We start from the raw sequence: 71,204 nt of genomic DNA, 5'->3' as shown, positions 1-71,204 counted from the left end.
AGGTGGGTGGCAGGGGCTCAAGTACTTGAGTCACAATCTCCTACTTTCCTGGATGCATTAGCTGGATTGGAAGTGGAGCAGCCAGGACTTGAAGTGGCAGTCCTATGTGGGTGTCCCGCGTGGAGGCTTAACCTGCTGTGCCACAATGCCTACCCAGAACACACCACCCACACACACACAGAATTTTTTAAGAGACAGTTGCTGTGGTCAAATAGCTAGTCACCTGGGGAGTTACAATTCAGCTGAGCCTTGTCTGGCTTTCTCCTTTTCGCCTGTCTCCTGTGTTATGTGAGATCACAGTTTCCCTGTGCCTGGCACATGAGACATCCTTAGTAAACATGAACTCTTACTATGGTGCCACAGCCCCACAGCCCTTTCCGGGGTCTCATCCCTGGGTCACTGCTCTCCTTTCATCTCCCAAGTGCATCCTTCCTTGGTATTTAGGTGTTCTAGTCGACATCTCGGGTAAAATTTCAGCCCGCAACTAGCACCAACCACCACAGCTGAGAGTGAAAAAACCTCCGGATGATTCTAGGAGCTGGCCTTTGTTAGCCTTCGAGCTGGGGCCCTGGATGTGGCAGAGCGGAGACAGGCCAACTCTTCTGTGTGTGCTCTGAGTTCCTGCCCTGTAGAATCTAAGAATACAACAAACACTGTAGTTTTTATGGAGCAGGCATTCAGCACAGTGGTGAAGACACTGCTTAAAGCACCTGCATCCTGTATCAGAGGGCCTGGGTTCTAGTGCCGCCTCCTCTCCCAATTCTAACTTCCTGCTACTGCACATCCTGAGAGGAAGCAGGTGATGGCTCAAGTGCTTGGGTCCTTGCCATCCACACAGGAGACCTGGATGGAGTTCCTGGCTCCTAGCTTGAGCATGGCTCAGCCCTAGGAGTTCTGGGAGTTTGAGGAGTGAACCAGCAAATGGGAGATATCTCTCTGTCTCTGTCTCTGCCTTTCAAATAACAAATTAGTTAATAAGAATTTTTTTATTTATTTTTAATTTTTTTAAATAAGAAATTGTTTAAAACTGGAACTCTTCCATTAGCATATGAGCTCCAGGGGCAGGTGTTGTGGCACAGATGGTTAAGCTCATGCTTAGAACACCCATGTCCCATATCTGAGCACCAGTTCAGGTCCCCACTACTCCACTTCCTCTCTAGCTCTCTGCTAATGCACCTTGAAAGTAGATCATGGTGATTGAATACTTGAGCCCCTGCCTCCATGTGTGAGACTCAAATGGAGTTCCTGACTCCTGACTTCAGCCTGCCTCAGTCCCAGCTGTTGCAGCCATTTAGGTAATGAACCACAGCATGGAAGATTCTCTCTATCTATCTCTCTCTCTCTCTCTCTCTCTGTCATGCTGCCTTTCAAATAAATAAATAAATCTCTAAAAAAAAGTTTATTTATTTGAAAGGCAGCAAGAGAGAGAGAGAGAGAGAGAGAGAGAGAGAGAGAGAGAGAGGAAGAGACACAAGAGAAAGAGGGAGAGGTCTTCCATGCGCTGATTCATTCCCCAAATGGCCGTAACAGCAGGACTGGACCAGACTGAAGCCAGTAGCCCAGAGCTTCTTCCGGGTCTCCTATGTGGAAGCAGGGGCCTTGGACCATCTTCTGCTGCTTTTCCAGGCACATTAGCAGGGAGCTGGATTGGAAGTGGAACAGCTAGGTCTCCAACTGGTGTCCATATGGGATGTAGGCGTTGCAGGCAGTGGCTCTACCTGTGGCGCCACAATGCTGGCCCTGATAAATAAGCCTTTAAAAAAAAAAAAAAAAATACTGCTGGCGCTGTGGGGCAGTAGGTTAATGCCCTGGCCTGAAGTGCCGGCATCCCATATGGGCACCAGTTCGAGACCCAGCTGCTCCACTTCCGATCCAGCTATCTGCTATGGCCTGGGAAAGCAGTAGAAGATGGCCTAAGTCCTTGGGCCCCTGCACCCATGTGGGAGACCCAGAAGAAGCTCCTGGCTCCTGGCTTCAGATCAGCACAGCCCTGGCTGTTGCAACCATCTGGGGAGTGAACCATTGGATGGAAGACCTCTCTCTCTCTCTGCCTCTCCTCTCTCTGTGTAACTCTGACTTTTGAATAAATAAATACATCTTGAAAAAAAAATAATACTTAGAGCTGTGTTGTGATACAGCAGGTTAAGCTGCTGCCTGCAATCCCAGCATCCCATATTGGAGCACTGGTTCGAGTCCTGGTTGCTTTGCTTCCTATTGAGTTCCCTGGTAACACACCTGGGTAGACATTAGAGGATAGCCCAAGTGCTTGGGCCCGTGCCATCCACGTGGGAGACCCTGATGGAGTTGTGGGCTCCTGGCTTCAACCTAGCCCAGCCCTGACCGTTGCAGCCATTTGAAGAGTGAACCAGGGGATGGAAGGAATCCCTGTCTCTGTCCTGCTCTCTCTTTAACTCTGCCTTTCATAATAATAAATAGATAAATATATTTTTAAAATTTAATTTAAAAATAATATTAACTTTATTAAGTTTACACCCTGGACCCCAGTGCCAGCATGGGAGCCAGCTCAAAGTAGCCCCTCAGCAAATGCTTGTTGAATGACAGAATGTATCAGCCGAGGCTCAGAAAATGATGCACTAATTTTAAGGCCTCAGAAAGGAAGGTTGGGGGCCAGATTTGCATCCCTTATGGGTGCTGGTTCATCCCGGCTGCTCCACTTCTGATCCAGCTCCCTCTAATGTGCCTGGGAAAGCAGTGGGAGATGGTGCAAATGCCTGGGCCCTGCACACATGTGGGAGACTTAGATGAAGCTCCCAGCTTCTGGCTTCAGCCTGGCCCAGCTGCAACCATTGCAGCCTTTTTGGGAGTGAACCAGAGGATGGAAGAAAGCGCTCTCTCTCTCTCTCTCTAACTGCCTTTCAAATAAGTAAAATAAATATTTGGAAAAAGGAAGGAAGGAAATCTGTCTGACATTCTCCTGCCCTCCTGTCCTTGCCATCCTTCTCTCCCAAGTCAAATCACAAACTAGAACGTCCTTCCCACAAGGTGGGGCATAGAAAACCAGACTTCCTTTTCTCCAAAGCAGCCATAAATCTAAAATATTACTGTAAACTCCTCTGAGTAACAGTGGACCCTAAAGAAATAAGACCTTCATTCCAGAGGGGTCCTGCCCCATGCCCGGGAGAAACAAACGCTCCTCGGGAGGGGCCAAGGAGAGGCTGAGCACACCAACCGTGGGGGTGTCCCTGGTTCACCATTGCCACTGGTGCATGACTGTGTCCCACCCACCCCACTCCACCGCCTCATGGAACCTGAGCATGAGAACGGCCACTCACCCTGGGCCTTTGGGTCTTCGTTCTGCAAGCTTCTGAGTGAATACGTTTGGATGTTTGTCTCCCGTCCTTCTGTGTAATTTATTTCAGCAGATTTAATGCTGTTAGCCTGCAGAGAGAAGGGCTGAGCTTCCTTACATCTCTCTCTCCTCATTCTCTACGCATAGCTGGAGAAGCCCCCAGCAGAGCCATCTACATTGCAGATGGGAACCTTGGATGGAGGTTTAGGGGACAGTATGACTCACCAGAGACCCCCTCCTCTAACCCAGAGGGTGGACTTCCTGTCCAGCTTTAGTGTCACCAGCTGGCTACAATGATCTTGCTCTGCCCACCCTTTGAGTGTGACTGGTCCTCTGTTCAACCACCCAGTCCCGGGCATTGGGGTGACAGGGCACTCCCCAAGGGCTGTTTGGACACAGGCTGTATTCTACAAGATGATGAAGAGGTCTCTAGGGGAAAAAGGGAGTTGGCCTAGAGCAGACATATGCCCTGGGACTTTTTTTTTTTGGGGGGGGGGGCGAGCAAAGAGATGGAGGGGAGAGAGAGAGAGAGAGAGAGAGAGAGAGAGAGAGCGCTCCCATGTGCTGGTTCATGGCTCACTCCCCAAATGCCTGCAATGGCTAGGATCAAGCCAGGCAAAGCTGGGAGCTGAGAACCCAGTCCAGGTCTCCCACGTGGGGGCAAGAACCCAGTCATTTGTCATCCCTACTGCTTCCCGGTGCCTGCCCTGGCAGGGAGGTAGAGTCAGGAGCCAGAGCCTGGAACCAAACCCAGGCACTGACAGAGGACACGGTGTCCTCGCCGCTAGGATAAACACCCGCTCCTGCCCCGTGGGCCCTGGTCAGCAGAAACAGAGCCCACATCTCCCAACTGTGAGGGTTCACAGGTCTTCACATGCTGTCTCTCTGGCTGGACAGGCAGCTTCTCCTTCATCCACCATCCACCAGGTTAGGTTTCAGATGACGGGAGTCCCTTCCAGGGCTCCTTGCCCAACCTCACAGTCTGGGTTAGGATCCCTCCTTTGTGCAGCACAGCTTCCTGTGTTTACCCTCACCAAAGCCTCAGTCCCTTCACCTGGAGACTATTTACTTCTCTGTAAAATAGAAATTATATTGGGGCCGGCATTCTGGCACAGTGGGTTAAGCTGCTGACTGGGATACTGGCATCCTATATGAGTGCAGCTTCAAGTCCTAGCTGCTCCACTTCCCATCCAGCTCCCTGCTAAGGTGCCTGGGGAAAGAGCAGAAAATGGCCAAACTACTCCCAACCCACATGGAAGACCCAGATGGAATTCCAGGCTCCTGGAATTGTGGCCATTTGGGAGTGAGTCAACTGATGGAAAATCTGTGTGTGTGTGTGTGTGTGTGTCTTTCCCATCCTCTATATAGCTCTTTCAAACAAATAATAAATACATTTTAAAAATAATAAAAATGATATGCATCTGATAGGGTGGTTAGGAGGATTAAAATGAGGAAAAGCAGGGCCATTGTTGTGGTATAGCAATTAAGCCACAGCTCGTGATGCTGGCATCCCATAGTGGAATACTGTTTTTTTTTGTTTTTTGTTTTTTTTTTGTTTTTTGTTTTTTTTTTTTTTTTTGACAGGCAGAGTGGACAGTGAGAGAGAGAGAGAGACAGAGAGAAAGGTCTTCCTTTGCTGTTGGTTCACCCTCCAATGGCCGCTGCGGCTGGCTCATCGCGCTGATCCGAAGCCAGGAGCCAGGTGCTTCTCCTGGTCTCCCATGGGGTGCAGGGCCCAAGCACTTGGGCCATCCTCCACTGCACTCCCAGGCCATAGCAGAGAGCTGGCCTGGAAGAGGGGCAACCGGGACAGAATCCGGAGCCCTGACCGGGACTAGAACCTGGTGTACCGGTGCCACAGGCAGAGGATTAGCCTGTTGAGCCACGGTGCCAGCCGGAGTACTGGTTTTTGAGTCTCTGCTACTAGCTAATGCGCCTGGGAAAGCATTGGAAGATGGCTCAAGTTCCTGGGTTCCTGTGCCCACAAGGGAGACCTGGATGGAGTTCCTGGCTCCTGGCTTTGGCCTGGCCCAGCTCTGGCTATTGTGGCCATGTGGAGAGTGAACCAGTGAATGGAAGATATCTCTCTCTGCCTTTCAAGTAAATGAATTAATAAATCTTTTAAAAAGAGAGAAAAATTAACCCTCACCTACTACTTACTTAACACATGGCATGATATGGTTTTGACAGATAAATAGAATAAATAAATAGAATACTCATGTTCATAGTAGTCCCTGCCACCCATGAGGGAAACTTGGATAGAGCAAACCAGCAGATGGATGATCTCTCTCTCTCTCTCTCTCTCCCTCTCCCTCTCTCTCTTCCCCTCTCCCTCTCGCTCTGTCTCCCCCTCCCTTCCTCCCTCCTTTCTCACTGTGGCATAGCAGATTAAGTTACCATATGGCTGCCTGTTCAAGTCCCAGCTGCTCCACTTCTGATCCATCTCCCTGCTAATGGCCTAGGAAAAGCAGTAGAAGATGGCCCAAGTGCTTGGTTCCCTGCCACCCAAGTGGGAGACCCAGAAGGAGTTCCTGGCTCTTGGCTTTGGCACAGCCCTAGCCGTTATGGCCTTTTAGGAAGTGAACCGGTAGATGGACGATCTTGCACTCTGTGTATTTCTTTCTCTCTCTCTTAACTCTGCCTCTCACATAAATAAAATGAAATATTTTAAAGGAACATTGCAGGGCAGGGTAGTGCTGGGCAGTGCTAAACACAGCTTGGATGGACCCCAAGGGCTTGGCAGTGAGACGAGGAGGTCCCATGGTGTATGGTTCCATTTACCCAACATTCTCAAAATGCCCAAATTACAGAGATGCAAAAGAGATTAGTAATTGCCAGGGGTTAGGGATGTTGGGACGTGTGTTTATGATTATAAAGAGATGATGTGAGAGAGATCTTTGAGGTCATGGAATAGTTCTGCCTCTTGATTATGGCAGTGTTTACGGGAATACACACATGTGATAAAATGACATAACGCTATATATACCCATTGTGCAAACATCAATTTCCTGGTTTTGCCATTGTACTATAATTATGTACGATGTAACCACAGGGGAATAGATGAAGGGAAGACTGGAATGCTCTGTAGTAGTTGCACAACTCCCTGTGAATCTATAAATATTTCCCTCCCCAAAAGTTTTTTTTCTTTCTTTCTTTTTTTTTTTTTGAAAGGCAGAGACAGAGAGGGAGAAAGACATGGGAGGAGGAGGAGGACTGGCCAAAGCAATAATGTCTAGGGCTGGCGTTGTGGTGTAGCATCCCACATGGGCACCAGTTCGAGACCCGCTATTCCACTTGCATTCCAGCTCCCTGCTGATGGCCTGGGAAAGCAGCAGAAGATGGCCCAACAAGTGCTTGGTTCCCTGTCACTCAAGTGGGAGACCCAGAAGAAGCACCTGGCTGTTGCAGCCATGTGGGGAGTGAACCAGCAGATGGAAGACCCTTCTGTCTGTCTCTTCCTCTCTCTGTGTAACTCTTTCAAACAAATAAATAAATCTTCAAAACAAACAAACAAGGTGGTGGTATCTGCGTGGGGCTTCCCTTCCCACCCAAATGTTTCTCTGGAGTCACAAGAGCTGCAAGATCCTGGGCCCACATTCGTCTGCTTTTCCACTTAAACAAAATCAACTTGAACCGAAAGTTTGGTTTGCTTACTATAAATTGGAGGGAATTTAGCAATCCTGGTTTCCTGCAGCCCTTGCTATGCTTTCCTGCCATTTTTGTTTCCTGCTGAGAGGGAGGGAAAGGCAGGAGGGATGCCCTGGGAGTCAGTGGAATGATTTGGGAATCTCTGTGGAAACCAAGAGTTCTTTTTTTTCTATTTCCTCTTTGTTGTTGATAATAGAAGCCAGTGGTGCTTATTATTTAAGATGTGAGTGAGGTTGGAGAATGCCAAGCAAGAAGGGGAAAACGGGATGGGCTGTGGCTGGGGACTAAGCTGCCACTGGGGACGCCTGCATCCCACATCCAAGTGTGGGTTCAAGTCCCAGCTCCTTGGCTTCCCACCCAGCTTCCTGCTAATATGCCTGGGAAGGCAGCGGATGATGGTTCAGGTACTTGGGTTTCTGCCACCCATGTGGGAGACCTGGGATGGAGCTCCCAGCCCTGCCTGCGGTGGGCATTTGGGGAGTGAACCAGCAGATAGAAGATCTCTCTCTCTCTCTACTCCACCTTTCAAATAAATGAATACATCTTTTATAAAGATTTTTTAATTATTTACTTTTAAGCAGAGGGGTATACTCTTTTTAAGAAAGATTTATTTATTCGAAAGGCAGAGTTATAGTGAGATGAGGGAAGAGAGAGATCTCTTTCACCCTCTGATTCACCACCCCTAACTGGCTGCAATGGCCAAGGCTGGGCCAGGCCAAAGCCACGAGCTAGGAGCTTCATCCTCATGGGTGGCCCCTGCCAAGTACTTGGGCCATCTTCCCCTGCTTTCCCAGTTGCATTTGCAGGGAGCTAGATCAGTATTAGAGCAGAGCCCAGCAGTGCAGTGTAGTGGGTAAAGCCACCGTGTGTGGTGCCAGTGTCTCCTATGGGTGCCAGTTCAATTCCAGGCTGCTAGGCTTCTTGGCTTCAGCCAGGGCTAGCTCATGCTGTTATGGCCATTTGGGAAGTGAATCAGCAGATGGGAGATTTCTCTCTCTGTGTCTCTTTCTATCCTTCTGTAACTCTGGCTTTAAATAAATAAATGTTCAAAAACAAAAAAACAAAAACCACAGGAATGACTGCATTGTGGTACACTGGGGAGTGAATCAGCAGAGGAAGGCCTCTGTCTCTTTCTCTCTGCCAAATAATATTTATTTGAAAGGCACAATGACACAGAGAGAGAGAAAGAGAGAGTTTTCCATCTGCTGGTTCACTCCTCAGATGGCTGCAACCCGGAAACCAGGAGCCCAGAGCTTCATCCAAGTCTCCTGCATGGGTGTCAGGGGCCCAAGCACTTGGGCCATCTTCCGTTGCTTCCCCAGGCTTATTGGCAGAGAGCTAGGTTGGAAGTGGAGCAGCTAGGACTCGAACTGGTGCCCATATAGGATGCCAGTGTTGCTAGTGATGGCTTTACTCACTATACCACAATGCCAGCCTCCAATAAATAAATCTTAAATACATACACACACACAAAGGGATCATACTAATGCTGCTAGAAAATACATTCTTGGTTACCCAGTCATTACTCATTCTTATTAGACAATGAACTCTCCTATAGGGTTGCTGAGATCCAGGAATAAGAAGTTCCCAATTGCTTGGGCTGTACCCTTTACTCAGCCCCAAAGCTGCCATCTGCCTGCTTATATTAATGTGAGCATTCACCTTATCATTTAATCTCTGGCTACATCAGCTTTGGGACTAGCCTTCCCAAGGGAATTCCTTTAAATACTGTTGTTCAGTACTTGCAGCACTGAGTTGATTGACAACCAAGGAGATCAGACTTGAAGAACATGAAGTATGCCCATGGTTTCAATAGGACAATGGGAGACAAATCAAGAGCTCTGTGATTCATGTTATGTGAGCGGGACAGAAAAACTGCCATGAAGAAATCTATAAGACCTGACAGTCGCGCATGTTTGTTAAAAATTTATGATAATCTCTACATTACAGTTTATATACAATAAAATGCAGAGATCTTTAGTGTTCAGCTTCACAAGGTCTGACAATCATATACACCTGTGTAACCTCCATCTGAAACTACATAGGACATTTCCATACCCTGGACAAGTTCCTTGGTACCTTTCTTGACAAATCATCTCTCCAACAACAGCAGTCACTTCCTGACTTCAAAGATGAAAAATGAGTTTTATTTTTGGACTTTATGTAAGTGGAATCACACTGTCCATATTCCTTGTGTCTTTCTTCTTTTGCTCAATGTGATCATTTTGGGATTCATCCATGCTGTTGAGTGTACCACAGTCTGTCTTTTTGTTGTTGCTGCTGAGCAGTCCAGGGTAAGAATATCCCAGAATGTGTTATTCCATCTTCCTGTTGTTGATGATGGGGTTCATCATCTTGTTTTGGGTTATGCATGACCAAAGCTGCTATGAACATCTGTGCACAAGTTGATAGGTAAATGGGTAAATGCAGATTTAACTTTTTTTTTTTTTTTGGACAGGCAGAGTGGATAGTGAGAGAGAGACAGAGAGAAAGGTCTTCCTTTGCCGTTGGTTCACCCTCCAATGGCCGCTGCGGCTGGCTCATCGCGCTGATCCGAAGCCAGGAGCCAGGTGCTTCTCCTGGTCTTCCATGCGGGTGCAGGGCCCAAGCACTTGGGCCATCCTCTACTGCCTTCCCGGGCCATAGCAGAGAGCTGGCCTGGAAGAGGGGCAACCAGGATAGAATCCAGTGCCCCAACCGGGACTAGAACCTGGTGTGCCGGCGCCGCAAGGCGGAGGATTAGCCTGTTAAGCCACGGCGCTGGCCTGATTTAACTTTTGAAAAATAACCAGACAGTTCTCCAAACTGTTTGTGCCATTTTACATTCCTACTTGTGGTGCACTAGATTTCCCAATGCTGTACAAGCAGGCATGGGCAACGTCCAGCCCGTGGGCCACATGCAGCCTGAGAAGCACCTGGTGCAGCCCTGCCAGGGCAGCTGCAGGTGGGACTCGAGATTCATTAATCCGTACCAGGCTAATGTTTAAGCTGATCATTTTGCATGTCCCCCAAATGCTGTCATAACCATTCAAATGGCCCTTGGTAGATAGAAGGTTCCCTAGTCCCGCACACCCCAACACCATTCATCATTGTCCATGTTTTTATTTCAGCCATTCTAATAGGTGTGGAATGGGATCTCATTGTGATTAGAATTTGCATTTCCCTGATGACTAATAAATTCCAAAGTATTTGAAAATAATTTTTGATCGAAAACAAATCACAAGGGAAGTTAGAAAATACTTTGAATTGAATGAAAATGGGAACACAACACATTGCATCGCACTTGTGGGATGCTGAAATAACACTATATCTTTAGGGATTCATTAGAAAAAGGCAAAGTGTAAAATCAGAAATCACTCACTTTAAGAAATGAGAGAGCCGGCGCCGCAGCTCAACAGGCTAATCCTCTGCCTGCGGCGCTGGCACACCCGGTTCTAGTCCTGGTTGGGGCACCGAATTCTGTCCTGGTTACTCCTCTTCCAGTCCAGCTCTCTGCTGTGGTCTGGGAGTGCAGTGGCAGATGGCCCAAGTGCTTGGGCCCTGCACCCACATGGGAGACCAGGAGAAGCACCTGGCTCCTGGCTTCGGATCAGCGTGGTGTGCTGGCCGCAGCGTGACAGCTGCAGCAGCCACTGAGGGGTGAACCAACAGAAAAGGAAGACCTTTCTCTCTCTCACTGTCCACTCTGCCTGTCAAAAAAAAATATATATATATATATAAAATTAACAGTGGAGAAAATAGCAAGGACAAAAGTTGATTTTTGGGGCGGGTGCTTTGTCATAACGGGTAAAGCCGCCACCTGCATCCCCACGTGGGCACGGGTTCTAGTCCTGGCTGCTCCACTTCTGATCCAGCTCTCTGCTATGGCCTGGGAAAGCAGTAGAATATTTTCCAAGTCCTTGGGCCCCTGTACCCATGTGGGAGACCTGGAGAAAACTCTTGGCTCCTGGCTTTGGAACAGCACAGCTCCAGCCCTTGCGACCATTTGGGGAGTGAACCAGCGGATGGAAGTCTTCTCTCTCTCTGCCTCTCCTTCTCTCTGTGTGCTAACTCTGACTCTCAAATAAATAAACAAATCTTTTTAAAAAATAAAATAATTAATTTTATTATTAAACTCTTTCCCCCAAAGAAAACTCCAGGGCCAGATGGCTTCACTGGTGAATTCTACCAAATATTTATTTAAGGAAGAAAAAAATAGCAATCCTAAATAAACTCTTTCAGAACACAGAGGAAAGAACACTTCCCAATTTATCTTATGAGGCCAGTATAACCTTGATATAAAAACGTGATAAAAATATTACAACAAAATTATAAACCAGCAGCCCTCATGAACATAGATGTAAAAATCTGCATGCCCTCTGGTGTAGCATTTCATTTCTAGTAGTTTTCCCTAAAGAAGTACTCTTAGAGCAGTTACAAGACAGTCACCACAGGATTACTTTGTTTTTTATAAAGTATTAATTTATTTTCATTTTACTTGAAAGGCAGAAAGATAGAGAGAGAGAAAGGAAGAAGAGCGAGAGAGATACCTTCCATCTGCTGATTCACTCTCCAAATACCTGTTAACAGCTAGGGCTGGATCAAGTGGCAGCCAGGAGCCTGGAACTCAGTTTGGGTGTCCCACATGGGTGGCAGGGACCCAAGTACTTGAACCATTATCTGCTGTCTCCCAGGGTGTCCATTAGCAGGAAGCTGGATGCAAGCAGAGGCAGGACATGAACCCAGGTATTTCTATGAGAGATGTGGGCATCCCAAGAGTAAGACCCAACGCCTGCTCCACATTATTTTAAAATTGTAAAAACTGTAAATGCGGAACGGGTGTCGTGCTGCAGTGGGTTAAGCCTGTGCTTAGGATGCCGCGTCCCATACTGAAGTGCCTGGTGACAGACTGGCTACTCTGATTCCAACACAGTTTCCCACGGATGTGCATCCTCGGAGGTGGTAGATGATGGCTCAAGGACTTGAGTCCTTGCCACCCCAGTTGGAAGGCAAGATGGAACTCTGGGCTCCTGGCTCGGGTCTGGTCCTGTCCCCACAGTTGTTGGCACTCTGGGAGTGGATCAGCAGACGGCAGAGCTAGCTGTTGCTCTGCTTTTCAAGTAAATAAAATAACCATAAAAAATTAAAAAATCAGAAACAACTTAAATGTCTCCCAATGTGTGACCAGTTAATATGTTACATTTATTTATTTATTTACTTATTGATTTATTTATTTATTTTTGACAGGCGGAGTGGATAGTGAGAGAGAGAGACAGAGAGAAAGGTCTTCCTTTTTGCCGTTGGTTCACCCTCCAATGGCCGCTGCGGACGGTGCATCGCGCTGTTCCAAAGCCAGGAGCCAGGTGCTTCTCCTGGTCTCCTATGCGGGTGCAGGGCCCAAGGACGTGGGCTATCCTCCACTGCCTTCCCGGGCCATAGCAGAGAGCTGGCCTGGAAGAGGGGCAACGGGGATAGAATCCGGCGTCCCAACCGGGACTAGAACCTGGTGTGCCGGCGCCGCAAGGCAGAGGATTAGCCTGTTAAGCCACGGCACCAGCTGATATGTTACATTTATTTATTTATTTAAAAGATTTATTTATTAGGGCCGGCACCGTGGCTCACTTGACTAATGGGCGGCAGGTTCTAGTCCTGGTTGCTCCTCTTCCGATCCAGCTCTCTGCTATGGCCTGGGAAAGCAGTGGAGGATGGCCCAAGTGCTTGGGCCCCTGCACCCGCATGGGAGACCGGGAAGAAGCACTTGGCTCCTGGCTTCGGATTGGCACAGCACCGACCGTGGTGACCATTTGGAGGGTGAACCAAAGGAAGGAAGACCTTTCTCTCTGTCTCTCTCTCTCTCACTGTCTGGCTCTATCTGTCAAATATTCATTTATTTATTTGAAGGGCGGAGTTAGAGAAAGTAGAGGAAAAGAGAGAGAGAGAGAGAGAGAGAGAGAGATTGAGATCTTGGTCTTTCATCTGCTGGTTCACTCCCCAGATGGCCACAATGGCCGGAGCTGTGTCTATCTAAAGCCAGGAGCCAGGAGCTTCTTTTGGGTCTCCCACGTGGGTGCAGGAGCCCAAGGACTTGGGTCATCCTCCACTGTTTTCCCAGGCCATAGTAGGGAGCTGGATCGGCAGTGGAGCATTCAGGACTGGAACTGGCGCTCATATGGGACGCTGGCACTGCAGGTAGTGGCTTTACAGCTATGCCATAGCTCCCACCCAAATATATTGTTTTAAAAATAGACTACCAAATAGTATTACAGAATGACCTAATATTTTTCAAAGAGAACTTTGTACTTATAGGTTAGGAAAAGAGACTGGAAGGATATTAAGCAAATGTCAAAAGTATTCAATTCTTGGGTGATGAGAGTACCAGTGACTTTTATTAGCTTCCTTTTGCATATCTCTATTTCTTTTTTTTTTTTTAAAGATTTATTTATTTATTTGAAAGTCAGAGTTACACAGAGAGAGGAGAGGCAGAGAGAGAGCGAGCGAGGTCTTCCATTCGATGGTTCACTCCCCAAATGGCCACAACGACCAGAGCTGTACCGATCCGAAACCAGGAGCCAGGAGCTTCTTCCGGATCTTCCACGCGGGTGCAGGGCCCCCAGGACTTGGGCCATCTTCTACTGTTCTCCCAGGCCATAGCAGAGAGCTGGATTGGAAGTGGAGCAGCCGGGTCTTAAACCGGCACCCATATGGGATGCCGTCGCTTCAGGCCAGGGTGTTAACCCGCTGTGCCACAGCGCTGGCCCCCGCATGTCTCTATTTCTTGTAACAAATGCATATTACTTTTCTAATATACAGTTATGGAGAAAAAAAATTTGTTAAAGATTTATTTATTTGAAAGGCATAGTTGGGTGGGGATAGGCGAGAGAAAGAAAAGTTTCCATCTGCTGGTTCACTCCACTAATGGCTGCCAAGGACCGGGGCCGGTCCAGGCCTAAGCCGAAAGCCAAGCGGGTTCTTCCAGGTCTCCCATGCGGGTGGCAGGGGCCCAGGCACGTGGCCGTTGAAAACATTCTTAAAAACCCGCCCAGTGGTTATTTTGTACCTCTCTGATTTCTTAGCAAGAAAAGATCCGGGGTGTACAATGTTCCTCTTCGGCCGGAAACTCACACATACGCACTCCGGACAGCCGCATAGCGGTTCTTCTTCACGGGCCGCGGGGACAAGCCAGGCGGCTCCCACTCCTGCACCGCGGGGCGCAGCGGGGCCCCAGTGTTTACTCTCTAATGTCAGGAGTTAGAATCAGTGCTGCGCAAGGTCTCTTTCAGATGTAAAGGAGGCAGCATTTGAATCACAAATCCTGCGGGGGAATGTGGGCATTTTCTCCCAGCAAAACAGTCCTGGCTACCTCCCGCTGATCCCAGCTAGATCACAAACACTGCCTGGCCCAGGCCCTGGCGGGGGGCTCAGCAGACAAGGTGCTGAGTGAGCTCTCTGCTTCCAGCTCCGGAAGCCACGTCCCACGTTCCCCGTCTGCCTGGTCGCGGGCGCCGGACGCGGGATCTAGCTGCGTGTTGGAGGCAGCTGCACCAAGCACCTCCCCGAACGCTGACATGCCCTCTCCCGCCCGGGCCCTCGTGGCGGACACCCCCGAGCCCGGCGGTGCCGACTGCCGCCACAAAGCTGCGGCCAAGCGGCCCGCGCAGACCCCAAGACCTCAGAGGGGTCCGAGTGCCGCCGCCGAGGAGCTGTTTGACCTTGGACAAGTCCCTTCCGCCATGCGGGGCCTTTGCAACCGGCCCAAGTGGCCCCTCCCGGGACTAACGCGGGAACGGCCGAGCGACCTACAAAGCTTCTGCTTTCACGTGTTTATCGAGCTTCAACTACACGCGCTGAGGGGTCCGACACGCAAGGGACCTAAGGGGCGCCGCGCGGGAGCATCCAGAACCCGCGCCGCGCCGCGCCTCTCGCGAGATCTCCTCCCAGCGCTTCGCAGCGTCATCCCCTCGGCGGCCGTGGCGGCGACAGCGACGGCGCGTACGAACCGCACAGGGGCGGCACGTATCCCTCCGCCGCCGGCGCGGCCCGGCCCTCCCTGCCCGGGCCCGCCAATCCCCGCGCCTCCCGGCCTGCCCCTCGGCCTGGGCCCACCCCGCGCTCGGCGGCCCCACCCCAGCGGCGCCGCCCGCCCGCCCGCCCGCGCGTCCCTCCGTCCACCTGCAGCCCGCAGGAAGGCCGGCAGTCCCTCCGGCTGTTCGACCGAGGGGCGCCCGCCGAGCCCGGGGCTTGGGCGCTTGCTCCCCGGCGGAGGGATCCGTGGCGGCCGAGGAGGCGGTGCTGAGCCTGGGAGGAAGAGGCAGCTACGGCGGCGGCTGGGGCGGCGGCGCCGGCGGCTGGGGCGGCAGCGCATAAAGGGGCCGCCGCCGGGTGATGCGGTGACCGCTGCGGCAGGCCCAGGCGCTGAGTGGGCCCCGGCCCTCAGCCTGTCCCGTCGGACCCGCGTCCCCCACCTCCCCGTCCTCTTCTGCCGACCCGCGATCCCGAGGCGGCCTCAGGCCCCCTCGTCCCTTCCCCGTCCCTCCCCCGCCCCCGCCCCTGCCCGGGGGGCCGCCGCCGCCCGCCTCCCACCATGGCTCTGAAGAGAATCCACAAGGTAAGCCACCCGGGGTCGGGCCGGGCCGGCAGAGCAGCCTGCGGCCTGCACTTCCCGCCGTCGCCTGCGCCGGGCTTGTGGTCTCTGGATCCCGGTCGGCTGCCGGCGCCGGCCCCGCGGGGCGGCCTGCACACCCCACTCCCAGTGATGGCGCCCGTGGAGGCCCCGGCGCGCAGCCTGCGCTGAGGTCGGAGGTGCCCTCGCCCCCTCAGCGCGCCTCCCCGGCCGCCTTTCCCGGCCCGCGAGGTGTTGAGTCCCAGGGCCTCCGTCCAGCCTGGTACTGCTGAGTCGCGGGCCATTGTCCGGCCAGGCCGGGGGTGGGGGGGCTGGGCGTTGGGCTTCCCGGGAGCGCCCGGGCTCTGCCCACTCCGCACCCCACCTGCCCCAGTTCCCTTCGCAGAAGCCCCGGAGCTTGGGGCTCCTGGAGGAAGCCTTTTTGCCCGACCCTCAAGTAGTTCTTGAGTTCACTTACCTCTTGGGCGGTTGCATGCTTGGGCCATCCTGCTTGTCCAGAAACTGAGAGAGCACAAAGTTAGGAAGGAAAAAGCTGATCCTGATGAGGAAGGAGGGAAGTAAAAGCAGAAGGCGGTTTATTGCTTTGAGATTCCCATATGTAGTCGGCCACTAGCGCTTGAGTTTTGCAGAATTGGATCTACTAGATAAACGGTTACCCTGCAAGGGTAGCAACCAGTCATTTCAGAAATCTGAACATAGGCAACCACAGGAGAAATTTCAGAAAGATTGCTTTCCGTAGTCTCTTTGCAAAATGGCCTTTGAGGTTGAAATTAGGCGATACTTTTAGGAAATCCTTTTTAGGAGGAGTTTTACTATGTTTTCTGTTATAAAGGACTTTGCTCCTTAAAAGGAATGGTTATTAATTTCGTTATCTGGAAGGAGATTTTCCTGATCCTTGGCTGGAAACATAGCCTTCAACCGATATTGGAAGCTGTCAGTGCAGCTTACTATTGTGTTTTTGTTTTTTCTTAGAAGTAAGGAGGCACCACTGACATTTCTTTGGATGTTCCACTTGGCTATTCAGATTGGCTATATTAACCTGCAGCTGCTTAGGGAGAAGTAGGTGCTGGGATCCTGCGTCCTGAATGGTGGTGGTGATGAGCATGCAAAAGGGAGAGAACCAGTTTTCGTCTTGCCTTAAACTAAGAATGCAGGTTGATGATTTAAACACCTCAGTTCAGGCATTGATCTTCATTTCATTAAAGATTGGAGATTTTTATTGTGAAATTACATTTTTAAAAATATTTATTTACTTATTTGAAAGAGTTACACAGAGAGAAGGAGAGGCAGAGAGAGAGAGAGAGGTCTTCCATCTCTTGGTTCGCTCCCCAAATGGCTGCAACGGCCAGAGCTGCGCCAATCCCAAGCCAGGAGCCAGGAGCTTCTTCCGGATCTCCCACACGGGTGCAGGGTCCCAAAGACTCAGGCCATCTTATACTGTGTTCCCAGGCCATAGCAGAGAGCTGGATCGGAAGAGGAGCCCCAGGACTCAAACTGGCACCCATATGGGATGCTGGCACTGCAGGTGGCGGCTTTACCTACTAATGACACAATGCCAGCCCAACATTGTTTTCTATAAATTAGATCATTAGCGACATTTTTGAATTTAAAGCAAATGATAAAGAGCAGACTTTAGACAAAGTAAATCTTGTAATAGAATGAAGTGTTTGTTAAAAGAAACTTGAACTTAAAGGAAGGTCTTGGGAGTTAAAAGCAGGAGCACACTGAGGAATATTCTCCCAAGTGAAATGTTCGTGAATAAGTATTTTAAGACTTTTAGGAGTTACTAGCTTCTTACAGAGTTTAGTGGGGAAGTTATCAACCTGAGTTGACACTTGGTTTTATTTCTGTAGAAGAAATTTTTAAAACCTAAAGAGGATTGTGAGTACAGTGTGTAGTACCTTACAGATCCAGAAATGTAGCATTTAATCTGTACATTGATATATTGTGTTATAGATAACTGCTTTGGAGAAGAAAATAGCACTTTGATTCACAATACATATTTTAATCTAGTAATAGTTGTACCCACTAATAAGATTTCTTTTGAGTTACTATTTTCTAGAATTGTTTTTTTTCTAAAATACACCCTTAAAGTTTTTTTTTTAGTAAAAACAAGTTTGAAAATGATAATTTGAACTTTCAAATCTTAACATTAACCTCTTTTTTTCCCCCTGGTTTATAATCTAGAGCCATCTTCAAAGTTTGACACCTTCTCTAAGACTATCAAGAATTAGAGAAATGAAATTTATTTTTGCTGTACCAGTCAAAAAGATTCTGAAAGCAAAGTGGACTTAATTGTTTTCAAACTTTTTGTATGATACTATTTTTAAGTTGATTGGCAGATATACCAGGTATAGGTAGAACCAGTCCTATTTTACCCTCAAGTCCTAGTAATGTAGCTACATTGGAATCCCTAGAAGACTTGCTTGGCTTATAAAATTACCTTGGTCAGTTGGCTTTCCTGATTATCTTTCTCTGAAAAATTTTACTAAGTACCCTTTCAGCTTTAGATGTAATGAACTGCTACTTCTAGGCTCTAATAAAATTTTTCAAAGAAAAATCACATTTGACATGTTGGTGTCTTTAGGAGAAAGGTGGAGTGAAAGGGAAAGACAGATCTTCCACTCACTGGTTCACTTCCCTTGTTTCTTGACGGAGCTACGTATGTCTGTGCATTTGGCAGTCTTTTAAATGCCATGTCTTTTTTTGGAAAAAGGTTTTGGTGGACTTCATTTTGATACATGTTTTAAAGTCATCTGATCTCTGATCAGCGGAGTATACCAAAGAGGGTGATACTGAACATACAATGCAGTCTGGGACGGGGTTAGGATCCTCTGGGATGGTTTGTCTCTTCACCAAATGGCCCTAGTCTGTTAGTTTTGAGGTTTTCTGCTGACTTTATAGTTCTTCAGCTTTGATTTTGATGTTCTGAGCGCCTGCCTCTAGCAGCACCACCCCCTTTTCCAGTTGGCTGCTTCTCATCTGTTGTGGGCTAAGAAACCAGATCACGGAGCTTATTAAAATTGTGACTAAAATAAGATCCAGTAGGCTCTGTGAAAAGGGCTTCATGTATTCTGTGAACTGTGTGGTCTCTTTGGCTGATCAGAGACTTTTTTGGCTTGTTTCCTGTTTTTTTTGTTTTGTTTTTAACTTTTGTTATTCAGATGCAGGAGCTTCTCTTGTGTTCTTAGAGTGCCAGAATATTGAAATATAAGGTTAATTTGTGTATTCTTATGAAGGTTAAAAGGCTAAAATTAGGATACTAAAAGCTTCTTTTTTAAAACAGTTATAGGGTTGTATACATTTTAATGGTATCCTAACTTTAAAACAAACTAATGCCAGAATCATCCTGTCATCTTTTCTATTTCCATGATAAAGATTTTTATGGAGTGGGAGTCAACATTGTGGCATAACGGGTAAAGCCATCTGCGACCCTGATGCCTGCCTCCCATGTGGGTACTGATTCTGTGTCCTGGCTGCTCTACTTCTGATCCAGCTCCCTGTTAAATGCACCTACTAAAAGCAACAGAAGATAGCCCAAGTATTTGGGCCCCTGCCACCCAAGTAGGAAACCCAGTTGAAGCTCCTGGCTTCAGCCTGGCCCAGTGTTGGCCATTGTGGCCATCTGGAGAGTAAACCAGTGGATGGAAAATAGTGTGCTTGTTCTATCTCTCCCTGTCTGCGATGCTTTCAAAATAAATCATTTTTTAAAAGATTTTATTTATTTGAGAGGCAGGGTTACAGAGAGAGGGAGAGACAGAAAGTTCTTCCATCTTCTAGTTCACCCCCCCAAATGGCCACAATGGCTGGAGCTGGGCAGATCAAAAGCCAGTAGCCTCTTCCAGGTCTCCCACTCAGGTACAAGGGCCCAGGTACTTGGGCCATCTTCCATTGCTTTCCCAGGCCATAAGCAAGAGAGCTGGATCTGAAGAAGAATAGCCAAGACATGAACCAGCAGGCAGGCAGAGGCTTAGCCTACTACACCACAGCGCCGGCTCCCATAAATAATCTTTTAAAAAGCAGGTAAAGCCACCGCCTGCAGTGCCAGCATCCTATATGGATACAGGTTTGAGTCCCAGCTGCTTCATATCCAATCCAGCTCTCTGTTATGGCCTGGGAAAGCAGTAGAAGAAGGCCCAGAAGCTTTGGCCCCTGCACCTGCATGGGAGACACGGAGGAAGCTCCTGGCTCCTGGCTTCGAATCAGCGCAGCTCTGGCCTCTGCCTACCTGCCATATTGCCGGCCCCAGAAGTGTACTTCTTACCTTTCATTAGGATTTTTTTTTTTTTTTTGAGATTTATTTTATTTATTTGAAAGAGTTACAAAGAGAAGTAGAGACAGATAGGCAGAGAGGTCTTCCATCCACTGATTCATTCCCCAAATGGCTGCAGTGTTTAGAGCTGAGCCGATCTGAAGCCAGGAGCCTCTTCTGGGTCTCCCACATGGGTGCAGGGGTCCATGGACTTTGGCCATCTTCTACTGCTTTCCCAGGCACATTAGCAGGGAGCTGAATAGGAAATGGAGTCATCGAAACTCGAACTGGCACCCATATGGGCCTTTAACCCACTGTACTGTGGCACCGGCCCCCATTATGATCTATTTTATCTTTTTTTTAAAATTTATTTATTTTATTTCAAAGAGTTACACAGAGAAGGAAGGAGAGAGAGAGAGAGAGAGAGAGAGAGAGAGAGAGATCGAAATCTTCTGTCCACTGGTTTACTCCCTAGTTGGCCGCAGTGGCTGGAGCTGTGCTGATTGGAAGCCAGGAGTCAGGAACTTCCTCTGGATTTTCACATGCGGGTGCAGAGGCCCCCGTACTTGGGCCATCTTTCACTGCTTTACCAGGCCATAATAGAGAGCTGGATCAGAAGTGAAACAGTTGGCACCTGTATGGGATGTTGGCACTGCAGGTGGCAGCTTTACCTGCTACGCCACAGTGCTGTCCCCATCAGGACCAAATTTTTAAAGATTGTTTAAGAATGTTTACTAGTGGGGGCTGATGTCACATAGGGTAAAGCCACTGCCTGTGACACTCAGCTGCTCCACTTCACATCCAGCTCTCTGCTAATGTGCCTGGGAAAGCGGCAGAAGATGGCTCAAGTACCTGGGCCCCTGTGGGAGACCCAGAAGAAACTCTGGCTTTGGTCTGGCCCAGCCCTTGCCATTGCAGCCATTTGGGGAGTGAATTGCTGGTTGGAAGGTCTCTCTCTTCCTTTCTGTCTCTCTCCTCTCTAACTCTGCCTTTTAAATAAATAAAATAAATATTTAAAAAGCAATATTGGCCTCAACTGGTGGGGCCAGCATCCCATATGGGCACTGGTTCATGTCCTGACTGCTCCACTTCTGATCCAGCTCTCTTCTTATGGCCTGGGAAACTAATGGAGGATGGCCCAAGTGCTTTGGCCCCTGCACCCATGTGGAAAACTTGAAGAAGTTCTTGGTTTCTGGCTTTTGATTTGCCCAGCTCTGGCTGTTGTGGCCATTTGGGGAGTGCACCAGCACATGGAAGACCTCTCTGTCTCTCCCCTTCTCTGTAACTGTCCCTCTCAAATAAATAAATAATAGTTAAACAATGTTTACTAGAGATATGGTATCATATTTCATTAATGTTGAGGTAACAATTGAGTGAATTCCTATCAGAATGATGACATAAGTTAGCAAATAATCCTGTGGAGTACTGGGAATTTAACGTAATGCATGGTTGATTGAAGATGATTATTTAAATCATACTTATTTTATTTTTTTAAAAATTTTTTTATTTTTGACAGGCAGAGTGGACAGTGAGAGAGAGAGACAGAGAGAAAGGTCTTCCTTTGCTGTTGGTTCACCCTCCAATGGCCGCTGCGGCCAGCACACCGCACTGATCCTTAGGCAGGAGCCAGGTGCTTCTCCTGGTCTCCCATGGGGTGCAGGGCCCAAGCACTTGGGCCATCCTCCACTGCACTCCCTGGCCACAGCAGAGAGCTGGCCTGGAAGAGGGGCAACCGGGACAGAATCCGGTGCCCGGACTGGGACTAGAACCCGGTGTGCCGGCGCCGCAAGGCGGAGGATTAGCCTGTTGAGCCACGGCACCAGCCCATAAATCATACTTATTTTAGAAAGTAAACCTACTGGCCGGCGCCGTGGCTCAACAGGCTAATCCTCCACCTTGCGGCGCCGGCACACCGGGTTCTAGTCCCGGTCGGGGCACCGATCCTGTCCCGGTTGCCCCTCTTCCAGGCCAGCTCTCTGCTGTGGCTAGGGAGTGCAGTGGAGGATGGCCCAAGTCCTTGGGTCCTGCACCCCATGGGAGACCAGGAGAAGCACCTGGCTCCTGCCATCGGAACAGCGCGGTGCGCCGGCCGCAGCGCGCTACCGCGGCGGCCATTGGAGGGTGAACCAACGGCAAAAGGAAGACCTTTCTCTCTGTCTCTCTCTCACTGTCCACTCTGCCTGTCAAAAAAAAAAAAAAAATTAAAAAAAAAAAAAAAAAAGTAAACCTACTTTCTTATGGAGGACAAGTTTCTCTTTTTCTTGAGGTTTTTTTTATTATTCCATTAGTAAAGGATTCTGCGCTTTATAAAAGTTCATGGAGTTGAGGAACTTTTTATGGCTCTATTTTTGTCTCTCAGTGTGATATACTGTACTGCTGACCCTTAAGGAGGAGTTTCTGACAAGGTCCAATTCCGAATATTGTAGTCCACAGAGACATGGCTGCTAAAATATCTAGGCAGTTCCGAGGCTAGGAATACTTGACTCATGCCTGATGCTGCCAGGAACCTCTGCTGCCTCATCTTGGAAATGCAGGAGCACACTTGTTTTCTCTATAGAAAAAAGAAGTTTTAATGGTTAGGTTCCTAGGCTAACCTTCAAAATACGAAACTATAACATGGGGGAATAAAGTACTATTTGGTCGTCTGTCTACAGAGTTAAGTGAGATTTCAAGTCATAGAATCATTAAATGTTAGCACTGTAACACATCTCAGTTTCTGCCTGAGAAGACCATGTGACTTACTTAGTAAACCTAGGGCTGGATTAGGAATCTGAATTTCCTGACTGTGTTCAGTGTCTTTTCTAGTAAGTCAAATACTACCCTTTCATAGCTGTTAGGTATGTAAAGCCAGGGGGTAAACCCTTTCTTCTTTTGTTCAAAAAGTTGGATATCTTCAGTATGTACTGGAACCTGAAGACTTTGCTCAACTTCCCTTCATATCATTGTTGAGATGTTCTTAAACTCCTTTAATATTATGCAAATTTGTATGTTCTGCTGTCTCTCATATTTGTTTTGTCAAATTGTTTTTTTAAATCTCTGTAAAAATTATGAACCATTGTCCTACCTTTTTATTTCCCAAAGATTTTATTTATTTGAAAGGTAGAGTTACAGACAATGAGAAGGAGAGATGGAGAGAAAGGTCCTCCATCCGCTAGTTCACTCCCCAAATGGCCACAACGGCCAGAGCTGGACTGATCTGAAGCTAGGATCCAATAGCTTCTGGGTTTCCCAGAATGTAGGGGCCTAAGCCCTTGGGGGATCTTCTACTATCCCAGGCCATAGCAGAGAGGCGGATCAGAAGAGGAGCAATCAGGACTAGAACTGGTGCCCATATCGGGTACTACTGGTGCCACAAGTGGAGGATTAACCTACTGCGCCACAGTTCTAGTCCCTGTCCTATCTTTTTTTTTTTTTTTTTAAGATTTATTTATTTATTTGAAAGTCAGAGGTACACAGAGTAAGGAGAGGCAAAGAGAGAGAGAGAGAGAGAGAGAGAGAGAGAGGTCTTCCATCCGCTGGTTCACTCCCCAGATGGCCACAATGGCCGGAGCTGCACCGATCCGAAACTAGGAGCTTCTTCCGGGTCTCCCACATAGGTGCAGGGGCCCAAGGACTTGGGCCATATTCCACGGCTTTCCCAGGCCATAGCAGAGAGCTGGATTGGAAGTGGAGCGGCTGGGTCTCAAACCGGCGCCCATATGGGATGCCGGCGCTTCATAAACACTGGTTTTATCTATCTCAGGAGATAACCACAGTCCCTATTGTAAGAGAAAACAAGATTCTTACACGTGAATTCTTTTGAATTTCCTTTCAGTCATTAAAAAAACCCAACAAATTTCAGCCACCATTTTTAGAATCCTTACTATGTCAGGAATTACTGAGTCTTCAGCAGTTCTATGAGAATTCTGAAAATTCCAGTTTATGTGTGAAAATGATGACTTGAAGCAGTAAACAAACTTGTCCAGGATTGTATGGTTATGGTAGGACGAGCCAGGATTCAGATGCTGGTATTCTTGACCATAGAACCAGTACCTCTGCAGATTTACCATCTGTTTTCCCCTTTTGTCTCTGGAGAAGCTCTTCTTTTGTCTTTGCTAAATGATTGCTTTCCATCCTAATCTTAATTCCAGGTCCTTGCTCTCTAGTAACTGTCCCTGTTTTCATAGCTCCAGTCTTTTCTCCCTGCAGCACCCAAACCTATATAGGATTTCCCTTCATCCTAAAAAAAAAGCACAAGATGAAAAAAAAATTTTTTTAAAGATTTATTTATTTGAAAGGCAGAGTTACAGAGAGGCAGAGACAGAGAGAAATCTTCCATCTGCTGTTTCACTCCCCAAATGGCTGAGACAGCCAGGGCTGGGTCAGGCCAAAGCCAGGAGCTTCTTCCTGGTCTCCCACACAGGTACAGGGGCCAATTCTGCTGCTTTCCCAGGCCATAGCAGGGAGCTGGATTGGAAGTGGAACAGCCAGGTCTTGAACTGGTGCCCATATGGGATGCTGGCACTGCAGGCGGCAGCTTCACCCACTACACCACAATGCCGGTCCAGCAGAAGAAAATTCTAAACTATCCATTCCCTCCCTGACTAGAGCTGCTTCCTTCCTTTTCTTTATCCCTTCCATCTCTGATATTTCAGTGCCAATGTTCTTGAAAGAATAGTTTATTTGTTGTTATGAAGCTGTTCAGTAAGGTCACCAATGATTACTAAATTGCCAAATTCAGTAGATGCCTTAGTTTTTAATAGTCATCATGGTTGTCACTCATTTCCCTTAGCTTCTGGCAAGTTGCTTTCTTTTCCTCCCTCATATCTAGTGTTTCTCAACTTTATTAGGATACTTTAGGCTAGTATGATTGATGGAATACAAACAAAAATTTGTGAAATAATGCACACTTTTAACAGTGTTAGCATAAATTATCTCAGATTAATTAAAATATTTAACCAAATATCATAAAAAATTATTAAAAACAGTATAAAAAGGAAGCACTTTTTATTTTGTTACAAGAGTAGCATATACTTTTTAAGAACAGTATTTTCCTTACATAGTAAAAATCATTTTCAGGTGCTGCATTAAATATAATTGTTATTTTCCTTGGAGTATAAAATGGAGATTTTTTTTTTCCAAACAATGTAGAAAAAAATATATAGACTGCATATTTTGTGGTATTGTCAGGCCATTGCTGACAATTGTTCACTGTAGATAGATCATCCAATATTCTAAAAAAAATTAAGTCTGCTTTACTCATGTTAATTGAAAATAAAATTTTGAACAAAAATATAGCCTCATTAATTACTATAATGCATATTAGTATCTCATGGAAAATGGTGCTGTAATTGAAGCAGTTCTATCTGATCTTTCTCAAGTCATTTTCTTTTGTTTTTTAAGTAGTTTTTTTTTTTTTTTAAAGATTTTTTATTTGAAAGTCAGAGTTACATAGAGAGGAGAGGCAGAGAGAGAGAGAGCGAGGTCCTCCATCTGATGGTTCACTCCCCAACTGGTCGCAATGCCACAACGGCCAGAGCTGCGCCGATCTGAAGCCAGGAGCCAGGAGCTTCCTCTGGGTCTCCCCCGTGGGTGCAGGGGCCCTGTCCTTGGGCCATCTTCTACTGCTTTCCTAGGCCATAGCAGAGAGCTGGATCAAAGAGGAGCAGCCGGGACTAGAACCAGCACCCATATGGGATGCCAGCGCTTCAGGCCAGGGCATTAACCGGCTGAACCACAGCGCCAGCCCCAAGTAGTTTTCCTTATATAGAAAAGGTCTTCTCACCCCACCCCTTACCTACTCCTAAAATTTTTTTTTTTTTAATTTATTTGAAAAGCAGAATGATGGAAAGGGAGAGACAGAGAAAGAAATTTTTTTTTTTTTAATTTTTTTTGACAGGCAGAGTGGACAGTGAGAGAGAGACAGAGAGAAAGGTCATCCTTTGCTGTTGGTTCACCTTCCAATGGCCGCTGCGGCCGGCGCACCGTGCTGATCCGAAGGCAGGAGCCAGGTGCTTCTCCTGGTCTTCCATGGGGTGCAGGGCCCAAGCACTTGGGCCATCCTCCACTGCACTCCCAGGCCACAGCAGAGAGCTGGCCTGGAAGAGGGGCAACCAGGACAGAATCCGGCGCCCCGACCGGGACTAGAACCCCGTGTGCTGGCACTGCAAGGCGGAGGATTAGCCTGTTGAGCCATGACGCCAGCCGAAAGAAATCTTAAATCCACTGGTTCACTCCCCAGATGGCTGCATTGGCCAGGCTGAAGCCAGGAACCAGGAACTCCATCCAGGTCTCCCACATGGGTGGCAGGGGCCCAAGTAGTTGGGCCATCTTCTGTTGCCTTCCTAGGCATGTTAGCAGAGAGCCTAATCTGAAGCAGAGCAGCTAGGACCCAGATTGGCTATCTGATATGGGGTGTCTGGCCCCTCCTCTTCAATTCTTTATTCGTACTTGAAGACCCAGCAGGAAGAACTTCTGGGAAGCTTGCCTCAAGAATATAAACAGTTGAAGTTCCACTGTAGAGATAGAGAGAAAGAGCTTCCATCCCCTGGTTCACTCCCCAAATGGCTGCAACTGCTGGGGCTGAGCTGATCCAAAGCCTGGAGGTCTCCCACGTGAGTACAGGGGCCCAAGTAATTGGGCCATCTTATGCTGCTTTCCCAGGCACATTGGCAGGGAGCTGTATCAGAAGTAGAGCAGCCAGGACTGGAAATGGTACCCATATGGGATACTGGTACCACAAGCGGCGGGCTTACCCACTACACCACAGCGCCCACCATTGTAGATGTGATTGATTAGTATTATTCCCTCCAGACTGAGCTGAGCTCTCCTGTTAAAAGCCTTTGTTTTATTTTATTTGTATTCACAGTACCTGGTGCACAGTAGATATTTAGTGTTTGCCAGCAACATTCAGTAATGTCAGCATCAAGTGTTGTACTTACTAACTCATTTTTTAACTATGGCCTTAGGCACTCCACTAATTTTCTTGAGCCTCAGCTTCCTTGCTGTGGAGTGGAGATTATGTCATATATCCAGCAAGCCTGTGAAGATTAGGAATAAAGATGCTTGACACTTATGGAGTATATTGAGAATATTTTTTGTTGTTACAGTTACTTATTTGAAAGGCAGGGTGACAGAAATCTTCCTTTAGCTCTTCACTCTTCAAATGCGTGGAACAGCTGGGGCTGAACAGGCTGATGCCAGGAACCAGGGGTGGTGGGGACCAAGTACTAGGATCATCTGCTGTTTCCCAGGCACATCAGCAGGAAGATGGATTGGAAGCAGAGTAGCTAGGACTTGAACCTATGATATGGTAGGCTGGCGCCGGCACACCAGGTTCTAGTCCCAGTCGGGGTGCCGGATTCTGTCCCGGTTGCTCCTCTTCCTGTCCAGCTCTGCTGTGGCCCAGGAGTGCAGTGGAGGATGGTTCAAGTGCTTGGGCCCTGCACCCCATTGGAGACCATGAGGAAGCACCTGGCTCCTGCCTTCAGATCAGCGCGGTGTGCCAGCCGCAGCGCACCAGCCGTAGCAGCCACTTGGGGGGTGAACCAACGGAAAAAGGAAGACCTTTCTCTCTGTCTCTGTCTCTCCTGCCTGTCAAAAATAAATAAATAGCTATGGTAGGCTGGCATCCAGTAACAACTTAATTTCTGTTTTGTTTTTTTTTTAAGATTTTATTTATTTATTTGAGAGAGTTACAGACAGTGAGAGGGAGACAGAGAGAAAGGTCTTCTATCTGCTTGTTTATTCCCCAAATGGCTGCAACGGCCAGAGCTGCGCCGATCTGAATCCAGGAGCCAGGAGCTTCTTCCGGGACTCCCACATGGGTGCAGGTAGTAGGGACTTGGGCCATTTTCTACTACTTTTCCAGGCCATAGCAGAGAGCTGGATTGGAAGAGGAGCAGCTGTGACTAGAACCAGCGCCCATATGGCATGCCGGCGCCGCAGGTAGAGGATTAACCTGCACCACCCCAACAATTTAATTTCTGAAGCAAACATCTGCCCCTCTTTGTTTCAGAGGAGGCTGCCAATTCGATGCCTCATTGACCCAAAATACTTTTTTTTTTGTTTTGTTTTTTAAATTATTTAGGGGCTGGCGATATGGCGTAGTGGGTAAAGCTGCAGCCTGCTGTGCTGGCATCCCACATGGGCACCAGTTCGTGTCCCAGCTGCTCTGTTTCCAATCCAGCTCCCTGCTATGGCCTAGGAGAGCAGTACAAGATGGCCCAAGTCCTTGGGCCCATTCACTCTCGTGGGAGACCTGCAGGAGGTTCCTGTCTCCTGGGTTTGGATCAGCGCAGCTCTGGCCATTGCGGCCATCTAGGGAGTGAACCAGCGGATGGAAGACCTCTCTCTATCTGCCTCTCCTTCTCTCTCTGTGTAACTCTGACTTTCAAATAAATAAATAAATCTTTTAAAAATATTTATTTATTTTAAAGGCAAAGTTAGGGAGGGAGAAAGAGAGACAGAAAGAGGTCTTCCATCCAGTGGTACACTCTCAAATGACCCAGTGACTAAGACTTGAGCCAGAGATGCCTCTTCTGGGTCTCCCACATGGGTGCATGTGCCCAGGCACTTGGGTCTTCTACTGTTTTCCTGGATGGGAAGTGAAACAGCAGGGACTCAGACCAGCACCCATGTGGGATGCTGGTGTTGCAGGAGGCAGCCTTACTCACCATCTCACAAAGCTGGTTCCAATCCAAAATACTTCAAGATTTCTTAGAAGCAAGTATATTTTTATACATAATGATATTACAGCCACCAAAATTAGGAGATTTATGTTCATACCTTGAGGCTAGCTGATCCTCAGACTCCACTGGAGTTTTGTCAATCATACCCAATAGTCTTTTTCTATATTTATTTAATTTTTTAGTGGCCATTTGGGGGGTGAACCAACGGAAAAGGAAGACCTTTCTCTCTCTCTCTCTCTAACTCTGCCTGTCAAAAAAAAAAATTTTTATTTATATATTTGAAAGAGTTACACAGAGAGAGGAGCGGCAGAGAGAGAGGTCTTCTCTCTCTCTCTCTTTTTTTTTTTTTTGACAGGCAGAGTGGATGGTGAGAGAGAGAGACAGAGAGGAAGGTCTTCCTTTTTGCCGTTGGTTCACCCTCCAATGGCCGCTGCGGCCGGCGCACTATAGCCGGCGCATCGCGTTGATCTGAAGCCAGGAGCCAGGTGCTTCTCCTGGTCTCCCATGCAGGTGCAGGGCCCAAGGACCTGGGCCATCCTCCACTGCCTTCCCGGGCCACAGCAGAGAGCTGGCCTGGAAGAGGGGCAACCGGGATAGAATCCGGCACCCCGACCGGGACTAGAACCCGGTGTGCCGGCGCCGCAAGGCGGAGGATTAGCCTGTTAAGCCACAGCGCTGGCCTAGAGAGGTCTTCCATCTGCTGGTTCACTCCCCAATTGGCTGCAACGGCCGGAGCTGTGCCAATCTGAAACCAGGAGCTTTGTCCAGGTCTCCCACGTGGATGCAGGGGCCCAAGCACTTGGGCCATCTTCTACTGCTTTCCCAGGCCATAGCAGAGAGCTGGATCGGAAGTGGAGCAGCCAGGACTTGAACCAGTGCCCATATGGGATACCAACAATGCAGGTGGTGCTTTACCCGTTATGCCACAGTGCCGGCCCCCAAAAAATTTAATATTCTGAGGTTTTGAGGAATTTTATTGAATCACATATCACTTTTTTTTAAGATGATTTATTTGAGAGGTAGAGTCGGAGAGAGGGTGGAGAGATAGAAAGGTCTTCCATTGGGGCCGGCGCCATGACTCACTTGGTTAATCCTCCACCTGCGGTGCATCCCAAATGGGCGCTGGGTTCTAGTCCTGGTTGCTCCTCTTCTGGTTCAGCTCTCTGCTGTGGCCCAGGATGGCAGTGGAGGATGGTCTAAGTGCTTGGGTCCCTGCACCCACATGGGAGACCTGGAAGAAGCTGCTGGCTTTGGATCGGCACATTGCTGGCTGTGGCGGCCATTTGGGGTGTGAACCAACAGAAGGGAGACCTTTCTGTCTCTGTCACTGTCTGTAACTCTACATGTCAAAATAAAAATATAAAAAATGAAGCAAATAAAAAAAATAAAAAAAAAAAGGTCTTCCATTCGCTGGTTCACTCTTCAAATAGCTTCAATGACTGGGGCTGGGCCAGGCCGAATCCAGAGGCCCAGGAGTATCATCTGGGTTTCCCATGTGAGTGCAGGGGCCCAATCACTCAGGCCATCTTCTACCTGCTTTCCCAGGTCATAGCAGAGAGCTGGATCAAAAGAAGAAGCACCTGGCTTCGGATCGGCGCAGCGCGCCGGCCGGAGCAGCCATTTGGGAGGTGAACCAACGGAAAAGGAAGACCTTTCTCTCTGTCTCTCACTAACTCTGCCTGTCAAAAAAAAAAAAAAAATATATATATATATATATATATATATATAAAAAGAGGAACAGCTGGGAGTCAAACCGGCATCTATATGGAATGCCAGCACTGCAGTTGGAGGTTTAGTCTACTATGTCACAGTGTTGGCCCCATCATCTGTCACTTTTTAAAAAAGATTTATTTACCTGAGAGACAGAGTTAGAGACAGAAAGAGAGGTCTTCCATCTGCAGGTTCACTCCCCAAATGGCCGCAATGGCTAGAGCTGGGCCGATCAGAAGCCAGGAGCCAGTAGCTTCTTCTGGATCTCCCACGCAGGTGTGGGGGCCCAAGGACTTGAGCCATCTTATACTGCTTTCCCAGGCCATAGCTGAGAGCTGGATCAGAAGTGGAGAAGCCAGGACTCGAACTGGTGGCCCTGTGTGATGCCAGCACTGCAGGCGGTGGCTTTACTGGCGTTGCCACAGTGCCAGCCCCGTAACTCTACCTTTCAAAGAAATGATAAATAAATCCTTAAAAATGTTTGAAAATTTAAAAATATTGAAAAATTTTTTTTTCTTTTGACAGGCAGAGTGGACAGTGAGAGAGAGACAGAGAGAAAGGTCTTCCTTTTGCCGTTGGTTCACCCTCCAATGGCCGCCGCGGTAGCGCGCTGCGGCTGGCGCACCGCGCTGTTCCGATGGCAGGAGCCAGGTGCTTCTCCTGGTCTCCCATGGGGTGCAGGGCCCAAGCACTTGGCCATCCTCCACTGCACTCCCTGGCCACAGCAGAGAGCTGGCCTGGAAGAGGGGCAACCGGGACAGGATCGGTGCTCCGACCGGGACTAGAACCCGGTGTGCCGGCGCCGCAAGGCGGAGGATTAGCCTGTTGAGCCACGGCGCCGGCCGAAAAAATTTTTGAAAGGTAGACAGAGCACTGCACGCGTGGGCTTAGCTTACTATGCCACAGCGCTGGCCCTGAATCACTGTCATTTTGTTTGTGGTTTCATTAACTCTGTTTTCTCTTCTCCCTTTTAAAAAAATTTTTATTTGGGAGAGAGAGAAAACACTCACGCATCTACTAGCTTCACTCCCCAAATGCCTGCAGCAGCTGAGACTGGTTTGAGATGAAGCCAGGTACCAGTAACTCAATTCAGCTTTCCCATCTGAGTGACAGTAAACCAGTTAGATGAGCCATCACTGCTGCTCCCAGGATCTGCATTACCTTGAAACTGGAGTCAGTAACTGGTACTAGGTATTAACTGAGATACTCTGGTATTGCATGTGGCCATTTTAATGGGTGTTTTAACCACTGGGCTAGATGCCTGTCCCCATGTTCTCCTTTTTAATGAACTTTATATTGCCTGTTGGACTTCCTTGCCCCTCTCGCTGTCTGTATAGATTTGTATACTTTGAAATTTTCATGTAAATGGAATTATACAATGTTTGGCTTTTTGTGTCTGGCTTCTTTCATTTAGCAATGTTTTCATGGTTCATTAATGTTGTAGCATGTATCAGTATTTCATTTATTTTCATGGCTGAATAATACTCCATTGTATGGATATACCACATTTTCTTTTTGCATGTATCAGTTGAGTTGATTCCACTTTATAGCTACTAAGAATGATGCTGCCCTTGAACATTGGTTTTGTATGAACATGTTTTTATGTTTCCTCTAATAGAAGCTTAGGAGTGGAATTTCTGTGTTTAGCTTTTTATGAAACTGCCAGACTGTCTGAGACTCAGAGACTAGCAGCACATGAGATTTCCAGTTTTTCCATTTCAACACCATTGGTCTTATTTTCTTTTTTAAAAGATTTATTTGTTTATTTTTAAAAAGTTTTTTCTTTTTTTTTGTTGTTGTTATTCATTAGAGAGGCCTAGTGACAGAGAGGGGGAAAGAGAGAGAAAGAGATCTTCCATCTGCTGTTTCAGTCCCCAAATAGCCATGGCACTTGAAGCTAGTCCAGGCTGAAGGCAGGAGCCAGGAACTCCATCTGGGTCTTCCCTGTGGGTTGGAGGGGCCCAAGTACTTGGACCATCTGCTGGTTCCCCAGCCTCATTAGCAGGGAGCTGGATTGGAAGCAGAAAGGCTGGGACTTAAGATCTGATACAGAATGCCACCATCCCAAGCAACCGCTTAACCCACTGCACCACAATGCTGGCCCCTTTATTATTTTGATTATAGCTTTCCTAGTGGATGACTGATGATGTTGAACATCTTTTCATGTGGTTTTTGACCATTTATATAATCTTTGGAGAAATATTAATTCCAATTCTTACCCATTTTTAGATTGGGTTTTCTTTTTATTATTGAGCTGTGAGAGTTGTTTTTGTAGTCTGGGTACTAAACCATTATCAGATATATTACAGTAGTCCTCCATTATGCACAGTTCCGCTTTGTTTGGTTTCAGTTAACCATGGTTAACTGTGGTTGAAGATATTAAATTGAAAATTCCAGATAAAAACATTTAAGTTTTAAATTGTGTGTACTGTTCTGAATTGAATGAAATTGCTTGATGAATCTGTGTCCTGCTCTGTCCACCTGAGATGTGAATTGTTACTTTGTTTAAGGGCATCCATGCTTTACATGCCACCTCTCAGTTAGATTAGTTACTTAGCTGGTGTCTATTAAAACTGTCATGATGCAGCAGTGCTTGTGTTCAGCTCATTCATCTCACTGCAGCTCATCATTGTAGGCATTGTATCATATCACCAGAAGGGTGAGTGTAGTGAAATAAAATACTGTGAAAGAGTCTACCTTCACATAACTTTTTATCACAAACTATTTATAATTGTTGGTATTAATTTCTTATTATAAATTATTATTTTAAAAATTATTGTTACAGGCCGGCGCCGCGGCTCAATAGGCTAATCCTTGCGGCACCTGCACACTGGGTTCTAGTCCCGGTCGGGGTGCCGTATTCTGTCCCGGTTACTCCTCTTCCTGTCCAGCTCTCTGCTGTGGCCCGGGAGTGCAGTGGAGGATGGCCCAAGTACTTGGGCCCTGCACCCGCATGGGAGACCAGGAGTGGCACCTGGCTCCTGGCTTCGGATCAGTGCGTTGTGCCGGCCACAACAGCCATTAGGGGGTGAACTAACGGAAAAGGAAGACCTTTCTCTCTGTCTCTCTCACTGTCCACTCTGCCTGTCAAAAAAAAATATATTGTTATAAATCGTAATTTATAAATTAAACTTCACCATACGTATGTATACATAGGGGAAAAAAGTATATATAGGGTTCAGTATTCTTCATTATTTCCGGCATCTACCAGGGGTCTTGGAATGGATTCCCTGCAGATAAGGGGTTCTGCTGTGTTTGCAACATTTTTCTCCCATTCTATAGGTTGCCTCTTCACTTTCTTCATGGATATGAGGAAATTAAAATTTTTGAGTCTTATTTATTTATTTGAAAGGCATAGTTAAGGTGACTAGGTGTTGGAGGAGACTTCCTTCCCAAAATGGGTGCAATGGCCATGGGTTGGCCCAGGTGGAAACCAGGAGCCAGGAGTTTGATCTGTGTCTCCCCAGTATGAGTGTCAGGGGCCCAAGCACCCTGGCCATTCTCTGCTGCTTCCCCAGGCACAATAGCAGGGCTCTTGGTTCTAAGTAAAGCAACCAGGACTCAAGATGGTACTCATGTGGGGTGATGGTGTCCCAAGCAGTAGTTTAACTTGCTGTGCACAACACCAGGCCCAGAAATCTTAAATTTTGGTGTTTAGTTTACTTCGTTTTTCTTCTGTTTTTGTGCTTTTGGTGTCATATCTAAGAAGCCATTACCTAACAGAGTTTGGAACCTATTTTTTCCCTAAGAGTTTTATAGTTTAAATATTTATTTATCTAAAGATTTTCTTATTTATTTGAGAGGCAGAGTTAGAAACAGAGGGAGAGAGAGAGAGAGATCTTCCATCTGCTGGTTCCCTTCCCAGGTGGCCGTAATGGCCAGAGCTGAGCCAACTGAAGCCAGGAGCTTCTTCCGGTCTCCCACGCAGGTGCAGGGGCCAAAGCACTTGGGCATCTTCTTCTGCTTTCGTAGGCAATTAGCAGAGAGCTGGATTGGAAGAGGAACAACTGGAACACAAACTGGTGCCCATATGGGATGCCGATGGTCCCTATAGTTTAAATTTTTCGAGTCTTAGATACAATTTTTTTTTCTGATTTGTTTTTATTGTGCTAAAGTACATGTAACAGAATTTGCCATCTTAACCATTTTTAAGAACTCAGTTCAGCGGTAATCAGTGCTTTCTTACTGTTATGCAACTATTACTATCACCCATATGTAGAACACTTCTCATATTTTAAAATAAAATTATTTTTTTAAAGATTTATTTTATTTTAAAGAGAAGTAGAGACAGAGAGAGGAATGTCTTTGATCTGCTGGTTCACTCCCCAAATGATTTGATGGCAATATCCAGAGCTGAGCCGATCTGAAGCCAGAAGCCAGCAGCCTCTTCCAGGTCTCCCATATGGGTGCAGGGGCCCAAAGACTTGGGCCATTCTCCACTGCTTTCCCAGGCATATTAGCAGAGAGCTGGATGGGAAGTGCAGCATATGGGACTTGAACCGGCGCCCATATGGGATGCCAGTGCTGCAGGCTGGGGCTTTAAACCGCTGCACCACAGCATTGGCCCCAAAACTGAAATTCTATAGCCTGCATCCCACCCCTGCCACGTGCAATGATTATTTTACTTTCAATGTCTATCTTTTGACTTATATAGGAATCTCAAATGGAAATCACTTGATATTTTTGTGACTGGCTTATTTCACTTATCATTATTTCCTCAAGGTTCATGCAATTGATTTTTAGAATTTCCTTTCTTTTAAAGGCTGTATACTATTAAATTTCTTGTGTATAGCCCATCTTGCTTTTCCATTTCTGTCTGTTGATGGATGCTTGGGTTGCTTTTGTAGTTTAGCTATTGTGAGTAATAACTGCTATGAATATATCTGTTTTTGAGATTCTGCTTTCAGTTCTTTTGTTTATATACCCAGAAGTGTGATTGCTAGATCATGTAGTCATTCTACATATAAGCAAATCTTTATTTTATTTTTAATTATTTGAATGACAGAGGGGGATAGACAGAGATAGAGAACTCTCTGTTGGTTCACTCCTCAAATACCTGCAACAGCTGGGGCTGGGCCAGGAGCCAGGAACTCAATCCAGGTCTTCCATGTGGGTGGCAAGGACCCAGCTGCTTGAACCATCACCTGCTGCCTCTCAGAGTGCCCATTAGCAGGAAGCTAGAATAGGGATCAGAGCTGGAACTCTAACTCAGGCATTCAGTATGGGATGTGGGAATCCCAAGTAGCATCTTTTTTTTTTTTTTTAAATTTTTATTTTATTTTTTTTACTTTTGACAGGCAGAGTGGACAGTGAGAGAGAGACAGAGAGAAAGGTCTTCCTTTTTGCCGTTGGTTCACCCTCCAATGGCCGCCGCGGTAGGCGCGCTGCGGCCGGCGCACCGCGCTGATCCGATGGCAGGAGCCAGGTGCTTCTCCTGGTCTCTCATGGGGTGCAGGGCCCAAGGACTTGGGCCATCCTCCACTGCACTCCCTGGCCACAGCAGAGAGCTGGCCTGGAAGAGGGGCAACCGGGACAGAATCCGGTGCCCCGACCGGGACTAGAACCCGGTGTGCCGGCGCCGCAAGGTGGAGGATTAGCCTGTTAAGCCACGGCGCCAGCCCCCAAGTAGCATCTTAACCACTGTGCAAAACACCTGTCCCTATCTGTAACTTTTGAGGAGCTGCAATACTGGTTTCCATAGTGACTGTACCATTTTTTTTTCATTTACACCAGCAGTGCACAAGGATCCCACTTTTCAATACATTCTTGCCAACACTTCTTATTTTTTGTTTGTTTTTTGTTTATTTTGAGTTACCATCCTGGGGCTGGCACTAAGGAGTAGCAGGTTAAGCTGCTGTCTGCAGCGTTGGCATCCTGTATGGGTGCCAGTTCGAGTCCTAGCAACTCCACCTCCCATCTAGATCTCTGCTAATGTGCCTGGGAAGGCAGCAGAAGATGGCCCAAGTACTTGGATCCCTGTACCCATGTGGGGGAATCCTAGATGAAACTCCTGGATTCAGCCTGGCCCAGCCCTGGCCATTATGGCCATTTGGGGAATGAACCAGCAGATGGAAGCCTCTCTCTGCTTCTGCTTCTGTCTCTCTGTAACGCCACCTTTCAAATAAATAAATAAAAATTAAGCATCCAGGGGCTGGCGTTGTGGCACAGTGGGCTAAGCTGCCACATGCGATGCTGACATCCTTTATGAGCCCTGGTTCGAGTGCATTTCTGATCCAACTTCCTACTAATGCTCTTGGGGAGGATGAACCAAGTATTTGGGCCCTTGCTACCCACATGGAAGACCTAGATGAAGCTCCTGGCCATTTGGGGAGTAGCTAGAGGACCTCTCTTTAACTCTGCCTTTCAAATAAATAAATAAATCTTAAAAAAAAAAACAAAAAAACAAAAAAACTCAACGGTTTGAGGTGATGGTCTTTAGTCTATTTTAAGTTAACTTTTATGTATGATGTGAGGTACAGGTCCAAGTACAGGTCCAAGTTCATTTTAGATTTATTTAATTGAAAGACAGAGTTACAGAGAGGGAGAGAGAGGTCTTCCATCTGCTGGTTCATTCCCCAAATGGCCTCAACGGCCGGAGCTTCTTCCGGGTCTCCCATGCGGGTGCAGGGATCCAAGGACTTGAGCCATCTTCTGCTGCTTTCCCAGATCATAGCAGAGAGCTGGATTGGAAGTGGAGCAGCCAGCACTCAGACTCAGACTCAGCCAGAAGGTCTATCTGGGTCTCCCACATGGGTTGCAGGGTCCCAAGTACTTGGACTGTCTTCCACTGCCTTCCCAGGTGCATTAGCAGGAAGCTGGGTTGGAAGCAGTATAGCTGGGGTTTGAGCTAGCACTGTGATGTGGGATAACAGCATTGGTAAGCAGTGGTTTAGCCCACTGTACCATAACGCCAAGCCACTGTAATAAATATTGTAACACAGTTACTTAGATCAAGTGTTGTGAATTTAATTTTGCTTTGGATTCATTGAAAACATTCCTAATGGTTATGTGACATGAATTAACATTTTTTTCTATATGTTTATTCATAAAAGTTCTGAAGATTTGTTTGACCAATTAGTGGGATAGAGTAAAGAGGAGTAAAGGAGAAAGGAAATTTTTGTTAAATGCGAGACCTAAAAATGTGATTGTTTTTGAATAATATAGCAAGTTGCCTGCAGCCTGATCTTTTCCTGTCAGAATAACTATTTAAATTGCTTTGTTTAGCCTAGTGCTAATAGACTAACAAACAGAAATTTAAGAGGTAAAACGTAAAACTGAAACACAGGAAGAATTTCATTCTCCCAGCTTTGTACCTATAGTGGCTTAAGTCACAACCTTCGCAAACGTGTGTTAAGAAACTTGAGGCTGTGCTTTGGGGGGCGGAGGAGAGAAGAGGCAGGGGATTCTTGAATCATAATGTCTTCACACTTCTGTTATCATACCTAAGAATTGCTTCTCTCCTGGTGCTTCTGCTCTGTTAATCTGAAAAATGTTCTCAGAATCTTCAAATAGCACCACTATAGTGATTTTAATATTTAACTATTCCCCAAAGACTAGTTAATTGGTCAGATCTACCATATTAAAAACTGCTTAACTGCTGGTAAGAGCTATTTTTTTCTTTTCTTTTTTTTTTTTCCCGAGAGGCAGAATTAGACAGTGAGAGAGAGAGAGACAGGGAGAAAGGTCTTCCTTTTCCGTTGGTTCACCCCCTCAAATGGCTGCTGCGGCTGGCGCACTGCACCGATCTAAAGCCAGGAGCCAGGTGCCTCCTCCTGGTCTCCCATGCAGGTGCAGGACCCAAGGACCTGGGCCATCCTCCACTGCCTTCCCGGGCCACAGCAGAGAGCTGGTCTGGAAGAGGAGCAACTGGGACAGAATCCGGCGCCCCAACCGGGACTAGAACCTGGTGTGCCGGCGCCACAGGCGGAGGATTAGCCAAGTGAGCCGCGGCACCTGCCTGCTTTGTTCTTAATATCAAGAAATATAAAATATTTTTGGAACATGTAATACTTGTTAGCATGCTCTTTACACTGCTACTACAGATAATATGGCAGTTCTTTCAGTGTGTGAATGTCTTCATAGGAAAACAGAAACTGTTCATTTTTTTATTGTTATAGCATTGTAATATTTTCCACCAAGACAGTAGTAAATGCGTGTTACTTTGTAGAAGGCATTTGATTAGATGTCATCTCAAATCCTTTCAGTATTGCCCAGAGGAGCACAAATCTCTAAGCTTATATAAAATGTAACGTAGATGTTTCTTCAACAGCCCAAGTGCTTGGGCCCCTGCCATCCTTGTGGGAGATCCAGAAAAAGCTCCAGTGTCCTGGCTTCAGCCTGGCCCAGCCCTAGCGAGTGAACCACCAGATTAAAGATCTTTCTCTCTCTGTAGCTCTGCCTTTAAATAAATAAAAAATAAATTTTATTCCCCCACCCCCCCAAAAAAGCATGTATGTATATTTTAAAGGCAGAATGACAGAGAGATCTTCATCCTCTGATTTACTCCCCAAAAGCCTGCAAAGGCCAGGGCTGGGCCAAACTGAAACCAAGAACAAGGACCTCCATCTGGGTTTCCCATATGGGTGGCAGGAACTCCAGCACTTGGGCCATTTGCTGTCCCTTAGGCACATTAGCAGGAAGCTGAATTGGAAGTGGAGGTGGAAATCTATCCTAGGCACTCTCATGTAGGATTCTAGGCGACCCAAGGGGCCACTTAACTAGCTGTGTGACAATGCCTGTCCCAGTGATTACTTAAACGTTTCAAGAATTTGGGGATGGTATTGTGGTATAGTAGGTTAAGTCTCCATCTGCAGTGCCAGCATCCATATGGGCACCAGTGCAAGTCCCAGCTGTTCCACTTCCTAGCCAGCTCCCTGCTAATGGCTTGGGAAAGCAGTGGAAGATGGCCCAAGTCCCTGGGTCTCTGCACCCAGGTGGGAGACCCACAAGAACCTTGTGGCTTTCGATCGGCCTACCTCCAGCCACTTGGAGAGTGAACCGTTGGATGGAAGACCTCTTTCTCTGTCTTTCTCTCTGTAACTCTGCTTCTCAAATAAATATATCAAATATATCAAATAAATATATCTTTAAAACAAAATTTCAAAGATTTATAGTTCTAGGTTAACAGTTCTTAGGTATTTCAAAAGATCCTAGTATGAGGTGGACGTTTGGCCTAGTGGTTAAGATGTTGCTTGGTACAGCTGTGTCTCAAATTTATACCTGGGGTTGAGTCCCAAGTCTGCTTCTGAGTCCAGCTTCTTGCTAATATGCACCCTGAGAGGCAATGATGATCACTAAAATAATTGTGTCCTTGCCACCCATGTAGGAAACCTGAATTGACTTCCTAGCTCTGGTCAGTGACCTGACTCAGCCCTGTCCATTGTGGTCATTTGGGAAGCAAAATAGTAGTAGGTAGTAGGTCTCAAAGATACTTCATGTCTCTCTGCCTCTTAAGTAAATAAGCCGTGAATGGGTGAATCTCCCAAACTTTGTTTTAAAAAAGATCGCTATTGGAGGCTGGCACCGCCTATAGCACCAGCATCCCACTTGGTACCAGTTGTGTCCTGGCTGCTCCACTTGAAAACCAGCTCCCTGCTAATGTGCCTGGAAAAGCAGCGGAGGATGACCCAAGTGTTTGGGTCTGTGCACACACTTGGGAGACCTGGAAGAAGCTCCTGGCTCCTGGATTCAGCCTGGACCAGCCCTGGCTGATGTGGTCATTTGGGGGAATGAATGAGCAGATGGAAGACCTCCCTCTGTGTTTCTGTAATTCTGCTTCTTAAATAAACAAAATATATATTTTTTAAAATCACTACTAAAACTTACCCATATGCTACTTAGTAAAAGTAGTTCAGGCAGGGTCTTTAGGATAGGGAGACGTCGTTTTACAGAGCACAGGGAAATAGGGTGCCATTTATTTATTTATTTATTTAAAGTCATGATTATTCTGCCATTTAAGTAGCACAGAAACATACCAATACAGTGATACTAGGACTGATATTTTCCTGTTTTCTCAAGCTTGGGACTTGAGAATTAGTGTTATAGAAGAATGTGACAGTAACCCCTGACAGAAAAGTTCTTTGGGTTTCTAGTTTTGCTGTGTAGTTGTCTAAGGTGATTTTGAATCAGTGGAAGAGCTCTTGGTCACCATCCAAAACCAGGAAGGAAGTGCTTTTCCTAGCATTTCAGTGTTTTCTTTGGATCTTAGTGAGTGGTGAAATCTTCTGGCATAGATGCTCACCCATCTGTCTATTAGCACATAGACTCGTCCCATCTACCTGGCAATGTGCCATGCTCAGTTTGAACTTTAGAATGGTGGAGAGCAGGGTCCACTGCTTTAGTAACTTAAAATATATAGTATTACAGATACTGACAGATTTTATTTAAGGTTTTTTTTTTTTTTTTAATTTAATTGAAAGGCAGAGTTAGAGGTAGAGAAAGAGAGAGAGGACTTCCATCCTCTGGTTCACTCCCCAAATGGCCACAATGACCGGTACTGGACTAGGCTGAAGCCAGGAGCTCCCTCTAGGCCCTCCACATGTGTGCAGGGCCATTCTCCACTTCCTTCCCAGGTGCACCAGCAGGGAGCTGGATCGGAAGTGGAGCATCCAGGACTCAAACTGGCACCCATATGGGATGCCATCACTGAAGGCCAGGGCTTTAACCTGCTGCACCACAACGCTGGCCCCCTAACAGATCTTTTATAGAGTCAAACCTACACTGACAATTTTAGGCACCAGTGTTTTTCCATTCTAGGAACTGGTAGCAAGGAACAGCTGTTTTCCTGCTTTTCTTTTGATACCGTGTGTACCTTCCTAATCCTTTTTTGGTTTGTTTGTTTGTTTTATGGGGAAAAAATGTTAAACCACCGCTTTTTTAAAAAATACTTTTTTTCAAAGAGAGGCAAAGACTGACAGGTAGCTCTTCCATCCTGATTCACTCCCCAAATACTTTTTAAAAAAGATTTATTTATTTATTAATTTGAAAGGCAGAGACACAAGAGAGAGAGGTCTTCTATCCACTGGTTCATTCCCCAGATGGCCGCAACAGCCAGATCTGTGCTGGTCCGAAGCCAGGAGCCAGGAGCTTCCTCCAGGTCTCCCACGTGGGTACAGGGGCCCTAGGACTTGGGCCATCTTCTACTGCTTTCCCAGGCCACAGCAGAGAGCTGGACTGGAAGAGGAGCAGCCGGGACAGAATCCAGTGTCCCAACCTGGACTAGAACCAGTGTGCCTGCGCCGCAGGTGGAGGATTCGCCTAGTGAGCCGTAGCGCCCACCCCCAAGTACTCTTAATAACGGGGGATGGGCCAGGCTGAAGTCAGGAGCTCAGAACTCAGTCCAGCTTTCTCTTGTGTTTAGGGACCAAAGTACTTGAGCCCTCACCTGCTGCCTCGCAGTGTACACAGTAGCAGAAAGCCGGAATTGGAAGTGGAGCCACACCTCTGATAGGGGATTCCAGAGTCTCAGGCAGCATCTCAATCATGGCCAAATGCCCAGTTCCCGTCCTTTTATTTACCTGCTTACTAGAAAACCTGGCAGTTTTTCTTATCCTACCTGTGCGTTTGCTCAGTTATTTTCTACTGTGGCTCTGGTTGCTAAAATTCTAAGCTTGTGCTTTGTTAGGTACATGACGGGGTGACTATGGTATCAGAGAATGAGATTATTACTTCTTTGTATACTTTGTTGCCATCAATTGAAAGATGTAGCAGTATCTTAATAATAAGAAAAAAAAAAAACTCCTTTAAACTGATACTGTGATTTGCCGTCTGATTTATAAAATAGAGTGTATCTTACAGTCAATGAAAGATGACTTCATCTTCAAGTACTTACAATTATTTTGTGTGGTTGTAACTATCTGTTCTTCGTGGACCATTCCCATGGACCAGACACCACAGAAAGCTGGAGGTTGGGTCCCTGTTTGTTGTTACTGGTTTTTAAGAGATAGTAAATAATTTTATGGGTCAATGTGAATATGCTAAGTTCAAGAAGCTTGCTTTTCATAATATTTAATACGTGGTAAATGGAAATGGGGTGGGGGCTCTGGGAAGGCATCTTTAAGGATAACATTTAAGTGAAGTCTGAAGGTTGCATGGAGGGGGGCGAATGCAGGCACTGTTCTAGACAGAGTGCTGGGCTGGCTGAAATTTCAAAGCCAATGAATTAAAAAAATTTTATTCATTGTGAAAGATTGTTTAGCCTTTAAGGAAAGAAGAACAAAATCCTGTCACTTTGATAACAGAACAAACTTGGAGAATGTTAAATAAGTCAGGCACAGAAAGATAAATGCTACATGCTACATTTTTATGTGGAATCTAAAATCTCACAGACTAGAGAGTAGTATGATGGTTAACAAGGGCAGGGTTTGGAGAGTTAGGGAGGTGGTCCAAGGATACAAAATTTCAGTTAGATAAGAGTAACAAGTTCAATAGAAGAGATCTACCATACAATATAATGACTATAGTTAATGATGTAGTCTTGAAAATTGCTGAGATTTTAAGTATACTCATCACAAAATAAATAAATATGTCAGGTAATGCATATGCTGGAATAGCTCTGTTTAGCCATTCCATATTATACAAGGCTACTGGAAAAAAGTTTGTGGAGGGATAGGCATTTGGGAGAATGGTTGAACTGCTGGTTGGAATGTCTGCATCCCATATTTAGAGTTCCTAGTTCCCACTTTTGTCCCAGTTCTGGCTTCCTGGTAATGTATACCATGAGACACAGCAGGTATTGCCTTAAAGTAATTGGATCCCTGCCACCCACATAGGATACCTAGATTGAATTTCCAGTTCCCAGGTTTGTCCTGACCCAGCGCACTATCTATTGTGGCCTTTTGGGGAGTGAATCAGCCAGTGGAGAACTCCTATTCTTTCTCTCAGTACCTCTCAAAAAAAATGTGAACTTTTTTTTAAGATTCTTTTTTTTTTTTTTAAGAAAACATTTATTTATTTATTTGAAAGAGTTAACACAGAGGGAAGGGAGGCAGAGAGAGAGAGGGGTCTTCCATCCACTGGTTCAATCCCCAGTTGGCTGAAACGACTGGAGCTACGTCGATCCAAAGCCAAGAGCTAGGAGCCTCTTCTGGGTCTCCCACACAGGCGTAGGGGCCCAGGGACTTGGGCCATCTTCTACTGCTTTCTAAGGCCATAACAGAGACCTGGATGGAAGTGGAGCAGCCAGGACTTGAACTAGTACCCATATGAGGTGCGGCTTTACCCCATAAGCCACAGTGCTGGCCCCTTAAAATCCTGTTCAGATTTATTTATGTAATTGAAAGGCAGAGAGAGAGAGAGAGGGAGGGAGGGAGGGAGGGAGAGAGGTTTTTCGAACTGCCAGTTCACTCCCCCTAAATAACAATAGTAACGAGGTAAAGCCAGGAGTCAGGAACTCCATCTTGGTCTCCCACTTTCGGGCAGGAGCCCAAGTACATTGCTTTCCCCAGGTGCATTAACAGGGAGCTGGATTGGAGGTCAAGCAATTGGTACTTGTACCGGCACTACCATATGGGATGCTGGCATGGCAATGGTGGCTTAACTCACTAGACCACAACACTGGACCTTGCAAGTTTTTTTAAGTTCATGGAAATGGAATTTAAAAAAAAAAAAAAGATTTTTTTTTTTTTGACAGGCAGAGTGGACAGTGAGAGAGACAGAGAGAAAGGTCTTCCTTTGCCATTGGTTCACCCTCCAATGGCTGCCACGGCCGGCATGCTGCGGCCAGTGCACTGCACTGATCCGAAGGCAGGAGCCAGGTGCTTATCTTGGTCTCCCATGGGGTGCAGGGCCCATGCACTTGGGCCATCCTCCGCTGCACTCCTGGGCCACAGCAGAGAGCTGGCCTGGAAGAGGGGCAACTGGGACAGAATCCGGCGCCCCGACTGGGACTAGAACCCTGTGTGCCGGCGCTGCAGGTGGAGGATTAGCCTATTGAGCAGAAGTGCCGGCCAAGATATATTTATTTTAAAGGCAGAGGGACAGTGAGAGGGAGAGACTGTTCTCTCCCCAAATGGCTGCAATGATCAGGGCTGGGCCAGACCAAAGCCAGGAGCCCAGCACTCCATCTGGGTAGCAGGGGCCCATGTATTTGGTCCATTTTCTGCTTCCTTCCCAGCCACATTAGTTGAAAGCTCAATCAAAAGCCAAGCAGCCATGATCTCAACCGGTGCTGATATGGAATGCTGGCATTACAGGTGGTAGCTTTTAAGTGTGCCACAATGCTGACCATGAACAGTGGATTTTTAATAAAGATTTACTTGTTTGAAAGAAAAAAAAAGTTATATATACAGAGGGGCACACACACACACTCACACACATACAAACACACACAGATCTTCTAGTCACTAGTGTACCCCACAGTGGCTGCAGTAGTCAAGGCTGGGGCAGGCGAAGCCAGAAGCCTGGTAATCCATCCTGGTCTCCCACAAAGGTGGCAGTGCTTCTTGGGCCATTGTCCTCTACTTTCCCAGGCACATTAGCAGGAAACTGGATTGAAAGTAGAGTAGTTGGGACATAAGCCAGCACACACATGGGATGCTGGTTTTGCAGGCAGTGGTTTAACCTGTGCTTACAACACTGGCCACATGGAAAATGGAAGTTTTAAGAGAAGTTTACTTCTGTGCAAAAAAATTGAAATCCATACTTTGTTTTTACATAATGTGCCTTCTCCATGAACCCTCCTCATATACATATTTCAGAATAACTTACTAGGGGCAGTTAAGACCCCACTTGGCATGCTTGCATTTGTAGGGTTAAGATGCCTGTGTTCATGTTAAAGTTCTGCCCCCCCCCCCGCCTCTCTCTCTCTGTAACTCTGCCTTTCAAATAAATAAATAAATCTTTGGAGGGGGGGGGGCACTGTGGCGTAGAGGGTAAGCATGCTGCCTGCAGTGCTGGCATCCCATGTGGGCACCAGTTCAAGTCCCAGTTGCTCCACTTCCGATCCAGCTCTCTGCTGTGGCCTGGGAAAGCAGTGGAGGATGGCCCAAGTGCTCAGTCCCCTGCACCCACATGGGAGACCTAGAAGAACTCCTGTCCCTGGCTTCAGATCAGCTTAGCTCCGGGCATCTGGGGGGTGGACCAGTGGATGGAAGATCTCTCTCTCTCTCTCTCTCTCTCTCTCTCTGCCTCTGCATCTCTGTAACTCTTCCTTTCAAATAAATAAATCTTTTTTTAAAAAATAGTTCCACTTTGCATTCCAGCTTTGCTGGTGCACACCCTAAGGGGCAGCAAAGGAGGACACAAGCCTTTGGTCATTTACTGCTGCTTCCCCAGGCCCATTATCAGGGAACTGTATTGGAAGTAGAGCAGCCGGGACTCAAAACTGGTGCCCTTATGGTACACCAGCATCTCAGGTGGTGGCTTAACCCCAGAACATTTCCATCTAAATGAATGCTGTTAAAGTTCTCAAACAATGTGGCCATCACTGCGGCTAATCCTCTGCCTGCAGCTAATCCTCTGCCTGCAGCGCAGGCACCCCGGGTTCTAGTCCCGGTTGGGGCACTGGTTCTGTCCCGGTTGCTCCTCTTCCAGTCCAGCTCTCTGTTGTGGCCTGGGAAGGCAGTAGAGGATGGCCCAAGTGCTTGGGCCCTGCACCTGCATGGGAGACCAGGAGAAAGCACCTGGCTCCTGACTTCCGATCAGTGCAGCGTGCTGGCCACATTGCAACGGCCATAGCGGCCACTTTGGGGGTGAACCAACGGAAAAGGAAGACCTTTCGCTCTGTGTCTCTCTCTCACTGTCTAACTCTGCCTGTCAAAAAAAAAAAAAAAAAAGTTCTCAAACAATGAAACTGTTCTCTGGTGCTTATCCAGTCAAAACATCTTTTTCATTCCATTTAAATAATTCAATCGTAATATTTTTTGTATATCACTGTAACTACTAAAACAGAAAGTATCCTATTTTCTGACACTGACTGAATGGACTGGACTTGTCCTTAGAAGTTGTCTGCTGGTTCACTCCCCAAATGGTCCCATTGGCAGCAACTGGATCAGGTTGAAGCCAGGAGCTCCAAACTCAGTCCAGGTCTCCCAAGTGGGTGGCAGGGGCCCGAGCACTCAGGCTACCATCTGGTGCCATCCCAGGTATAATAACAAGGACTGGAACAGAAGTGGCAGCTTAACCTGCTATGTCACAATACCAGCCCCATATATCTTTTTTTTTTTTTAATTTTTTAAAAAAATTATTTGAAAGTCAGAGTTACACAGAGAAAGAAGGAGAGGCAGAGAGAGAGAGAGAAGATTTTCCATCTGCTGGTTCACTCTCCAATGGGCCTCAATGGGCGGAGCTGTGCCAATCTGAAGCCAAGAGCTAGGAGCTTCCTCCAGGCCCCCAGCGCGGGTGCGGGAGCCAAAGGACCTGGACCATCCTCCACTTCTCTCCCAGGCCACAGCAGAGAGCTGGATCGGAAATGGAACAGCCAGGACTCGAACCGGCGCCCACAGGGGATGCTGGCACTGCAGGCAGTGGCCTTACCCGCTACACCACAGCACCGGCCCCAGCCCCATATATCTTTCATTTAAAAGGTATGAAAGGAATATTCTCACTCTCCAAGCAAGTTTTCTTTCCTGAAGACTATTTTTTTTAGTTTCTCACGTACTTTCCAAGAGATATTTCATACAAAGATGGATAGTTTTAAGTGCTCTTAAAAAGAGTACTTTGAAATATGTTACGTATAGTAAAATGATTTTCTGTGTACAGTTTGAGCTTTGACAAATATACACACAGTTGTGCAATCTCCATCAGAATCCTGATATAGAACGTTTCTATCACATGTGTATGCTCCACCATCCCTCCCCAAAATCCACATTGTCCTCATGATGTTATGTGGTCAGTCCCCCCTCCAACTAGTTCTAGCCACTGGAGTTGTTGCTTTGCTATTTTGTCCTTGTAGTTCCACTTTTTCTGTGATGTTGTATGAATGAAATCTACATAGTGTAGTCTTTTCATGTCTTCTTTGACTCAGCATTTTTCTTTTGAGATTCATCCGTATTACTGCCTTGAACAAAGGAAATGTTGGATGAATGTGTTAAATGTCTGTTAGCCTAACTGGATTAGGTTTTTAAAATTAATTGTATCATGAAGTGGACTGATGGCTCTCATGCTTGACTTAGATAAATCTTAGCTCTTGAGGTCAAACCTTAATATCATTTGGCATGGCTCAATTTGAAAGAAGCAAAAGATTAAAGCTAAATCAGAAGTAAAATTCTGTTTAATGAACATGGCAGGACTTCAGAATAGCCTGTTAAATCCAAATTATATTTTAATAGCAACCTATTGATAGAGTAGTCAGCATCTTAAGTTTGTGTTCTTAGTTATACTGACCTATAGTGCAGATGACATTTGGAAGTGGGAACTTATACAATAGACTGTTGTATTTTTTTTCTTGTGATAAGCAGGGAATCTCTGTTGTAGGGTGACACAAAACCAAAAATTGAGATGCTTGAGAAAGTAAATCTTGTTAAATTTTTATCTCAACCGAGACCTTTTAATTTCTGCACTTTATGCTATACTCTTAAGCATACGCTGGATAACAACAGTATAATTAGTGTACTAAAATGATTAGTTGAATATCTTACAGAAATATGTGCTGCAAATTTTCCTATGTAATATTTGAAAATCTTTTTTTATTTGACAGGTTGAGTTATAGACAGAGAGAGAGAGAGAGAGAGAGAGAGAGAAAGAGAAAGGTCTTCCTTCCATTGGTTCACTCCCCAAATGGCCACCACGGCCGGTGCTGCACCAATCTGAAGCCAGGAGCCAGGCGCTTCTTCCTGGTCTCCCATGCGGGAGGGCCAAGCACTTGGGGCATCCTTCACTGCCCTCGTGGGCCACAGCAGAGAGCTGGACTGGAAGAGGAGCAACTGGGACTAGAATCCGGTGCCAGTATCTGAAATATTAAAATCATACCTTTACATGAGGAGTCTTATTTTTTTAAAAGAATTATCTTATTTATTAGAAAGACAGGGTACGGAGAGAGGTAGAAACAGAGAGAGAGATCTTCCATTCCTATGGTTCACTCATAGATGACTGCAATGGCCAGAGCTGAGCTGATCTAAACCCTGGAGCTTTTTCTGGGTCTCCCAGGTGAGTGCAGGGACCCAAGGACTTGGGCCATCTTCTACTGCTTTCCCAGGCCATAGCAGACAGCTGAATCGGAAGTGGAGTAACTTGGACTTGAACCAGCTCAGATATGGGATGCCTGTGCTGCAAACTGGGGGGCTTTTTTTTTTTTTTTTTTTTTTTTTAAAGATTTTTATTTATTTGAGAGAGAGAGTTACTGATAGTGAGAGAGAGAGACAGGAAAGGTTTTCCTTCCGTAGGTTCACTCCCCAGTTGGCTGCAATGGCTGGAGCTGTGCTGATCCAAAGCCAGGGGCCAGGAGTTACCTCTGGGTCTCCCACACAGGTGAAGGGGCTCAAGGACTTGGGCCATCTTCCACTACTTTCCCAGGCCGCAGAAGAGAGCTGGATTGGAAGAGCAGCAGCAAGCACTAGAACCGGTGCCACAGGCAGAGGATTAACCTACTGCGCCACAGCGCTGGCCCCTACATGAGGAGTCTTAAAAAGTTGATGGGAAATGTACATTGTGAAAGAAACTGTATGGATTTCAGATTTTTTTCTTACTCATAAGTTTTGTATAAAAATCAGCTTATCTTAAAAATTTTTTTTTATTATGAGTGGCAGAGACAGAGAAAGAAGTCTCCTATCTGCTTGTTCATTCTCCAATGGCCACAGCAGCTGGAGATAGACCAGACTGATGCCAGAAACCCAGAACTCAAGACTGAGTCTGCCATCTGAGTAGCAGGGACCCAAGTATTTAAGGAACATACTGTGATTTGCTGCCTCATGATCTTTTTTTTCATGTCTACGCAATTAACCTCAAGTTTGTGGGCTTTTTATGTTAGGAGAGCAGAGGGGGCTAGCGCTGTGGCATAGTGGGTGAAGCTGCCACTTGTAGTGCCAGCATTCCATATGGGTGCCTGTTCTAGTCCCAGCCGCTCCATTTCTGATCCAGCTCTCTGCTATGGCCTGGGAAAGCAGTAGAAGATGGCCAAGTCCTTGGGCTCCTGCACCCACGTGGGAGACCCGGAAGAGGCTCCTGGCTTCGGATTGGCGCAGCTTCAGCCATTGTAGCTGGTTGAGGAGTGAACCAGTGGATGGAAGACCCGTCTTCCTCCCTCTTTAACTCTGACTTTCAAATAAATAAATAAATCTTAAATCTTAAAAAAAAAAAAAAAAAAAAGCTGAGAATCGGACATCTGAGGTGGATATTGTGGTACATCAGGTCAAGTTGCTGCATGGTAGCCCACACTCCATATCAGAGTGCTGGTTAAAGTCCAGGCCACTCTAATCTAGCTTTGTGCTAATTCATCTAGGGAGTCAACAATGATGGTTCAAGTGCCTGGACCCCTGCCACCTATGTGGGAGAATGTAGATGGAGTTCCAGACTGCTGGCTTTGCTGTGGCCTAGCTATGGGCATTTGGAGAGTACATCAGTGAATGGAAGATTCTGGATTTTTGGATTTTTTTTTTGTTTGTTTTTTTAAATTATGTATTTATTTATTTATTTGAAAGGTGGAGTTACAGAGAGGCAGAGAAAGAGAGAGAAGTCTTGCATCTGCTGGCTCATTCCCCAAATGGTAGCAACAGCCGGAGCTGGGCAGATCCAAAGCTAGGAGCTTCCTCCAGTTCTCCCACGCACGCCGGTGCAGGGGCCCAAGCACTTGAGCCATCCTCTACTGCTTTCCCAGACTATAGCAGAGAGCTGGATTGGAATTGGAACAACCTGGACTCGAACCACCTCCCATATGGGATGCTGGCAGCCTTACCTGCTATGCCACAGCACCAGCCTTCCCAAGTACTCATGGGATGCTGGCACTGCAGGTGGCAGCTTTTACCTGCTACGCCACAGTGCCAGCCCCATCTCTGTCTTTCAAGTAGTTGGAAATAAACAAACATTTAAAAAAGAAGCAGCAGCAGCAGCTGACACATGATTATAGACTGTTCGTACAGGTAGAATAGGTCAGTCTGCCTGCAGAGCTTTGGTAATGGAGGACATTTCTTCAGTCAGCCCTTATAGTTTTTTTCCTACTACCTTTTGAACTCTGGTAGTGGACATCAACTGAAAACATATCAGCATACTTTCAATGTTCTTGTATAATTTTGGAATATTTATGATTTTAAGAGCTTTTTCTGAGTCCATCCTTAAGGTTTTTAGGTGTTAAAAATTGGCCTTAAATCAAGATTTTTATGTAAAACATTTTTTTCTTTAGGATGTAATACCTGTTTATCATTATTACCTACTAAACTGAAGCAAAGGTAGCCCATTCTTGGGGAGCAGGGTGCACTATTCCTAGAGGTACTGCAATATCAGGTTGATGTTGAGAGTGGATAGAGCAAGATCGTATTCCATCTTTCTGCTTCAGAAGTCTATTTAGTATGCTGTCCTCAGAACATGTGCCAGGTACTCCACTTGATCTTAGCCAAAAGACTAAGAAGTAGTGATGTGCTTTTGAAAAAATATATTTGCATTCAAGAATCCAAAATACTTTGACTTAGGATTCACCAATCTGTTCCTCTCTGACACTGAAGGAGTCCTCTTCCCAAAAGAGCATCACCAGTAAGTAGGACAGAAACTATTGGTAACATGGTATATTTTATTGTTAGATAAAAGTTAGGTATGTGTTGAATAAATTTCTTTCTTCTTTCTTAAGGAATTGAATGACCTGGCCCGGGACCCCCCAGCACAGTGTTCAGCAGGTCCTGTTGGAGATGATAGTAAGTATTTTTTTTTTTTTTTTTTTTTTTTTGACAGGCAGAGTGGACAGAGAGAGAGAGAGACAGAAAGGTCTTCCTTTGCTGTTGGTTCACCCTCCAATGGCTGGCGCGCTGCGGCCGGCGCATTGTGCTGATCCAAAGCCAGGAGCCAGGTGCTTCTCCTGGTCTCCCATGCGGGTGCAGGGCCCAAGGACTTGGGCCATCCTCCACTGCACTCCCGGGCCATAGCAGAGAGCTGGCCTGGAAGAGGGGCAACCAGGACAGAATCCAGCGCCCTGACCGAGACTAGAACCCGGTGGCCGGCGCCATAGGCGGAGGATTAGCCTATTGAGCCGCGGCGCCGGCCATACAGTAAGTATTTCCAAAGAATGATAGAATGAAAAAGTTAGTAGCAGGCCTCTGGAGAGCTCTGGGACAGATCAGTCTGTATCTCTTAAGGTTATTTTGTGTGAAGAAATAATTGTGATTAAGAAGCAATATTTATCCTTAGTTGCCCATGAAAGGAGTTCTGTTTGTATCTCATCATCTTATTTTAAATGTCCAATTTATCTAAAATAATATATTAGATGATTTTGTTGCATAGTTGGAGAATTTTCCCTTTCTTTCATTTTAACTCAACATAGCTTTTCTCCCTAGGATGTCTTCCAACATTTTTTAAGGGAAGATTTTTGAAAGACACTGTACTTTGTGATGCAAAACTAATCCTTAAAACTTTGTAACATGTAGCAGATTTTTTAAAAATAAGCATGCTTGGAAATAGTTCCATGAGAAAGGTGTATAAAGGGGCAGGTGTTTGGTGTAGCAGTTAAGATGCCACTTGGGGAATGGGTGTTGTGGTGCAGCAGGTTAAGCTGCTTGGGATGCCCACATCCCAAATCAGTGTCAGTTCCCTTCTGATCTGCTTCTGATCCAGCTTCCTGCTAATGCATCCTGGGAGACATCAGACGATGGCTCAAGTGCTTGGGGCCTTGTTACTGACCTGAGAGACCTGGATGGAATTCCTGGCTCCTGGCTGTTACAGACATTTGGGGAGTGAACCAATGGATGAAAGTCAATTTCTTTGCCTGGCTGTCTGTCTCTGTTTTTCTTTTTAATTTTTGACAGGCAGAGTGGACAGTGAGAGAGAGAGACAGAGAGAAAGGTCTTCCTTTTTGCCGTTGGTTCACCCTCCAATGGCCGCCGCAGTAGGCGTGCTGCGGCCGGCGCACCGCGCTGATCCGATGGCAGGAGCCAGGTGCTTCTCCTGGTCTCCCATGGGGTACAGGGCCCAAGCACTTGGGCCATCCTCCACTGCACTCCCGGGCCACAGCAGAGAGCTGGCCTGGAAGAGGGGCAACCGGGACAGGATCGGTGCCCCGACTGGGACTAGAACCCGGTGTGCCGGTCTCCACAAGGCGGAGGATTAGCCTAGTGAGCCGCGGCGCCGGCCTCTGTTTTTCTTTTAAGTAGATGAAAATAAATAAATGCTTGTTAAAGGGGAAAAAAGAGAGAGAGATGCTGCTTGGGATGCCTGTATCCTGTATCAGAGTACCTGGGTTTCAGTCCTGCTCTGGTTGTAATTCCAGCTTCACACTAGCACACTTTGAGGAGCAGCAGATGATTTGTCCCTGACATCCACCTGGGAGGCCAGAAATCTAGATTGAGTTTCTTTCTCTGGCTTCTGACTCCAGCTTCCTGGGGGACAGCAGTGATGGTTCAAGTATTTAAGTCTCTGCTGCATATTGGATATGTGGACTGCATTCCCAGGCACTGGCCTAGGCTCAGCCATTGTAGTCCTTTGGGGAGAGTGAAGGAATAGATAGAATCTTTCTTGTGTCTCTCTTTTCTCAAATTAAAAAATAAATACATAAAAATATCTTTTTAAAATATAAATTAAGTGTGGTAATGATTGCAAAACTGCCAGTGTATAGAAAAAAATTTGATTGTACACTTAAAAATTATTTGGGGGCCGGTGCTGAGGTATAGCGGGCAAAGCTGCTGCCTGCAGTGCCAGCATCCTACATGGGCACCAATTCGAGTACAGATGCTCCACTTCCAATCCAGCTCTCTGCTATGCCTGGGAAAGCAATAGAAGATGGCTCAAGTCCTTGGACCCCTGCACCTGCGTGGGAGGCCAAGAAGAAGCTCCTGGCTCCAGGCTTCAAATCGGTACAGCTCCGGCTGTTGCAGCCAATTGGGGAGTGAATCAACAGATGGAAGACCTCTTTTTCTTTTTCTCTCTCTCTGCTTCTGCCTGCCTCTGCCTCTGCCTCTGCTTAACTCTGACTTTCAAATAAATCAATAAATATTTAAAAAAATTATTTGGGACTGGCATTGTGGCACGGTGGGTTAAGTCACCACCTGTGGGAAGCCAGTATCCCTTATGGGTGCCAGTTCGTGTCCCAGCTGATCTACCATCCAGCTTCCTACTAACGTGTATGGGAATACAGTAAAACATGGCCCAAGCAAGCACTTGGGCCCCTGCCACCCATTTGGAATACCAAATGGAGTTCCCAACTCTGTTGTGCCATTTGGGTAGCAAACCAGCATATGGAAGATCTCTCTCTTTCTCTCTCTGTAACTCTGCCTTTCAAATAAATAAATAAATTTATCTGAGGCCAGAGCTATGGCTCAGTGAGTTAAAGTCCCGGCCTGCAGGGCCAGCATCGCATATGGGCACCAGTTCAAATCCTAGCTGCTCCACTTACAATCCAGCTCAGTGCTATGGCCTGGGAAGGCAGTAGAAGATGGGCCAAGTCCTTGGGCCCCTGCACCTGCTTGGGAGACCCAGGAAAAGCTTCTGGCTCCTGGCTTCAGATCAGCACAGCTCTGGCCATTGTGGTCATTTGGGGCATGAACCAGCAGATGGGAGACCTTTCTCTCTCTCTGACTACTCTCTGTAACTCTGTCTTTAAAATAAAATTTTTTTAAAGGATTTATTTTATTTATCTGGGGCCAGTGTCTTCACACACGGGTTAAGCCACCACCTGCAATGCCAGCATCCCATGTGGGTGCCATTTTGAGTCCTGGCTGCTCCACTTCTGACTCAGCTCTCTGTTAATGTGCCTAGGAAAGCAGTGGAGGATAGCTCAAATCCTTGAGACCCTGCTCCCGTGTGAAAGATCCAGATGAAGCTCCTGGCTTTGGCCTAACCCAGCTCTGGTTGTTGTGACCATTTGGGGCGTGAACCAGAAGATGGAAGATCTCTCTCTCTCTCTCTCTCTCTCTCTCTCTCTCTTTCTCTCTCTAACTCTTCCATTCAAATAAATAAATAAATATTTTTTAAAAAATTTATCAGGTCAGCGTTGTTGCATAGTGGGTAAAACCACTGTGCATGATGCTGGTATCCCATATGGGCACCAGTTCTTGTCCCAGCTGCTCCACTTCTGATACAGCTCCCTGCTAATCGCCTGGGAAAAGCAGAAGAAGATGGCCCAAGTACATGGACCCCTGCCACCCACATGAGAGACCTGGATGAAGGTCCTGGTTTCTGCCTGGCCCAGCCTTGGCTATTGTAGCCATATGAGGAGTAAACCAGAGGATTGATGATCTCTCTTTGTCTTTCCATCTCTCTCTGTAAGCCTGAGTTTGAAAAAAATTAATCTTTTACAGCAAAAGAGGGAGAGACAGAGAGAAAGAGGGTGAGAGAGCACAGCTATGCATTTCCTTCCATTAGTTTGCTCCACGGTGGCCACGATGGTCAGGTGTGAGCCTGGTCTAAGCAAGGAGCCCAGAACTCCATCCTGGGCTCCTACATGGGTGGCAGGGCCCCAGATACTTGGACTGTCTTCCACTGCCTTCACAGGCAAATAGCAGGAAGCTGGGTAGCTAGGACTCACATCAGCACTTTGATATGGGATGCTGACAACTGTTCTGCCGTGTTGGCCCCTGGATCGTACATCATCATTGATTTGAGTTGTATACTATGTGAATTATAATTCAGTAAAGCTGTTTTTAAAATAATATCCCCCGATTCCTTTCTAGCGTTGCTATTCAGTTTTGAGTCAGATACTAAGTTGCCAACCATATCTACCTAGGCACAGTATAACTTCCTTGAACTTGCTCATCTGAGTAGGATTTGCCGATAAAAATTTTTCTTAAAACTTCTGTGGATGTTTGAGACCATTTGAGAATGGATTTCTGTCAGAAAAAAAATTCTTGACCAGGTCTTGGTGGTAAACCATAAGGATACACAAAATAGCATGCTTTTTCATCATCTTAATTTTATGAGGAGACAGAATTGAATCTCTTGAGATGCTCGCTCATTTATTAGAGCAAGAGTGCTCCCATTCATGGACTCAGCTCCCCAAATGCCTGCAGTGGCTGCAGTGGGTAGCAGGAGTGTGTCATGCTGAAGCCGGGGAAGGGAACTCAGTTCAGGTCTCCCTTGTGGGTGGCAGGAATCCCATCACTTGGACTGTCACTATTTTCTCGCATGGTCCACATTAGTAGGAATCTAGAATCAGGAGCAGAGCTGAGTATCAAACCCAGACACTCCAATATGAATTGCAGGTATATGTACTATTAGACCAAAGGCCCATCCCTTGAGTTCCCTTTTACTAAAAATACTTTATGTGTTTGAAAGGCAGAGAGAGAAAGAAAGAGAAGATCTCTCCTGTCTGCTGATTTACCTACCACCAAATGCTCACAATAGCTAGAGCTGAGCCACGCTGTAGCCCAGAGCCCAGAATGCAATCCTGGTTGGGTGTCAGGGACCCAAGTACTTAAGCCATCAGCTATTGCCTCCCAGGATATGCATTAGTAGGAAGCTAGAACTGGGAGCAAGCAGGACCAGAAGTTGAATCCAGGCACTCTGATAAAGAGATGTGGGTGTCCCAGGCAGTGTCATAACTGCTATTGCCAAATGCTCACTCCTTGAATTGCTTTTGACTTTCTTAGCAATCAGATAAATGTCTTAATATCACATTTTATTATACTGAGTGTAAAGGTAAGTGGAAACGTGTTTTATTTAAACTGTCCAGATTTTACTATACTATTAATGTTTTCCCCACTTTTCTGCAAAGATATGGTAAACAGGAAGAGGTGTCCTTGCTGAAAAGAGAGTAAGCTGAAGATTTGTTGATCATATAATCTCCTTTATTTTCTTTTGTTTTGAACATTTGGTAAATGTGACCCTTGAGGTCTGTGTGCTCAGATGTAAGCCTCCAGAGATTCACTTCAAACTAACAAGTATTCTCACTATCCCTTAAAAAAAAAAAAAAAAATTTATTTGAAAGAATTAGAGAGAGGCAGAGGCAGAGAGAGAGAGAAAGAGAGAGAGAGAGAGAGAGAGAGAAAGAGAGATGGGACAGGGGGAGGTCTTCATTCACTGGTTCTGTGCAACAACGCTGACCCAAATAGCCTCAACAGCCAGGGCTGTCCCTTTTAACCTCAAGGCTGTATTTAGAATACTAAATAATAGTTATTGAGCTGTGAACTTCACATTTAAGCTCTCAATTTGTGTAATTTGGTTTGACAGCAGCAAACCAAGATGGTAATGATAGTTTGGTTTTCGTTTTTTTACTATTTATTTATTTATTTGAAAGGCAGAATAATAGAGAGGCAGAGGCAGAAAAAGAGAGTTCTTCCATCTGCTGGTTCATTCCCCAGATGGCCACAGCGGCCGAAACTGGGCCAGTTAGAAGCCAGGAGCTTCTTCTGGGTCTCTCATATGGGTGCAGGGGCCCAAGCGCTTGTGCCATCTTCTGCTTTCCCAGGCTATAGCAAGAGCTGGTTCAGAAGTGGAGCAGCAGAGACTCAAACCAGAGCCCATATTAGGTGCTCGCACTGCAGGCGCCAGCCCCATTTTTTGTTTTTTATTATTAGATTTATTTGGAGGGGCAGGGAGAGAGAGAGAGAGATCTTGCATCTGCTGGTTCACTCCCCAAATGGCTGTAACAGCCAAGTTGGAGCCAGCAGCTAGGAGCTCCACCCTGGGCTCCCATATGGGTACTTACCCCAAGTACTTAGGAGCTGAATTGGAAGTAGAACAACCAGGAATTAAACTGGCACTCCGATATTGGATGCTGGCATCGCAGGTGGTGGCTTAACCTGCTGTGCTACAATACCAGCCCCTAGGCCAGTTTTTCATCATCATGTAACTACTTGTAGAGTTCTTTCTGCTTGGAAAGAACTTAGTAAAGTTCTTGGAAAGAACTTTAATAATTCTTGAAATACTTGTAAAACTAGTATAATTTGAAGCAAGTTAGATATTCTCATACCTCTTCTCTCCTTGTTTATGCTTCCTTATAGGAGAGCTTGGAGTCTTAGGGAAACCTGAGCCAGTGATTCCAGTAGTTACTCTTATTTTACCAGTATGAAAGAATACTACAAGAATATTTAAATGAGAAGTCTTCAAATACTTTTAATTAAATTTACCTCTTCTTTTAAAAATTATTTGAGTTACAAAGAGAGGGAAAAAGAGATCTGCCATCTGCTGGTTCACTCCACAGATGGTCACAATGGCCAGCGCTGTGCCAGACCTAAGCCAGGAGCCAGAAATAGAGCATTAGGGACATGAAGTAGCATCTATACTACTAGTAGAGATGCCAGTGCTACAGGCGACAGTTTAACTTGCTGTACCACAGCACTGGCCCCTTTACTTATTTTTCTTATGGCAATATTTGACCCTTTTTAGTAGTCAAGACAAAATTACTAGCATTTGAATGTGGATGTCTTTATATTTAGAGTTTTGATGCCAGTGGATCCACATTTGTTTTGTTCTGTTGTAAAATTAAGAGTAGGTATGATTTACTAACTAAAAATATATGAATTATAAATGTAGTCTGTTGATATTGTGTGTAGAGTTCTTGGTAATAGAATCCACTAGAATATCTTAAACTTTTTAGAATATGGATATAAAAGAGATTATAGTAATACTTGAAAATAATGATCTTCATCCTCTTACCTGAAGGGTATTCTTTTCCATAATTTATAGATGTTTTAGTTGCCAGCTTGTCAGCATTTCTGCTCTAAGCCTAATAAGGTTTCTATGCTATGTTAATAGATTTTGATCATAGAATATATAATACAATTTGTTTTCTGTTAATAGGGAGAATGGAGAATTACAAAAAAGAAGCATTTTCTCTGTAGCCAAGAATTTGTTCTGATTCAGATTTTCCTAATAATTTCTTTTTTTTTTTTTAAGACTATTTTTTGAGAGAGTTATAGGCACATACACACACACACAAACACAGAGAAAGGTCCTCCATCTGCTGGTTCGCTCTCTAATTGGCTGCAACAGCCAGAGCTGGGCTGATCCAAAGCCAGAAGCTTCTTCCAGGTCTCCCATGCACGTGCAGGGGTCCAAGCACTCCGGCCAGAGAGATGGATCAGAGGAGGTGCAGCCAAAACACAAACTGTTGTCCATAAGAGAGGCCAGTGCCACAGTCGGAGGCTTAGCCTACTACACCACAGCGCTGGCCTCTCATAATTTCTTATATATAGTACTACTTTTGGCAAGAAAAAAAGATTGGGGGAGGGGATGTTTGGCACAGTGGTTAAGAAACTGCTTGGGATACCTGCACCCGGTATCAAAGTGTCTGGATTCGAGTCCCTGCTCTGCTCCCAATTCCATCTTACTGCTCATGTGTACCCAGGGAGGTGGCAGATAGAGTGGGTCCCTACCACCTACATGGGAGACTTGAATTGAGATCTGGGCTCCTGACTTCAGCCTTGCCCAGTCCCTGCTATTGTAGGCGTTGGGAGATTGAATCAGTACCTGGGAGATCTGTGAGATCACTGTCTCACTCTGTCTGTTTGCCTCTCAAAAAAAAAAATAATAATAATAAATACATTTTTTAAAAGAATTAAGTAAAGAACCAGACTTAAAACAGATCACTTGAGTGGTTTGTTGGTCTTTTAATCAGTCAGTATTTTTTTCTTCTTTGTCTATCAAAGAGAGAGAGCTTAAATCCTGTTTCACTCCCCAGATGCTAGTGGTGCTAGGCCTGGAGGAACCTGGGAACTTGAGCTCCATCCGGGTCTCCCACATGGGTGGCAGGGAACCAACTACTTAGCACATAACCCACTGCCTCTCACTGTGTGCACATTAGCAGGAAACTGGAAACAGAAGCTGAAGCACTCCAGTACTGGATGTGGATATCCTAAGTGGAGTCTAAGCCTCCGTGCCAAACTCCAGCCTCTCTCTTTTTATAGGACTTTTTTGGAAAATATTGTGACCAATCTTTTTTTTTTTTTTTTTTTTTTTTGGGAGACAGGCAGAGTGGACAGTGAGAGAGAGAAAGGTCTTCCTTTTGCCATTGGTTCACCCTCCAATGGCCGCCGCAGCTGGTGCACTGCACTGATCCGAAGGCAGGAGCCAGGTGCTTCTCCTGGTCTCCCATGGGGTGCAGGGCCCAAGCACTTGGGCCATCCTCCACTGCACTCCCGGGCCACAGCAGAGAGCTGGCCTGGAAGAGGGGCAACCGGGACAGAATCCGGCGCCCCGACCGGGACTAGAACCCGGTGTGCTTGCACCGCAAGGCAATCCGGCGCCCCGACTGGGACTAGAACCCGGTGTGCTTGCACCGCAAGGCGGAGGATTAGCCTATTGAGCCGTGGCGCCAGCCATGACCAATCTTAATGGCCCAAAATAACTTTCTCTGTATCCATTTAATCATTTAAAACATTGATTGACAGAGGTGTGAGGAATTCTTAATTACTGGCAAAAGATGATCTAAGGAAGGATGCCTCAGCAATACCTATCCCTTACCTTTAATCTAATAAATAGGGTTCAGGCCCCAGTGCGGGAGAGCTTCATATTACAGAGGCCTGAGGAACTTCAATTTGGACTGACTGTCGGGGTCTCAAGCCCGAGGCTGGCCCCTGACCAGCAGTGGCCAGTACAGACACTCCCCAACAAGGCGAACGGGAAGGGTAAGGTCGACGGGTGATGAACACACCACAAGCACCCGTGAGTTCTGTCGAAGCAGGAACTGCTTTATTTAGGAAGCGTACGGGCTTATAAAGCTTACGAAGGACATGCGCAGTAGGGGAGCCAATCAGAGAAAAGGTCACGCAGGCACGGGTGGACCATGCACAGGGGCATCTTGAGCAAAGTATAGGGATCATGCACTGTCCACGTGTCTGGAACTAAAGCGGACCTATCCCTGGACCTATCCCTGCCGGTGGTCTGATCTTACGTAGCTTAACCATGGCAGCCGCAGACACGCCCCTCGGACATCTGCCAGGCGCCATATTGTAATGGAGATTTTAGGCAATGCCTAGCATGGACAGCTCAGTGAATTTTCATATGGCTTCTTAGTCTTCATGTTTCTTCTTTATGAAGGAGTTCACTGGTTTGTATCAGATACAATCTCAGGGACAAGGTCCCTTAGTTTGCCTAGATGCTAATATGAATGTTAAAGTATTTACTAACTTGCTTTTAAATGAAAATTTTGTCTTTTGATCCATGTGCTTTACTTAATATGACACCACCATAGAAATGGAACAAGTACACCTTTCTGGTCTCCCATGGGGTGATCTCCTTATTCAAACAGTTTTATAATTCATTGGAATTATGCCTAGAGCTTATAAACAAACCTGGGCTTTCAGCAAAATTTTTTTTCTTCTATAAAGATTTATTTTATTTATTTGAAAGACAGACAGACAGGTCTTACACCCACTGGTTCGCTCCTCAAATGGCTGCCACAGCTGGGGATGGACCAGGTGGAAGCCAGGAGCTTCTTTCACGTCTTTCATGTGGGTTCGTGGACCCAAGCACTTGGGCTATCTTTGCTGCTTTTCCAGGCACATTAGTAGGAAGCTGGATTGGAAATGCAGTGGCTGGGACTTGAACCGGCACCCATATGGGATGCCATCATTACAGGCTTCACCTGCTGTCTCACAACACTGGACCCAAATATTTACTTCTTAAATTGAGGGACTGGGGGCCAGTGCTGTGGGATAGCCGGTTAAGCTGCCACCTGCAGTGCCAGCATCCTATATGGGTACCAGTTTGAGACCCAGCTGCTCTACTTCTGATCCAGCTCTCTGCTATGGCCTGGGAAAGCAGAAGAAGATGGTCCAAGTCCTTGGGCCCCTGTGTGGGAGACCCAGAAGAATCTCCTGGCTCCGGATTGGCAGAGCTCCAGCCGTTGCAGCCAATTGGGGAGTGAACCAGGGGATGGAAGACCTCTCTCTCTCTCTCTCTCTCTCTCTCTGCCTCTCCTTCTCTTTCTGCCTCTTTTCTCTGTAATTCTTTCAAATAAATAAATAGATCTTTAAAAAAAAAAATTGAGTGAAAGAATAAGAAGTTTGTTTCCCTGATAAGAATTTTTCTTTTTTTTATTTTTTAAGATTTATTTATTTACTTGAAAGGTGGAATTACAGTTTGCTCCCCAGATGCCCACAACAGCCAGGGCTGGACCAGGCTGAAGGCCCACATAGATGGCAAGTACTTTCCTAGGCACACTGGCTGGGAGCCAGATCGGAAGTGGAGCAGCTGGGATATGAACTGGCACCCATATGGGATGCCAGTGTCACAGCAGCGGCTTAACCTGTTATACCCTAACATGGCTCTGGCCCTCCTGACAGGACTTTTCAAGATGCTTTAACCCAACTACTTTATTGAGTGCCTTACTAGTTTTTCAAGCTATTCCAGTAATTTTTTAGACTTAGATTCTTTATCCTGCCTGTATTCATTGTCATAATGCTTATAAATGAACTTGGAGTAGACAGGAAATGATATGTACTAAGTACAGTGTAGATATCACTACCTGATTAATTTTTTCTTGTTCTTTTTTAGTGTTCCATTGGCAGGCTACGATAATGGGGCCAGTAAGTATTCAGATTTGATTTCAGAATAAATAATTTATGTAGTTTGCTCATTTTAATTCTGCTTTTCTTGTCACCAACAGAATGACAGTCCCTATCAGGGTGGAGTATTTTTCTTGACAATTCATTTCCCTACAGATTACCCCTTCAAACCACCTAAGGTAATTGAAATGTGACAGTTGTTTGTAATGTGTATTTTATGGTAATAAGAAACCAGTTTTCAAAGTGTTCCTTTTTTCTATAGGTTGCATTTACAACAAGAATTTATCACCCAAATATTAACAGCAATGGCAGCATTTGTCTTGATATTCTACGGTCACAGTGGTCTCCAGCACTAACTATTTCAAAAGGTAACAGCATGGGAATTTGATATGAAGATAGATAACTGTCTTTTTGGTTATCTATTTTTGAAGAGATTAATTACATTGTTTAAGAGGAGATAGAAATCCCCCTTATTCTGAAATAGACCTTAAAACAACTCCAGTGTGTTGGGTATCCAAGGTGTTGGTTGGTGTGGTGACTGTGCTGTGCTAGTCAGGCGTAGGTTGAAAGATGGGCACTTGGTAGTGACTGTTTTTCAGAGCGTGAAGTAGAAGACAGTGTTTCTTCCAGCCTTGAGATCTTTGAATAAAAAGTGTGGATAATGTTCCACACAGGAAATACCAGCCCTTTAGAGGCATGCTTATGCTGTAAACAGAAACATTATGTTCTTGAGGAACAAAATATAGGTAGATTTGTATTCATGCTGTTAAAGGTTTTACCACCTCTTATCTTTAGATGTTTTTTAAGATTTTACTTGAGGGGCCGGCGCTGTGGCATAGCAGGCTAACACCCTGGCCTGAAGCACTGGCATCCCATATGGGCGCCGGTTTGAGACCCAGCTGCTCCATTTCCAATCCAGCTCTGCTGCTATGGCCTGGGGAAGCAGTGGAAGATGGCCCAAGTCCTTGGGCCCTTGCACTTGTGTAAGAGACCTGGAAGAAGCTCCTGGGTTCAGATCTGCCCATCTCTGGCTGTTGTGGCCATTTGGTAAGTGAACCAGTGGATGGAATACCTTTCTGTCTCTCCCTCTCTGTGTCTGTAACTATCTCAAATAAAAATTTGTTTTAAAGATTTGCTTATTTATTTGAAAGTCATAGTTACTCGGAGAGAGGAGAGGCAGCGAAAGATCCAGCAGAAAGCTGGATCAGAAGAGGAGTGGCCAGGATTTGAACCAGTGCCCATATGGGATGCTGGTGCCATGGGTGGAGGATTAGCTTACTCTGCCACAGCGCTGGCCCTACAAGTTAATTATATATATATATATATATATATATATATATATATATATATATATATATAAATTTATTTATTTGAAAGGCAGGGGAAAGAGGAAGAGAAAGGTGGATCTTCCATCCACTAATTCACTCCCTAAATGGCCACAAATGCCAGAGCTGGACCAGTTCAAAGACAGGAGCCTGGAGCTCCTTCCAGGTCTCCCATGCGGGTGCAGGGCCCCAAGCCCAAATGCTTGGGCCATCTTCTGCTGCTTTTCCAGGCCATAGCAGAGAGCTAGATCAGAAAAGAAGCAGCCAGCACTCAAACTGGAACCCATATGGGATGCCGGCACAGTGCCAGCCTGTCAGCAAGTTAATTTTTAAAAAAAAAAAAAGCTCTTGGACATTAAGGTAATATTTCTGGAGTTCTAGACAAAAATAAAAACAACAGAACCATGATGTTTTTTTTTTAATTGACAGATAGAGTTAGAGAGAGAGAGAGACAGAGAGAAAGGTCTTCCTTCCGTTGGTTCACCCCCTAAATGGCTGCTACGGCTGGAGCTACGCCAATCTGAAGCCAGGAGCCAGGTGCTTCTTCCTGGTCTCCCATGTGGGTGCAGGGGCCCATCTCCACTGCCTTCCTCCACTGCCTTCCTGGGCCACAGCAGAGAGCTGGAATGGAAGAGGAGCAACCGGGACTAGAACCCAGCACCCATATGGGATGGTGGCGCTGCAGACGGAGGACTAATAACCAAGTGAGCCACAGCGCCAGCTCCCAGAACCATGATTTTTTTTTTTTTTTTTTTTTTGACAAGTAGAGTTACAGAGAGAGAGACAGAAAGGTCTTCCTTCCGTTGGTTCACCCTCCAAATGGCCGCTACGGCCAGCGCTGCGCCAATCCGAAGCCAGGAGCCAGGAGCTTCTTCCAGGTCTCCCATATGGGTGCAGGGTGCAAGCACTTGGGCCATCCTCCACTGCCCTCCCAGGCCACAGCAGAGAACTGGACTGAAAGAGGAGCAACCGGAACTAGAACCCGGCACCCATATGGGATGCCTGCACTGCAGGCGGAGGATTAGCCAAGTGAGCCACAGCGCCAGCCCCAGAATCATGATTTTTGAAAATAATGATTTTATTTTCTTTTATTTATTTGAAAGGCAGAGAAACAGAAGCGTAGATAGAGAAATAATGGTGGCTTCCCAAATGTTTGCAATTGCTAGCGCTGGGTCAGGCTGAGACCAGGAACCACGAAGTCTCTCTAGGTCTCCCACATGAGTGGCATGGTCCCAAGTACTTCAGCCATGACCTGCTGGTTTCACAGGATACACATTTTCAGGAAGGTGGAATTAGGAATAGAGCCAGGGCTCAAAGTCATGCACTCTGATATGGGATGTGACACCCCCAGCATCATTTTAACCACTGTTCCAAGTACCACCCTGGAAACCACAGTTTTAAAAATTGTGGATGAAGTAGTTCTCCAGAGAAATGGCTTTTTCTCTTTTAGACCCCTTGCTATTGAAGGGATATTTGAGAAAGTGTTCATATACCTGTTCTTGCCACTTTTTGGCCTGGTGAAGGTCCTATTTGTTCTTCACTAAGTGGCATTGGAGGTGTAAATCTCATAGTGAGACCCAGAGAAGTGGAATTGGGCGGGTAAGAGTGCGTGGTGTGTGTGTGTGTGTGTGTGTGTTGGGGAGCAGCTACATAGGTGAAATTATTTTTTTCTCATGTCTGGTGTTGATTTTTTTTCAGCTGTGATAAATAAGATTTTTTTAAAGTTTATTTGACTTACATTCTGTCTTTTAATGTAGTGCCATTTTGTTGACACATTTGAGCGTGTCACCTAACCTAGGTCTAATTTTTTTTAAAGTATTTATTTAGTTATTTGAAAAGCAGGAATAGAATGAGAGAGATTGATCCATCTTCCATCTTCTGGTTCACTCCCCTAAAGGCTGCAACAGCTGGGGCTGGGCCAGGCCAAAGCCAGGAGCTTCTTCTGGGTCATGGGTTCAGGGGCCCAAGTACTTGGGCCATCTTCAGCTGCTTCCCCAGCACCATTAGCGGGGAGTTGGATCAGAAGTGGAGCAGCAGGACTTGAACCAGGGCCCATATGGAATGTGGACACCGCAGGCGGAGGCCTAACCTTTTATGCCACAGCACCAGCCCTTAGGTTTAATGTTTTTAATCTTGTGTATGATACTAATTAGCCCTTCAAAACAGTCTGTTTTCAAGGGCAATAATTTTGACCTAAATTTTCTTCCACTTTGAAGATTAATATTAGAGATCTAAATATGTAGAAAACTTGAAGCAGGTAAGTGTGCTGTAAAAATACTTTATTATGTTCTAGAATTGAAAGTGACTGTGCATTATGACATTAATGAAAATGTGTGTATACCAACGAAGAATGTATATAGGTAGCACTTGTGTCACTTCAGTGAAGAGCCAGCCTGTGCAGGGTGTAGAAATAGAAGTCAGTCTTCTTACAGAGGAAGAAGCCATAGTACATTGTATGCTACAGTCAATTTTCTGTGAATCCTTTCCTCAGATTAGGATAATCACTACCCAGCTTTATTTTCCTAGAAAGTTAGAATAAGCTTAGAGTTTATCTTTTTAAAGTTAACTTATTAGAATAATTAGAAAAATTAAGTAAAGGGAATTTATAGTGAATGCTGTTATGGTAACAGTATGTATAATTTTAGGTGAAGAATCAGTTGTAGTCTTGCCAGTTTGATGGGCCAGATAACTTTCTTCTTTCCATGGTCAGTACTTTTCATGAGCATTCAGAAATCTGTTATCCCGGGGTGGGTGCTGTGGCTTAGCGGGTAAAACTGCTGCCTGCAGTGCCGGAATCCCATATGGGCGCAAGTTGGAGGCTTGGCTGCTCCACTTCTTATCCAGCTCTCTGCTATGGCCTTGGAAGGCAATAGAAGAAGGCCCAAGTCCTTGGGCTCCTGCACCCATGTGGGAGACCTGGAAGAAGCTCCTGGCTCCTGGTTTCCGATCTGTGCAGCTCTGGCTGTTGCAGCCAATTGGGGAGTGAATCATCAGGTAGAAGACCTCCCTCTCTCTCCCTCTCTCCCTCTCTCTCTCTCTCTCTCTATTTCTCTCTTTCTCTCTGCCTCTGCCTCTCTCTCTGCCTTTCTTTCTCTCTCTTTGTAACTGTGACTTTCAAATAAAATAAATAAGTCCTTAAAAAAAAAAAAAAAAGAAATCTGTTATTCCCTGTTGTCATTTTCAGGCTTTCTTCCCTAGTTGCTGTTAGAATGTTCTATGCTTGAAGAGGGCATCAGGTGATGACATCTGACAACGGGAAGAGAAGATATTTTGGGAATGACATCTGCCAGAACTGTGGGCAACAGAAAATGAAGATTTAGAAAACATCTTTTTTGATATCTTATTTTGTTTTCCTTATACTCCTATGGCAAGGAAATAACTTTGACAAATGACAAAGGGCATGTCAGCTTTTTCTTCATCTCTCAGAGGCCCTTGATCTATGTGTAACAGATCTGATAGGAAGATGGGTAAATCCTTTTCCTGCTGGATTTGATGTTTTGTGAGTAAAGTGGGCTCAGAGTCATTGCCTGTTAGTATACAACATTAGAGAGAAATAAGATAGTCAAGTTTTGTTAGCATCATGGTCAGAGGAATTAAATTTATTCCATTATGCCAAAGCCTGCTGAAATTAACAGTGACCTTGGACCCCTTTTTTGTGCATTCAGTAAGGATTATGTAAGTTAATGACAGGTTTGAATAGAGGAAATTAAACCACTGAGGTTTGTCTGCTATGTTGCAGGATATCTTTGGGGAAATAGTTTAGATGGGATTCTAAATTGTCGCTGAAAAGAATTTAAGAAGTTAGTAGAAGTATGTTGTCCTCTGTAATAAGTGTGAGGTTATGCCTATTTGGAGACAGGTACTTGCCTTTAAAAAAAAAAAAAAAAATTAGGGGCAGCGCTGTGGCATAGCGGGTTAAAGCCCTGGCCTGTAATGCCAGCATCCCATATGAGTACCGGTTCAAGTCCCATCTGTTCCACTACCAATCCAGCTCTCTGCTATGGTCTGTGAAAGCAGTAGGAGATGGCCCAGGTCCTTGGGCTCCTGCACCCGTGTAGGAGACCCAGAAGAAGCTCCTGGCTCCTGGCTTCATATCAGCCCAGCTCTGGCCATTGTGGCCATCTGGGGAGGAACCAGCAGATGGAAGACCTCTCTCTCTGCCTCTGCCTCTCTCTAACTCTGCCTTTCAAATAAATAATAAATAAATCTTTAAAAAAAAAAAAAAAGTTACAGAAAGGCTGAGGATGAGAGAGCACGGGCAAGTGAGCTTGCATCCATTGGTCCACCCCCCCCATCCCCACCCCTACCCCCTGCAAATGGACTGTGAACAGCAGGAACTGGGCCAGTCGCAAGCCAGGAGTCTCATGAGTACAGCGGCCCAAGGACTTGGCCATCCTCTGCTGCTTTACCAAGGCCCATTAGCAGGGAGCTGTATTGGAAGAGGAGCAGCTGTGACTCAGAAAGGCACTCACGGAATGCAGGCACTATAGACAGCAGTGCTGACTCCAGCACGGGCCTTTTTTGTTAAAAAAAAAATTTTTTTTTAAATTTATTTATTTGAAAGAGTGACAGATCTTCCATCTGCTGGTTTACTCCCCAAATGCCCACAAAAGCCAGGCCTTGGCCAACTCTTTCAGGGTCTGCCACTTAGGAGTGGCAGGGATCCAAGTACTTAGATCATCTGTTGCTGCCTTCCCAGGCATATTAGCAGGAATCTGTGTGGGAAGGGAGTAGCTGGGACTCACACTGACACTGTGATATTTGATGGAGGCATCCCAAGTAGCGGCCTAATCTGCTGTTTCACAGTGCCTGCTCCAATGGCCTTTATGTTCTTGGCTTAGACTAAATTGTTTTCAACTGAAAATTAAGCAAATCTATTGTATCTAAAAGTGGTACCTACCATACAGAAAACATTGTTGGATTTTGTGATTGTCAGTTTTACCTAAGAGTATTCAGTAGTGGGGCTAGATTTGTAATTTTGAAAGGCATTTTTCCCTGAACATGAGCTTCTAAAAATTGAGCTTTCAAAAGTGTTCTTGGTTTAATATTTGGAAGACATTATAGTTACTAGTTAAGGACCTTGGACAAGTCACTTCTCCTGTCTAGGCTGGCTTCCTTGGGAGTTTAGTCACACATTCTCTTGTCTTTCTCTTTTCTAACTTCATGGAATGTAAGACTTTGAACAAAGAGTCATATATTCTTGTATGAGTGACCAAGATGTCATTTACCATTAATTTTGTTCTTTTTGTTTTCATTTTTATTTTTAGGTGACTGAACTTGAAATCTGTATAAGATTTTAAATTCTTTGTTGACCACTATTATACAAGCAAGGCAGAATTTATACAGCTGCTAGGCACTAAAGTATAGTAGGTTTTCACAATTTTCTCAGGTGATGACTTCTCATGTTTCTCTCCACCCTTTGCTTTTATCCTCTACTAATGAATACATTTGTTTCATTGTAGTCCTCTTGTCCATCTGTTCTCTGTTGTGTGATCCCAATCCAGATGATCCTTTAGTGCCTGAGATTGCTCGGATCTACAAAACAGATAGAGAAAAGTAAGTATGACCTCTAGACAGAAAGTGTACAAAGTGGGATTGAGATGTTTGTCTCAAATCTTTCTTACAAGATTCTTAAAATGAAGTCCTAATAAACTTTCCCATGGACAGGAAAAAGGAATATTTGCACAAGTATCTTTATCAGTGGATGATACTGTTTTTAATCTTGCTTTCATAAGGCTCCTACTGTCTAGAAAAACTTTTCTACAGTGTATTCTCCAACAGCTTTATGTTGTATGTTTGGCTTTTGATACATGAAACATTGTGTGTCAAGTGCCCATTTTCTTATGTAGGTATTTGTAAATTAATGGGAAAAGGGAATTGATTTTCTACCATTTGGCATAATCTAAAGGAGAAAAGTAAGTAAATGCCATTAGACATGAAAGCCCACATTTCTTTTAAAAATAAAACTTGACAAAGAATTTAGATGTTTTAGAGTCAGACTGTGAATTATTGAAGAGTGGTCTGGATATCAAAAGAGTAACTAAAAGTGTTCTAACCATTTTTGTTATGTATTATTCAGTGAGATTATAAGAAAAACTAGATGGGAGAGGCTGGTAGTTTTTTGTTTGTTTGTTTTTAGTTAAAAGAATTGAGAAGTACTTAAATTCTATTGGGTTAGGATTTTTCTTTAATGAAGCTACACTTGCAAATGGGGAACTCTAACAGCTGTGGGTTCTTAGTTTTGTTTGTTTTTCTGTATTATCTATAATCCTAATTTTTTTTTCTGGCATGTGCTTATTTGGAATAAAATTGTATTATACTTTTTTCTATTTGTGGATTTATTCACAAATGTTTTTTGATTGAAGAACTGTAGTCCAGTGTCTAGAGCTGGGAACTTGAATGGCATTTCCTAATTAATTGTAATAATGTTCAGTAGAACTTTCCTGCATCTCTAAAAAGAGAGGAATTATGGAACGTTTTTCTTCATGTATTTTTCTGTTCAAATGTTCTTCTGGAGCAAAATGCCTATTCATTTTGTCAAGTACAAATTGTTGAAATTAAGTTCTGCCAGAACCAGTGTTTTATTGATATAAAGCAAAGTATTACGTCCGTTGGCACATTATTAGTATATGATTTCAAGAACCATATAGTGTAGAATTACATACTTTAAAGAATCTCAAATAATCGAATCAAGAGTTGAACCTATTTCTTAGAAATACATCGATCAAATATATAATATGGTGTATGCCAGCAAATGCTAAAATTAATCAGAATCCTGTAAGTAGCATTTGCAGCAAATTGTTTGCATTTTTTAGTTCTTTCCTATATTATTGAATAAGTGCTTATTAGAAATTTGGGATGGAAAAGTGGCTTTGCCTGAGTATTTTGTGAGTTATTCCCCTCACAATACTAGATAAGATAATGAATGAAACCTGTTTTGAACTAATTGATATCTCACTGTTGTTAAGCTAAGCTTCTCTTTGTGTATACAGGTACAACAGAATAGCTCGGGAATGGACTCAGAAGTATGCGATGTAATTAACGAAATTATTGGATAACCTCTACAAATAAAGATAGGGGAACTCTGAAAGAGAAAGTCCTTTTGGTTTCCATTTGACTGCTTTCTATGAGCCCACGCCTCATCTTCCCCTGTGCACATGTTTACCTGATACAGCAGTGCTGCGTGTTGTACATACTTGGAACAACAAACTAGAAAAATACTGTACTTCTGTACCAACATTGCCTCCTAGCAGAGAAGTGTGTGTGTGACAAGCCAGTTCTCCAGGCATAACCTAGTGTGAGACTAAAAGCTTTCCTTATTGACTTTAATTTGGATAACGGCAAGGTGTGAGGGGTGGTGGGTATGGTGTGTGCTTGGAAGGGGAAGAAAAGTTCCACTGCTCTGTAGGAGTTTGCTTTAAGTGGAATCCATTTTAACTCAAAACAGTTATGAAAAGCAAGGTGAAGAACATGAAGCTGTTTCTGTATACATTTTATTCCGAAGGACCTACATCATTGTAGGTGAAGGTGATGACCAACCAGATTAAACTCTACCCACATCCTGTACTTGAAGGTCTAAGTTTAACTGGTCAACATTTGAATGGATTGGAGCTATTAGTGTGTAAAGTATGATGGGCTTTGTTCCCAACTCTTTTACATCTCCCCATCCTTTCAACCTTTCAGCCACTCTTTGTCTCCGTATTCCTTGGTTTGTATGTGGTTTCTCAGTTAATACATAGCTAATAGCTCTTATTTTTCTTATGTTTTTAACTGCTTAGGTCTATTTGGATGTAAGGGTAAAAATTCATTTGATGGAAATACTTGTGAATATTTAAAGACCCAATTGCTCCTCTGGAGCTTGTACGTTCAAGAATGATTAATCTGTGTAATAAACTGATGACTACAGTCATTACGTATAATTTTGTGTGAATAGGCTTTTTGATTTTAAAGAACTTTGTCTAGTTAAGATTAGTGGTGGATTTTCCCCCACCCCTGAAATGTTTTTCATTTATACTGGTTGCATTTCAAAAATCATGAAACAATTCCAGTTTACATAGTAAAAAGGATATCTTGAGAGTAATTTTATTGAATGAGATAGAGGCATAAGCTTAAAAGCATTTTCATGAAACTTATATGTGCAGCATTTCAGGAACATGACTGTTAAATAAATAAGAAAT

At 45.5% G+C, this 71,204-nt stretch overlaps 1 protein-coding gene and 1 pseudogene across 2 annotated transcripts; one reads left to right on the top strand and one right to left on the bottom strand.

The window, feature by feature from the left end:
- Positions 1-15,098: 15,098 nt before the first annotated feature.
- UBE2D2 (ubiquitin conjugating enzyme E2 D2) lies at positions 15,099-70,126 on the top strand. 2 transcript variants are annotated; one of them, XM_062189045.1, is made up of 7 exons: positions 15,106-15,542; positions 50,902-50,965; positions 61,692-61,723; positions 61,804-61,881; positions 61,965-62,070; positions 68,490-68,583; positions 70,020-70,126. In XM_062189045.1, exons 1-7 carry the CDS (start codon positions 15,519-15,521, stop codon positions 70,063-70,065), a joined length of 444 nt encoding a protein of 147 aa, XP_062045029.1. In that variant the 5' UTR covers positions 15,106-15,518; the 3' UTR covers positions 70,066-70,126. The 2 variants fall into 2 exon arrangements, with proteins under 2 accessions (XP_062045030.1, XP_062045029.1); XM_062189046.1 differs by lacking the exons at positions 68,490-68,583; positions 70,020-70,126 and adding an exon at positions 62,622-62,725 and having other exon boundaries at positions 15,099-15,542.
- On the bottom strand, positions 50,525-50,690 carry LOC133758993 (U2 spliceosomal RNA; annotated as a pseudogene).
- Positions 70,127-71,204: the final 1,078 nt, after the last annotated feature.

The sequence above is a fragment of the Lepus europaeus genome, chromosome 4 (assembly GCF_033115175.1).
Source record: "Lepus europaeus isolate LE1 chromosome 4, mLepTim1.pri, whole genome shotgun sequence".
In the NCBI taxonomy this organism is placed as follows: Eukaryota; Metazoa; Chordata; class Mammalia; order Lagomorpha; family Leporidae; genus Lepus; species Lepus europaeus.
This window is presented reverse-complemented; position numbering and strand designations above follow the sequence as displayed.

Bases quoted from the DNA above. Each gene is read 5' to 3' on its own strand.
- UBE2D2 (XM_062189045.1), top strand. From the start codon at position 15,519: ATGGCTCTGAAGAGAATCCACAAG. The intron at 62,071-68,489 runs GTAACAGCATGG...GTTTCATTGTAG, and splicing joins AGCACTAACTATTTCAAAAG to TCCTCTTGTCCATCTGTTCT. The intron at 68,584-70,019 runs GTAAGTATGACC...TTGTGTATACAG, and splicing joins TACAAAACAGATAGAGAAAA to GTACAACAGAATAGCTCGGG.